Below are 72089 nucleotides of genomic sequence, written 5' to 3'. Positions count from 1 at the left end.
ATAGCTTTTAGAACTCGTTATGGGCATTACGAGTTCTTAGTTATGTCTTTTGGTCTTACCAACGCTCCAGCCGCATTTATGGATTTAATGAATAGGGTCTTCAAGGACTACTTGGATAAATTCGCTGTAGTGTTCATCGACGATATCTTGGTGTACTCAAAGGACGCAAACGAGCACGAGGAGCATTTAAGGTTGGTTTTGTTGCAACTAAAGGAGCATCAACTTTACGCCAAGTTCAAGAAATGAAAATTTTGGCTTACGCAAGTAGCATTTCTCGGGCACATTGTATCCAAGGACGGAGTTGCAGTAGACACATCTAAGGTAGAGGCTGTAAAGGATTGGCCAAGACCAAAGAATGCATCTGAAGTAAGGAGCTTTCTGGGATTAGCAGGTTATTATCGAAGGTTTTTATAGGGCTTTTCTAAGATAGCCACTCTGCACACCAACTTGACCCGGAAGCAGCAAAGGTTCAATTGGACTGATAAGTGTGAAGAGAGCTTCCAGCTGCTTAAAGATAAGTTATGCTCAGCACCAATACTCTATGTACCAACACCCAGCGATAAGTTTGTAGTCTACTGCGATGCGTCGAAGCAAGGGTTGGGTTGCGTGCAAATGCAGAATGATAAGGTGATAGCCTACGCCTCAAGGCAGCTGAAGGAGTACGAGCAACGCTATCCAACTCACGATATGGTTTTGGCAGCGGTGGTATATGCCTTGAAAATCTGGCACCATTATCTTTACGGAGAACGGTGTGAGATTTATATGGACCACAAAAGCTTAAATTATTTCTTCACTCATAAAGAGCTCACACATGAGGTAGCATAGGTGGTTAGAACTAGTGAAGGACTATAACTACGAAATCCTATACCACCCAAGAAAGGCAAACGTAGTTGCTGATGCATTAAGTAGGAAGAGTTATGGAAGTTTAGCAGCACTAGCCGGAATAGAGAAGCCGCTACAGCAGGAGCTGGTCAGTACCGGAATAGAATTAGTCATCGGTAAGTTGGCTATCTTGTCAATCCAATCAAGTTTGTTAGAAGATATATGGATTGGGCAAGGGCATGATGACACATTAGTAGCACATATGAATGCAGTTAGAGAAGGGAAGGCCGCAGATTTCTCAATATCAGGTAAAGGGTTTTTGAGATATAAGGATCGGGTATGCGTGCCAAATGATCAAAGGATTAAGATGACAATTTTAGAAGAAGCGCACAGTACCCCATACTCAGTTCACCCAGGGTCAACCAAGATGACTCACGACATCAAGGCAATATATTGGTGGCCAAGAATGAAGAAGGATATAGCAGATTTTGTGTCTAAGTGTTTAGTATGCCAGCAAGTTGAAGCAGAACATCAGCAGCCTGCAGGTTTATTCCAACCACTTAGCATACCAGAATGGAAATGGGACAATATAGCCATGGATTTCGTGAAGATTTTGCCACGAACAAGTAAGTAGCATGATTCGACTTAGGTAGTAATAGATAGACTAACCAAGTCAACTCTCTTCCTGCCTGTTAAGACTTCATACACAGCGGATCAATACGAAGACATCTATTTCCAAGAGATAGTACGGTTGCATGGAATCCCTAAGGCAATAGTATTCGATAGAGGATCGGTGTTTACATTGAGATTTTGGGGAAGTTTACAGCAAGCCATGGGTACTAAGTTAAGTCTTAGTACAGCTTTTCATCCTCAAACAGACAGTCAGTCTAGGCGTACCCTACAGATTTTAGAAGATATGTTGTGCGCTTGTGTACTTGATTTTGGAGGATCATGGAATAAGTTCTTACCGGTGATAGAATTCTCCTACAACATTAGCTACCAGTCAACGATCGGGATGGCGCCTTATGAGTTACTTTATGGAAGAAGGTGCTGATCACCACTACATTTGGACGAGGTAGGAGAAAGGCAGCTTCTTGGTCCCGAAGCTGTTAGAAAAGCTCAGGAAGCAGTAGCGCTAATTAGAAAGCATATGCTCGCTGCTCAAAGCCGTCAGAAAAGCTATGTGGATTCTAAGCGGCAGGATGTGGAATTGAAACTCAAAGATCAAGTCTTCCTAAAGATATCTCCTATGAAAGGTGTGAAGCAGTTTGGAAAGAAAGGCAAGCTTAGTCCCAGTTTTCTAGGTCCTTTTGAGATATTGGACAAAGTGGGAGCAGTTGCATATAGATTAGCCCTATCGCTAGCTCTAACAGATAGCCACAATATGTTCCACAGCTCGATGCTGCGTAGAAATGTGGCACACCCATCTCACGTCCTCAAGTACGATACAATAGCACTCCAGAAAGACTTGAGTTATGAGGAACGACCGGTTAGCATCCTAGATAGAGGGATGAAGCAGTTACGGTCCAAAAGTATTCCGATAGTCAAAGTCCTATGGAGTAATAGTTCTGAATGAGAGGCGACGTGGGAGTTGATGAGGACATGCAAGATCGGTATCCGGATTTTTTTGGTAAGTAAATTTCGGGGACGAAATTCATTTTATTAGGGGAGAATTGTAGAGTCCTAGAACTTTACTTAGCTAGTTAGATATAGTAATAGCTAGTAGTAGTTATAGTATGTTTATTACTGTGGATTTTGGTTCAAGCCGGGACTTAGTTGAACACTCATAGCAACGCTTATAGATTTTATAAGTTTAACCTATAGTTTAAGAATATTAATTATAACATAAGGTTTGATTAATATAGTTGATTATAAAGATGTTATTTATTATACTATAAGGTTTAGATAGAACCAATAAGATCATGACACTTGTTGGGTGCATATTTATTGAGAAATTAACCATTTTTTTATGAATAGTTTTATAAGAGTGATATTTGAAAACCTAGAACCTGCCAGCAGCTTTGAAATCGTTATATGACTCAGTTAAAGTTGTTTACCCAATTCAAATTAAGCTGAAAAAGTGAAATTGCGTGTATAATATTTCAGCGTATGCCGATATATCGCAGCTATAGGGGCGACATATCGCCACACGGGGAATACGAAAACACATGAACTTCGCACAAACGCATCGATGAACACTTGGGGCATAAGCCCAGGCGATATATCGCCTACAATGGATGATATATCGGCCCTATGGGAATTTTTTCAAACGTTTTTGAAACTGAGCTCTTTTTATTCCTTAACCTCTTGATAAGCCTCTGAATATTTCGACCAAGTCTTAAACCTTTGCTGAAAGAATATTCAAAAAAATTTCAAGTAATATTCATTATTTTTATTCAAGCTAAAAGAAGTTCTTTACACTCCTTGAAACTCCTTAAATAAGACCTAGTACCCAGCCATTTCTCTCAATCTTCAAGCTGTGTTCAGAGCCTTCAAGTTACTAGGTTTGCTATAGAGTGATCAACACTTGGGTTGGGGTATAAGCTTTATCATCTTAAACTTATTAAACACTTGGGAATTAAGATAAATAGTGTGTTTTTCTATATCGAGGTGTAGTTCGGTTCTAATACATTCGAAGGTATTCATATTCTTAAGTTCATTTTAGTTTAATTCTTTAGTTTCTTTAGTTTTCATTTAGAGCCTAACTCATTATTTCTCCACTCTTGGTTAGGTATTTAAGTTCTTTGAACTTAAGGTAGTGACATGTCAAATTTCTAGTGCTGGCACTCCTTTTACTGTATTGATTGACTCAGGTGCTACACACTCGTTTGTTTCTAGTAAGGTGATTGATAGACTGTGTAGACCTAGTGAGAATTGTGTTTCAGGGTTTGGGACTATTTTGCCTACAGGGGAACTGGTAGTATCTAGGAGGTGGATTAGAGCACTGCCAGTGATAGTCGATGGTAGGGAGTTATCAGTAGACTTGATTGAATTGAGTATGGAGGATTTTGATATGATTCTAGGTATGGACTGGTTGGTTAGATATGGAGCTACCATTGACTGGAGGAAGAATATGGTGACTTTTGAGCCAGAGGGCAAGGAGCCCTTTGTTTTTGTGGGAGCGGTGCATGGACCTCGTGTGCCCAGGATATCGGCGTTGAGAGCCAAAGACTTGTTACAGGGGGGGTGTATAGGTTTCCTGGCTAGTGTGGTGGATACCACCAGAGTTTCACCAGTAGGACCGGAGGAGACCAAACTGGTTTGTGAGTTCTTGGATGTGTTTCCTGAGGATTTTCCTAGGTTTCCGCCGCGTAGAGAGATTTAGTTTGTTATTGAATTGGCATCAGGGACAGAGCCAGTGTCGAGGGCACCATATAGGATGGCACCAGCGGAACTGAAAGAATTGAAGACACAGTTGCAGGAGCTTTTGGATTTGGGGTTTATTAGGCCTAGTTATTCGCCATGGGGTGCTCCAGTTCTATTTGTGAAGAAGAAGGACAGGACTTTAAGAATGTGCATCGACTATAGGGAATTGAATAAGTTGACTATCAAGAATAAGTATCCCTTACCAAGGATTGATGACTTGTTCGACCAGCTACAGGGTAAGACGGTGTTCTCAAAGATTGATCTTCGATCTGGTTATCACCAGCTGAGGATCAAGGATGAGGACATACCTAAGACGGCCTTCCGAATGCGGTATGGGCACTATGAGTTTCTGGTCATGTCATTTAGTTTGACCAATGCCCCAGCAGCCTTTATAGATCTAATGAATAGGGTGTTCAAGGTTTTCCAAGATTAGTTTGTTATTGTCTTCATCGATTACATCTTGGTGTCTTCCAGTTCAGAGGCAGAGCACGAGTTTCGTCTTCGACAGGTTCTTCAGAGATTGAGGGAGCATCAGTTGTACGCCAAGTTTAAGAAATGTGACTTTTGGCTACCAGAAGTGACGTTCCTTGGACATATAGTGGGTGAAAATGGAATTAAGGTGGATCCATCTAAGGTAGAAGCAGTTAGGGATTGGCCGAGGCCAAGGAACGCCGCGGAGGTGCGGAGTTTTCTGGGTTTGGCGGGTTACTACAGACGGTTTGTAGAAGGCTTCTCGAAAATAGCAGCATCGATGACAGAATTGACACGGAAGAATCTGAAGTTTATCTGGTTAGAAAAGTGCGAAGAAAGTTTTGAAGAATTGAAGCGACGACTTATTACAACACCTGTATTGAGTCTTCCTTCGGGGGAAGGGAAGTTCGTTGTTTACTGCGATGCATCAAGGTTGGGTTTAGGCTGTGTGTTGATGCAGAAGGAGAAGGTTATAGCTTATGCATCACAACAGCTGAAGGAGTATGAGCAGCAGTATCTTACACATGATTTAGAGCTAGCAGCAGTGGTATTCGCACTGAAGATTTGGCGACATTACTTGTATGGGGAGAAGTGCGAGGTATACACTGATCATAAGAGTCTGAAGTATTTCTTTACACGAAAGGACTTGAACATGAGGCAGAGGCATTGGCTTGAGTTGGTAAAGGACTATGATTGTGACATTCTTTACCATCCAGGGAAAGGCAATGTGGTGGCAGATGCATTGAGCCGGAGAGGCCCAGGTCAGTTGTACAGTTCCACCCAAATCTCAAGGGAGTTAGCTAATGACATAGTCAGAGCAAGGATAGAGTTGGTGGTAGGCTGGTTGGCCAGTATTACTCTACAGTCGACCCTACTAGAGCGGATCAAAGAAGGACAGTTGGCAGATATTCAGTTACAAGGGATTAGAGAGAATGTCTTAGCGGGAGTAGCTAAGGACTATTCTATATCTGTGGTTGGTTTGCTTCAGTATCAGGGACGAATATGTGTTCCAGCTGATGAGGGGACCAGACGAGAGATACTAGATGAGTCTCATACGATGCCGTACTCGCTTCATCCGGGTACCACGAAGATGTACCAGGATCTACAAAAGTTATATTGGTGGCCCGGGATGAAGAAGGATGTGGTGGAGTACGTAGCTAGATGTTTAACTTGTCAGCAGGTGAAAGTTATGCATCAGCGACCAGCAGGGTTGCTTCAGCCTTTGGGTATTCCTAAGTGAAAATGGGAGGATATTACTATGGATTTTGTGGGAGGTTTACCCAGGACAGTGGGGCTTCATTACTCGGTGTGGGTGATAGTAGACAGGTACACCAAGTCAGCCCATTTCCTTCCGGTGAGATCAATGTATACTGTGGATCAGTATGCTGAATTGTACGTGAGGGAGATCGTACGTCTCCATGGGGTTCCTAAGTCTATAGGGTCAGACCAGGATCCCATCTTCACTTCCAAGTTTTGGGGTGGTCTGCAGAAGGCTTTGGGGACTCAATTGAAGTTTAGTACAGCCTTTCATCCTCATACTGACGGACAGTCTGAGAGGACGATTCAGGTGTTGGAGGATATGCTCAGAGCATGTGTGATTGATTTTGAGGGTTCATGGAGTAAATATCTTCCGTTGATTGAATTTTCATATAACAATAGTTATCAGTCAACGATTGGAGTGGCTCCCTATGAGATGTTGTACGGGAGGAAGTGTAGATCACCCATCCATTGGGACAAGATGGGTGAGAGGAGATATTTGGGGCCAGTTATGGTTCAGAGGACAAATGAAGCTATAGAGAAGATGCGAGCTAGGATGCTCACCTCTCAGAGCAGACAGAAAAGCTACGCTGATCCTAAGCGTAGGGACGTGGAGTTCCAGGTTGGGGACCACGTGTTCCTTCAAGTTTCACCTTTGCGAGGGATGAGGAGGTTTGGAAAGAAGGGCAAGCTAAGCCCTAGATTTATTGGACCTTTTGAGATCTTGGAAAGGATTGGTCAGGTGGTTTACAGATTAGCTTTGTCGCCATCGTTGTCTGGAGTTCATGACGTATTCCTTGTTTCTATGCTCCGGAAGTACATCTCGGGTGTAACTCATGTGTTAAGGTATCAAGATTTGGAGTTACAAACAGATTTGTCTTATGAAGAACAACCAGTTTAGATCTTGGATCGGAAAGATAAAGTATTGCGGAATAAGACGATTCCTCTTGTTAAAGTGTTGTGGAGGAATAGTAAGGTCGAGGAGGTGACCTGGGAGCTTGAGACAGCGATGCTGGATCAGTATCCTGAGTTATTCAGGTAAATTTCGAGGACGAAATTCTCATTGTTGTAACGACCCAAATTTACTAATAAGGCTTAAGGGCCTTGATTAGTGTGCCGAGAGGGCATAACTGGAATATATGTGATTTAATGATTTAAAGCATGTTATATGGCCATTTGAATATTTGAGATGCATGACTATGTGTATTAGTATGCATGTAGGCCCTGAATAGGTTAGAAGGGCATAATCGTAATTTTGGCCCGTTGTGGGGCATAACTGTATATATATGCGATAATTGTTGAGACCACATTATTATGTGGATATATCTATGATCTGTGATTCGAGACGATCCTAGTGAGAAGATTAGCGAAAAAGTCACGGTGGGGATTTATACCTGGCTCGGGGCGAGCCAGGGGGTATTTCTAGGAATGTAGGTAATATATTGGCAATTAGTTGGTATTGAGAAATATAATTGGAGATTATTTAGGTGTCGGGAAGTAAGCGGAAAATATTAGAGACACTCGAGGAATTAGCGAGAATTAGGGTGAAATGACCAAAATGCCCCTAGATGCACTTAAAGGTTTAAAATTAAAAGGGAGGGCATTATGGTCATTTGGCTTACAAGAGATAAGTATGCTGAGGCTTTATACTTAGTGGAAATGGTATAATAATATAGAAGTCTGAGGAAAGAAAGAAAAGAAGGAAAAGAAAGTAAAAAAGAAAGGGAAGAAAGCAGGGCAGTTTTCTTAGGGTCGGTTGGTGATTCTCTCACCATTTTCCTTCAATTTTCTTGGAGCAAAACTTAGAGGGGAGCTAGGTTAGGCTGAGCAACAAGAATTCTGAGCTAGGCTTGAAGGGTTGGCAAAGGCTTAGCAAGAACACACCAATACTTAAGGTAAGATTTTGAAGTTTTCAGTTTCAGGTTTGGCCAGTTTAAGCAAAGGTATCTAAGTTGAGCTGATGGGAACTTTAGGGGAATTCAAGCCAAGGAATTGAGGAAGAACAAGCTAAGGAGTTCAAGAAGTTAACTTGAAATCGCATTTCCATCAAAGGTCTAAATTCTGAGATTTAAACTTTGATGTTTTGACTGTGGTTTGCAGAATTCTGAAGTCTAGGAGTGACTATGGTGAATTTTGGGATTAGAGGTGCATGCGGTTAGATTTTATGTGGTTATGGTGCTTGGGATGAGTTAGACATGTTAGTGAGCTTGATTTTGAGTTTGGTGAAGGTTTGGAGAAGTTTTGGTTAAGTTTGGCTCAGGGAAATCGCAGGAAGGGAAAATGTGGTGTTGGCAGTCTGTGACTAGCACTACAGCGCTAGCCTTTGGGCGTTGTAGCGCTAGGCCAAGCTTGCTGAGGGCATTTTGGTTCTACTTGTAGTGTTGTAGCACCCTCCAATGAGCACTGTAGCGCTACCCTGTCTTCATAAAGGGATTTTAGGGTTATTTTCAAGGGTTTTTGACCAAGGGTTTGGGATTCGATTCCACCACCCCGTTTGGTGGAATTAGGACTTCCCGAGGGCTCGGGATTGGTCCTGAGGCTAGGTTATGGACTTGAGGGTTGGTGACGACTTTGGTCTATGATTGTGACTAGGTACGCATTAGGGCTCAGGAAGGATCGTGCTCAAGGATCACACTGAACAAGGCTAGCAAACCCAAAGGTAAGGAAACTGCACCCGATTATATGTTTGTGATGGGACTAAGAGCTCCCGATATCTGTGTAATGTCAATGATGGTATTATGCCATGGGACATGTAATAGCGGCCTAAGGGTGCCGTACACAATATTTGTGCACAGGGCGCGGCTAATAAGCACGCCTCAATAACATCATGCAATAGTCAAGGGCCAGGCCCTATCAGTACCTCATGCTCCCTATTCATCAGACAGATATCAGCAATCATTTCCCACTCAAATCATTTAAGCACATAATCATGTTTACACAATTACCAAACCCTGAGTTGAGCTTGTCTCTCGCGGCGAATGTACATATCCATCCAGTCTTCAGGACCCATAAACCTAGGACGCTCTGATACCAAGTTGTAACGCCCTGGATAACCAAGACCGTTACACTGTGTGTTTATAAAGTGCCAGACTTGCTAATCAAGTCATTTAATTAAAATCGTGTTGCAGAAGCTATAAAGGTACTAGGGTTAAAAGCATTTTGGTCTCAAAAGCCACACTTTTCATTAAGAAACATTATCTGGTTACACGGGATCCCAAAAGTACAAGTTTAAAGATGGTTTACAAAAGTTGTGAGACTCAGATACAATAACCAGCCATACTAAGGTAAAACAAGCAGTTAGGTAATCCCTGTCCTGGTCCACTCCTCGATCGTGGTGATCGAACAGCTGGCTATGTACATTTCACCTCGGAGCTCTCCACCTCAGGCTTGGTCCAGCTTTCCCTTGCCTTTACCTGCACCACGTAGCACCCGTGAGCCAAGGCCCAGCAAGAAAACACAACAACAATAGAGCATAAGCATTTAGCTGTCAAGTCAATATCTCACATACTAGGCATATCAATTCATAACATGCACAGTTTATAAACGATAACCAGGGCTAGCGCTCACAGGCTGCTCCCTCTGTTATCCCAGTGTTCATGGCTCCCAGTGGCCAAATCGCGCTCTGTGCGCTAATAGTATGTAGGACACTCTTAGGCCACTTTTACATGTCCCATGGCGTGATACCAACATTGACATGATACAATTCTCGAGAGCACTTAGTCCCATCACAATCATATAATCGGGTGTAGTTTTCTTACCTTTCAATTCAATAGCTTTGATCCCTCGACACCTTGAGCACGATCTCCCTCGAGCCCTAGCGCTCACCTAAACACAATCATGGCCAAAGTCATCATAACCCCTCAAGTTCAAAACCTAGTCCCGGGGCCAATCCCGAGCCCCCGGGAAGTCCTAGTTCCACCAAACAAGGTGGTGGAACAAAACCTCAAACATTAGGTCAAAAACCCTAGCAAATAACCCTAAAATCCCCTTCAGAAGGCTGGGTAGCACTACAACGCTCTTGGGAGGGCGCTACAGCGCTATAGACAGAAGCCAAATTCCCCTCAGCATTATGGCCTAGCGCTACAACGCCCAAAGGCTAGCGCTGTAGCTCTAGTCACAGACAGCCCAGCACCAAAATTTCACTTCTGCGATTTTCTCGAACCAACCTCAACCAAACCTCTTCCAACTCTTACCCAAACTTAGAAACAACCTCATGAACACACTCCACTCATCCCAAGCACCCCAAACACCTAAAACCCAAACACATGCATCCACAAACTCAGATTTCACCATAATCACTTCCAAGCTTTAAAACCCAGTAAAAACCAGCTGAACATCAAAGTTTAGAGTTTAGACCTTATACCTTTGATAGAATTTCGACCACAAGCTGCTTCTAGACTCCTTTGGCTTGCTCCTCCTCAGCCTCAAGTCTGAATTCCCTAAGGTTCCACCCAATTTCAACTTAAGCACCACAACTCAAAAACCAGAAACTGAAACTGAAGAATTCTAAGTCTTACCTCAAGTGTTGCTGAGCCCTTGCGAAACCTCTGTCAATTCCTCAATCTTAGGTCAGGATCCTTGATGTTTAGTTACCCCAGCTCTCCTTTGAGCTTTACTCCAAAAAGTCCTCAAGAAACAAATGAAGAAAGCCTGAACTGACTCAGAGAAACTCTCTCTGTTTTTCCCTCTTTCTTTTCCCTTCCTTTTCCTTCTTTTTCAGACTTCTTTGATATTCTAAAAATTCCACTAACATAAAGCCTTAGTATAATTTAACTTCTATAAAGCAAATGACCATTATACCCTCCCTATTAATTCTAACCCCCTTTAGCCCACTTAAGGGTATCTTAGCCATTTTACCCACTTCCCGCTAATTCCTCGAGTGTCTCTAATATTTCCCGCTTAATTCCCGATACCTAATTAATCACCAATAGCATTCCTCAATGTCATAATGGACTCCAGTCTATCTACTAAATTCCCATTTATACCCCTAAGCTCACCCCGAGCCGGGTATAAATCCCAGCCATGACTTTCTCGCTACCTTGCTCACCAGGATCACATATATATCCACATAATAATGTGGTCTCGACAATTATCACATATATCAAAGCAATTATGCCCATAATGGCCAGAATTACGATTATGCCCTTCTAACCTAATCAGGGCCTATATGCATACTAACACACATAGTCATGTGTTATGAAAATTAATATACGCAAGTATACACAATCGTCAAACAAGTAATAAAGTGATAAGTAATATCGTCTCCACAGGGATTGCAAGTCAAATTTAATGTAAAACCAATTATTTAATAATTTGGAATTTTAAGAAAATAAATAGATTGGATGTTGTAAACTAAATTAAAATTATTAAACTGGAATCAAGATTAAAATATTGCTACAAACGCTGGAAAATTAACTGCAAGAAAAAGTATCTATGGAATGATAGACTTGAATAGCTAAATCCCCCCTATGTTTTATCTGCCCAGTTGTTACAGCATTACTTCAGCAAAACACACAGAGTTAACTAGAATTCCTTACAAGCCCATGAGATTTTTCCAAAACTCATGAAATAAGTTCTATCATCTAACCCAATATATTCCTATATTAAATCAGATTCAAGAACATAATTTAAGCATCAATTCTCAAAGTTATGCAAGGTAGTAAAATATTCCTATTCTACTTACTAAGAACAACCTAGAAAATGGGTGTTCTCTTGCATCATTCAAGTACCAACTACTAGATTTAACCTTTCCAGTATTAAATCCAGCTTAATAACCTGCCATTAATTTCCAAACAACAACATTAAATAAACATGAAGCTCACTTGAATGAACAATGACAATTTAGCTTAAGTAATGCATTCAAATTTAAAATACATGACAAAAGGGGTTTTTAACCATTCAAGTCTCAAAATTTTAGCTCATAAGTAAAGTAGCAAACATAAACCAAAATAGAAAATTAATATCCATGAGTGCTAGAATAGCTATGCAAAATAAGAAAATACAAAATAGAGAAGAAAGGAAGAAATGAGAACAAAGCCTAGATTGATGGTGTGGTAGGTTGGATCTTCTTGTCCTTATCTTCCTCATTCAATTCCTTGTGTTTCCTTCTTTTTCTTCTTCTTCTTCATGCTCTTTTTTTCTGCAACTTTTCTCCCACAATCACAGCCCCCTTTGTGTGTATTGATATATATGTGGTGGCTAGTACTTCTTTTTTCTATTCCCTTAGGGTACACCTCATTTACCCTAATTAGAAAGCCCAACAACTTCCCTTTTGGCCCACGGTTCTGTTGTCCCCCATTCTCACATCAGCCAGCTGTCATAAAGTTAAATGACAGCCACCTCTATGTTGACTCAGCTGAAAAAACCTCTTTCTGCACTTTGTCCACGTCACTGCCCAGAATGCTGAATTTTTATAGCAATTTGTTCAGCAATTTATCCCAGTTTTCAGCTTCAATGTCCATTTTGGCCTCGCCTCATTTCCTTTCCCTTGGCATTTTAACTTTTCTTTCCTAGCAACAAACAAACATGATTTAATTAAATAAACACGGCTAAAAATAACAATTTTACAAGACTCAAAAGCTAGCATACTAAATAGAAAATTAAGACAAAAACTAATCAAACTTAACAAACAACACACTTTCATTACTCTTTTCGTGATAAATCAAGTTTAAAGCCAATAAAAATAACTCTATACCATAGAGTTATCATCATGCATCTCAAATATTCAAGTAATCATATAACATACTTTAAATCATAATCATGCATCTTAATCATTAAATTCACACATAATTCCCATTATACCCTCCAGGCACACTAATCAAGACCCTTAAGCCTTATTAGCGAATTTGGGTCGTTACAATAAGTTACCAAAAGAAGGAGGGAATGGAACCATGAAATCAATCCCCCAAACATCAAACAACTCCACTTCAAGGATGACATTCAAAGGCATCTCATTCCATGTTGAAATATTTCCCACATGTTGGCATCTATCACATCTCTTAGAAAATTCATGAGCATCCTTGAAAATAGAAGGCCAAAAATACCCCAATTGAAATACTTTAGCCGCTGTCCTTTGACCCCAAAAATGCCCTCCATATGGAGTTGAATGACAATGCTCTAGAATGCTTTGAACCTCTTCTTCTGGTACACAATGTGTCAACACCTGATCCGATCATTGTTTATGAAGAAATGGGTCATCCCAATAGTAAAATTTCACATCATGAAAGAATTTCTTGAGGTTTTGTCCCTTCAAATGAGGTGGAGTCATACCACTCACCAAGTAATTCAAAAAATTAGCATACCATGACAATGATACTTGACTTACCACCAAGAGTTGCTCATTGGGAAATGTCCCTCAGATAGGCTACTCAAAGTACTCTCCATTACCATCCTTGAGTCTAGATAGATGGTCAGCCACTTGATTCTCAGTCCCTTTTTTATCTCAGATTTTCAAGTTAAATTCTTGAAGAAGAACCACCCAACGAAGAAGTCTTGGTTTGGTATCCTTCTTCAAAATATGATACTTGATGGATGAATGATCCGTGTGTATTCCACAACTTTAGTCCCCACAAGGTAAGCTCTAAATTTATCAAAAGCAAATGCCACAACCAAAAGTTCTTTCTCTGTGGTGGTGTAGTTAAATTGAGAATTATCTAGTGTCTTGCTTGCATATTAGATGTGTTGTCCGTGTTTTCAATTAGAATAATTAAGCTCTGCGGAAGGTAAGGAATCCCTAGTGAGCTCGCTCAGAGCTCCTTGGGGGGTAAGCCATTTCCCATAATTGTGCAGTGCCCCCAGAGAAGGTTGTCCTCACATGAGCTATATCCCAAGGACCATAGCTATGATGCTCTCATTCTCCATCAAATTCCTCTAGGTCTACGAGAAGCACTCTCCAAATTTGGAGCATAGTGTCAGGTGTCAAGCACAACGACCCTGGACCAAAAGCAGCCGTCTGACACATCACTGTTGCCCAAGTCGTGGTGTCGAGGTCGTACTGGCAACAAATAATATGTCCTAATGCGTCGTGTGACATGGGAAATCGATCACAGTTAGGGACGTGTTCCCAAAAAAAGTTGTGGGCTATAACTTTGTATATGGGCCCCATGCGATACACATGGACCCACCACCTCATTAATTACGAGAACAAGTATTAATTAGCATGTATACCCCAATTAATTGGGAATGTTTGTAATAACTCCCCATTAAGGGATTATTTTTCCTCAACCTCTATAAATAGGGCTAAGGCATCCATTGTGAGGGGATCCAAACTTTTGTATTTGAGAGCATTGCCAAGAGCTGCCTTAACTCCACAGAAGGCTGAAACATTCAAACTTCCTCACATCCTAATACAATAGACTCGTGGACTAGGGTTAATTGATAACCTGAACCATGTAAAATTTGTGTCTTCTTATTGCATTTTCTTGAAGTACTACTATTTAGTTGATAACGAAAAAGAGAGTCAATAAGATGGAATGAAACACCTTATCTTTTCTTTGGCCTAGTACAACACCTACAGAAAATTCACTAGCATCACACATTAGTTCAAAAGGTAAGGAACAATTGGAAGCAATAATGATGTGGGAGGACACAAGAGCTTTCTTTAAAGTCGCAAATGCTTCTTGATACTCCTTAGTGAACTCAAATGCTCGATTTTGCTCAAGCAAGGAACAAAGAGGCTCATATAATTTTGAGAAGTCTTTAATAAATCTCCTATATAAACCCACATGACCCAAGAAATTTTGAATTCCCTTGACTACGGTAGGTAGTGGCAACTTCTCAATGACTTCAATCTTTACTCTATCTACCTCAGTGCTTTTGTTAGAAATTTGATGGCCCAACACAATGCCCTCTTGTACCATAAAATGACATTTCTCCCAATTAGGCACCAAGTTTGTTTCTTCACACCTCTCCAACACCTTCTCAAAATTAGCCAAGCAAGTGTCATAACACTCACCAAACACTAAAAAGTCATCCATAAACACCTCAAGGGATTGCTCCACCGTATCTGAAAAAATAGCCATCATACAACGTTGAAAAGTAACAAAGGCATTTCATAACCCAAATGGCATTCTCCGAAAATTATATGTACCTTATGGGAAACTAAAAGTGGTATTTTCTTGATCTTCAGTAGCAATAGAAATCTGGTTATATCCAAAGTACCCAAAATTAAAGTAATAATATTCCTTCCTCGCTACTCTATCAAGCATTTGATCAATAGAAGGCAACGAGAAGTGATCCTTCCTTTCTTTGTGTTGTGAGAATTTTGAACTACGTATACACAATCGTAACAAGTAATAAAACAAGTATTGTTCCCATGAAGACTGTTATTAACTACCAAAAATTAATATTCTTCATTCTAATTGTTTGACAAATAATGAATTCCAAATTTATAAAACTAAAGGAATAAAACAATAAAATATAACAGTAGCGAACTCAAGACTAAATATTAATTCAATGGAATAAGAATTAGGGTTATTAACTTCATCAACCTATGCCTCTCTAATGTGAATTTAAGAATTCATATCTCTATTGTGATAGCGGATTACAATTGTAAATTATATTCTTACTAGGACTTATAATTCTCTACAATAAGCAATCTCCTACATGTCTGTGGTAAACTAACATATTGCAGACATTAAATACGTAATCCCTAAGCTACACAATTCATACAGATACTCTCGCCCATTATAAATCTATGATTATTTCCCTATAGCATATTTATCCCTCACATCTCAGATCTCAGGTTAAAATCATATGAATCATGTAAATGGAGACTAATCATTCACAAGCATTAAACACAAGTCAAACAATTCATAATATTGATAAGGAATTCATAAAAACTTCATTAAACCATCACAAGGTTTCAAGAGAATCCATTAACACCATAAATAAGTAAATTAGTTCGTGCTAAACATAATCAAATCCATCAAACTAAATATAAACATCACTAAAAGAGAAAGTAAAAGAAGAAGAAGAAAAAGAACGATAGAACTAGTTGGTCTCCAAGCTTTTGCCTCACCAGAGTGTTTACTTCAGTCTCTTGTTAGGGTTCCCCTTTAAAAATCGTCATCATATTACTTATATAGTTTTTTGTGTTTCTAATGTGAAATTCCATTTTTCCCTGCGTAAAATGCCCTGATTCTCACTTTGACCGCCTCAAGTGTCTTGGCCCAATAGTGAAGCTCTGCACTCCACGTCCAAGAATAGAAATTCGTATTGTTTATGCCTTGTCCAGCGCCACGGCTCCAAAAGGTTACGTCGTAGCCCTCGACTTATCAAGATTTGGCGTCTCTGTCTAATCACAATGCCGTGACTCTAATGATAAGCATTGCTACTTAAATGCCTTTTTTCACCAAATCACTTCTTTCCAAGGCCAAACACAGTCATTTATCACTTTTCCACAAATCGTGAAATATCATCAAACATAGGCAACAAAAGCGTCGTACTGCACAAACACAACTAAATAAGCTCAAACATTCCCTAAAACAACTCTCTAAAACACCCGCCAACATGTCACTGTTGTAGGAATCAACTCATTATTGTCATTAGCCACGATTGTAACACCTCATTTCTTGGGAACACATTGAACCGAACTGACCCAAGAACTATATGAGAATGGGTAAATAATGTCAGGATCTGTTCATTTGATGACCTCCTTTTTAACCACTTCTTTCATGATGGGATTGAGTCTTCATTACTGCTCTACAGAATTGCTAAAATAGTTTTCTAGCAAAATCTTATGCATACAAAGATAGGGGCTTATACCTTTGATATCAGCCACGGTCCAACCAATGACCTTCTTGCATTTCTTCAACACATCAAGCAACATACTCTCCTATCCTAAGCCCAAAATTGCATAAACAATCACGGTAAAGGTATCTTCATCTCCCAAGTAAACATACTGAAAATGACTAGGCAATGGTTTCAATTCTAACTTCGGTGGCTCTTGAATAGATGGCTTGGAAGGCTTGAAATTTCTCTCCATAAGGTCCAAAGACTAATGGTGCCTTCCAAAATTAGTGAATGGAAGTTGAGATTCCACCCATGTGACTTAGGTTTCTTCCTCTTCACTCATTTCTTCAAGTTCTTCAAGTGAAATCCCCCCATTCCTTCTCTACAAGTTTCTTGTTGCATTTCTGAGCCACAATAGCATCAATCACACTCAAAGAGGAACACTCTTCAATCTCATCTGGGAACTTCATAGCATTGAACACATTGAAAGTCACTTGTTGGTCATTCACTTTCATTGTAAGCTCTCCTTTATGAAAACCTATCAAACTCCTCCCAATAGCAAGAAATGGCCTCCCTAAGATCATTGGAACATCTATATCTCCCTCATAGTCAAGAATAAGAAAATCCACCAAAAAAATGAACTTGTCAACTTGCACTAGAAGATCTTCAATCTTTTCCTGTGGATATGCCATAGAACGGTCAGCTAATTGCAAAGTGACGGTAGTTGGCCATGCTTCTCCAATTCCCAACTTCTTCAAAATAGATAGGCATCAAGTTAATACTAGCCCCCAAATCACAAAGAGTTCTACCAACATCTCTACCACCAATAGAACAAGGGATTGTGAAGCTGCCCAGATCCTTCAACTTAGGTAATATTTTATTCTTCAATATATCACTACAACAACTGTTTCAAATTCGCCAAGCCTCCTCTTCTTTGTCAAAATGTCTTTCGAGAACTTCACATAATTGGGCATTTGTTCCAAAGCTTCCACCAATGGTATGTTGATGTGGAGTTGCTTCAAATCATATAAGAATCTTCAGAATTGACTATCTTTGGAAGCATTGCGGAAATGGTGGCAGTGGCTTGATATTTAGTTTCTTTGTTGCCTTTTGCTAAGAAAATTCTGCAGCATTAGTGTGAGGATCATCATTTGAGACATTAGAAGTTCCAGTTGTCTCCCATTTTTCCACACTAGTTTGGCTTAAAGTGGGCTCAATTTTGTCCTTGAATTTTTCCTCATTCAACTCTAGATCTTTACCACTCCTCAAAGTGACCGCCTTGCAATTCTCTTTACCATGCGTTCATGGATTTTTGGTATCACCATGCAAGGCACCTTTTGGTCTATTTCTCAACTCACTAGCTAGCTGCCCCATTTGAATCTCAAGATTTCTCAAAGATGTTGCTTGGCTTTAAATCACCACATCATTTTTAGCCATATACTCTTTCATCAAATTCTCCAAAGAGCTTGATTGAGAAGCTTGTGGAGGAGGAGCTCTTTGATTTTGATGAGAGAACCCTAGTGGATAAGTGGGCTTGTTCGGCATAGGTGCACTACTTGAACTAGTTCCTTGACCTCCCCAAGAAAATTTTGGGGGTTGCCTCCAACCCAGGTTGTTGTGCTTGGCATTTTGGTTCCCCAAGTAACATACTGAAGTGGGATTAGAAGGAAGACTATCAAATGTGCGACCATCTCGACAAAAGACATAAGAAACATTTATTAAAGCATCTACCTCATGAATATCCACTACCTTTCTTCCCATTGAAGCTCTTGCATTAGACCATTGATAATTATTATTGGCAATCTTTTCCAAAATCTCATATGCTATATTGTAGGACTTAGAGAGAATGAACTCATTTTTTGAAGCATCCAAAACCATCTGATGAGTGGAAGCATTGAGACCATTATAAAAAGTCTCCATTTTAATACAATGTAGAATACCATGGTGTGGGCACTTTGTCATTAACTACTTGAATCTCTCCCAATCACTACACACCGATTCATCCTCCAACTTCTTAAAAGAAATAATCTCATTCTGAAACTTTCCATTTTTCATTGGAGGAAAATACTTCATAAAGAATTTGTCAGCTAGCTCATTCCATGTAGAAACAAAGTCTGAAGGAAGTGTATTTAGCCAAGCTCTAGCTTTATCCCTCAAAGAACAAGGGAACAATTTCAACCTCTAGACCACCTCTGTAACACCTTGTAACTTGAAGATCCACCCACCTCAAAAAATGAGCGAAGATGGAGATGAGGATCCTTTGTAGGGAACCAACTAAATTGACCCATTGTCTGCAACATTTGGAACATCACAGGCTTCAACTCAAATTGAGCTACTTGAATTTCGAGCCTAACAATGCCATAATTCATCTCATTAAATATAGGGGCAGCATACTCTCTTATGGCCCTCTCTCTATCATCAGCCATCACAATAGCATTTGCGACATTATTAACACCTTCTACAACTGCATTAAGAATGTGTTGAGCTCGTATCTCCTCAGCCCCTTCATCCTCTTCAGCCATATTAGGATGAAGTTAAGCATGATGTTCCCTTATTCTTCTTCTTCTTCTAAATGTGAGTTCAATCGCTTGATCAGGAGGGGCTAGCTCAAAGTCTTGTTGCACGTTCATGCAACGAGATCAATCTAGCAAAGCACAAGGTTAAGCACACAAGATTAGTACAAAATAAGAAAAATTAATGGGAAATTCATTAATAATACACAAAGTTCTAATTTCAATCACTGGCAACAGTGCCAGAACTTGTTGTTATAAAAATTGATGAGTAATGTGCAGGTGTACATATTCACAAAACAAATAATAAAGTGATAGGTATTCGAGTTCGTCTCCACAAGAATTGCAAATTAAAACTAACTGCAAAAATCAATTACTAAACAATTTAATACTGGTGAAATATAAAGTGGGTTGATTTTTAAACAAAAACTAATTATAGAAGATTTAAAATGCTTAAAGTAACTAAGATTTCAAATATTCCTTAAAATAGGTAATATAAAAATAACAAATGAACAAATAAGGATAAAGAGAAAAAAAATTACAAAACTAAACCTCCTAATTTTAAAAAACCTAATTCAAAACAAAAATATGGCATAAACACAAATTTATACAAAAACATGGGAAAACAAAACCCATAAACATAAGATTTTAGTAAGAAAAAAAAAACCATAAAATAAGAATTTTTAAAAACTCCCATATTTTTTTATAAACGTTTTAAAAGAGTCATATTTGTAATTTCTTCTTTATTCAATTTGTTTAACAAAATAATGTAAAATATCCTCTTAAGTAGATTTTTCGTCATATTCATTTTAAGAAGACAGTAAACCCTCTATTCATTTACTTGATTTTCTTATACTTTCTACCATTTCATAAAAATCTTAGAAAATATTATTCAACTCAAATATAAATTTATTTTTAAAAAAAACAATGTTTTACTTTTTAAAATAATTTTATTTTTAAGTTGATTAAACTTTAAATTATTTATTTTGAAAAAATAAAATGGATTTTTAAATATTTTAACAAAAAAAATAATTTATTCAAAACTCTTTAATAATAAATTTTATTTTAAAGAGTAAAATATTATATTTTTACAATTTTATTTTATTCTAATAAACTCCTCCTAATATTTTTATAAAATATATAAGATATTTCAAAAATATAAAAATAAAATTATATATTGATTATAAAATTATTATTATGGGAGAATTAGTTATGCTTTAATGTTATTTACATATTTTTTAATTAATATTTTAAATTGAACATAAAAGTCAAAATTTGCTAAAAAAATAAGTCATTAAAAAGAATGAAAAAGAAGTTGCAATGTGGAAAGTTGTAAAGAATCGCAAATTTCAAAAGGACAATTTTTTATTTTTTTTTATATTTTGAAATAATAGGCAGATAGTAGGATAATGACAAATAGAACATAATAACAAAAATTAGAAAACTACTAAATAAATCCTACTTAATTAAAAAATTATAAGATTATATTAACTTGTTAAAGGAGAAACATAAAAAAGAAGAATATCAAAAATGGTATGCAAGGTGTAGTCGGTCTATAATTATATATATATATGGGAATTCTCCTATAGGGGTTTCACTTTAAGCCCTACCGGTAGGGCTCTCAGTGTTTACAACCCGTGAACATTATTTAGCGCGATTTTTTTTTATGACCATGTATATTGTAGCTATTTAGGGCATCCTGCAAGTTTTCAGAAAATTCTGAATAGTTTACAATATCGAAAACTAGGTTCAAACATGTTGTTGCACGCTTGAATGGAACGATTTGGGACAACCAATAGGTGATGTGTATACAAACATGATATCATATCTTGGATCTAGAGTACGAGCCACAATTTCTATCAACTCAGGTAATTGGTGAAAGGTCCCACAAGATTTGAAAGACGGTCTATGGGAGGATATCATTGTAAGAAACTATCATTATGATATTTATTTATTTCTGTGTGATATCCAAATTTAATACTTACTTTTCTTAATTATATTCTCAGGGTGGTCACAACATTCCTCAAACCTTCAAACATGAGATTTTGAAAAAAGCTGGTCAAATAATGAGAGATTTTAAAAGTGAACTCACTACCGAGTACATCAACCCTTTGGCTAAAATGGGTATGATGGAAGAACTCAAATTTACCCCGAAGAAGTATAGCGATATACTTGACGAGAGAGAATGGTTAAATTTTGTATCTAGTCGTCTAAGTCCAGAGTTTCAAAAAGTGCATCAAGAACAAAAAGCACGTGCATTACTAATGAAGTCAAGGCATCGAACCTCTCGTAGCGGAATGGCTAATATAAGAGAAGATTTGGTAAGTATAACTAATATTAAAGTTTAAATAATGGTTGATATTATCGCAACATATAACAATAATTATCTTGTACATTGCAGAAAAAAGAACAAAATATTCAAAATCCAAAGAGGTATCAAGTTTGTCTTAGATCGCGTGAAAAAAAATAAAGTTCTCGTGACAAAGCTGGACCGACAGATTGCCAAAAAGATAATAAGTTTTCTACGGTTTTATAATTAATATATTGATTTTATTTATATAAACTAATTTAACCAAAAAATATCTTGAGTAGGAGGACGTCAAAGAAAAATTGAGTCGTGGCGAAATTAAAGCTTAAGGTCGAGATGACATCTTGACTCAAGCATTAGGGACACTAGAACACCCACGTCGTGTTCGAGCTGGTGGGTATGATACTTTATAATAGTTGTTTTCTTTAATGAATTATTTAGATTGGTTTATTGATTATTTTGTAGGTTCACTGCGACCATTTCCAAAATGTTTGGAAAAAAACATAAAACAATGACTACAAAAGAGGAGATTGCTCGGCTAAAACCTGAGATTGAAGAGCTAAAAAGACATAAATTTAGGACAGAAGAGGAATTAGCTCAAAATGAAGAATGTAATGAGGAAAATAATGAGTGTGGATACTATGATGAATGACAATTTGATGAGGGACAATATTATGAGAATACAAATGATGAGGGACAATATTATGATAATACAAGTGATGACGTCTATCAACTTGCCCCCAACGCAGATGATCATTTTCATCAAACCAAAGACTATCCTTTTGATGAAGATGATGGATCATCAATTTATGAGTCTCTGCCACCGCCGAGCTATGAAGTTCATTTGTGTTCTGATAATATTGACAATGTAGTGGCTAAGGGTGTAATCATTATCCCAAACATGGGTAGCCAAATTACTGTAATGCCCCGGAATTCCTATTTTGGTTTAATGGCTGGATTAGTAGGCCGGGAGGACCATAACAATTTAATTATGTCTTTAAATGAATTTATGCATGTTTATGAGAATTATATTATAATATGATGTTAAATGCATGCATGTAGGTCCACATTTGTTTACAGGGGTGTTTTGGTAATTTGGCCCGTTGAGGGCATAATTGTATATTTTTTTGCATGCAATGATATATTGTGAGGCCACATTATAATGTGGATTGGTTCAAGTTAATCGGCATGAGATGATCTTCAAATATAATTTATCGGTTTGGTCATAACAGGCTTAAGCTCGGGGCTCGGGGTGAGTCTCGAGGTGTTTTTAATGATTAGAGCGTTACCGGGAATTATAGGGTAACAGGATATGAATTATTGGTATTTGACATTATCGAGATTAGCGGGAATTGGAGAGCGTTAATTATGATTAACGAGATAGGTGGAAAGTACCAATTTTACCCTTGGAATGACTTTAGAAACCTTAAGTGACCTAGGGGCATTTAGGTCATTTGGTTTGGATGTATATGAAACTTTAGATGGCTGTAGGAAAATAGAACAAAACAGAGCTTTACTTCTCCTTCCTGTACATCATTCCCTCTCACTCTACCTTTGGAGTTTTTGAGCTCAAATTGAGGAATCAAGCTAGGAAATCAAGGGGTTGAGTTCTTAGAGTTGGTTCAGCAATTGAAGGGGATTTAATCTCAAGTTTGAGGTGAGTTTCAGCCATAAGTTTCTGGTTTTACTTTGTCTTGGTTTAAGATTTCAGCCTATGATTTTGTTGAGGATAACTTGGATTAATGGAAGTTTTGATTGATGTTTAACTTGGGTTTTGATGAGGGTTTGATATAGGTGATGTTTAGGGGTTGGATTGAGTGTTTGGAAGTTGTTTGGAACTAGTTTGAAGGTTTGGTTGCGAGGGAAAACGCAGGGGAAAGCAAGCTGGTGCTTGCTGGTTTGGGTAAAGGGTCGCGGCATGGCTATGGTGAGCAGCAGCCTACGTTGCTTCCTCGGGTAGAAATGGCTCTGTCAGAGGGGTGAGCCACGGAATGGCTCTGGTGAGACGCGGCCCATAAGGGCATTTTTGGCCAGAAATGTGTTTCTAGCTTGGGGATTCAAGCCTTAGGCCTCGAGATTGATCCTACTACCCGGTTTAGTAGGATTCGATGTCTCGGAGGCTAGGTTTTGGTTTGGGAACCTTTGCTTATCATTTTCATTGATGAATCCTATATTTGGGTTATGACCAGGTAACCGCCAGAGGAATTAAAAGATTGATCGTTCTCAAGGGTCGTTCTTATATTAATTTTCACTCGAACCAGAGGTAAGAAAACAGTGTATGGATGCAGTTGCACCCTGTATATGTATATGACATGCTTGTTTTGTTATTGAGGCACGTTGGTTGGTAAATGTGGACATGGATTGCATATTAAATGCTAGTGAATGTTGATTACTTGTATATGGCACTGACTAGTCAGGGACACTGACCTAAAGGTCAGAAACGGCATAAGCATTCTAAACGCAGGGCCGAATAAAGATTAGATCTAATCGATATCAGCATAGAATGGCTCTATGGCATTAATGCTGGACCAACCCTAAAGTCAATGAACTTATAAGCAGTTGGCTAGTCTAAGACTAGTACTCAGAGCCAGGGCATAAGGCCCCGGTGACTGTTGTCACATGGCTAGGGAACAATGTTACAGGGTTATGACTCTATGGTCACGACGAAGGTTATGTTGGTGACTATTCACCATACACCTATCCTGATCAAACTTATGAAAGGATAACCTATCAGTTAAGCCCTGGTGACCCTATCGTCACATGGCTAGAGGGAGCTGTACCCACTTTTGTGACTTTTACTACTGTCACCTATCTGTTTTGGACTGATAGTCCTGAATGATTGTTATGATCGTTGTTGATATTATATCATGCGTTATTGTGTTTTCTTGCTGAGCCTTGGCTCATGGGTGCTATGTGGTGCAGGTAAAGGGAAAGAGAAGCTCACCCAACCTTGAGTGGAGAGCTTAGGTGGTGTTGTGTACATATGCGACCGCTTGACCACCACGGCCAAGGAGTTCTCAGAGGGACTAGGGGGTTTACCCAATTTTTGCCGCTTAGGTTGGCGGGGATTGTAAATTTGAAACAGTAGCGACCATTTTGTTCTATAAACAACTTGTAAACGTTTTGAATGGCTCATGAGCAGTTTATATACTTAATGAAATACATCCTTCCCTTTTTACTGGTTTTTCACCTTAACCTGATAATAATATATAGATCACGTTTTTAACCAAAGGACTCGGGTAGCAGGTCAAATTTTCGGTTCACTGTTCACCGTAACTGTTCTGGGGTAACCAGGGCATTACAATTACCATCCATGGAAATGTACTTGATGATTCAGTTGTGAGGATTTATCTTATAGATGTCTTACAAGAATAACTTGAGATCCCTATTCCCTTTGGTAACATACGACATGTTGGGGACGCACAAGACACATTCTTGCCTTGGCCAAAAAATTTAATTGTGACTTGTCAGGTTTAAAATTATTTGCTTAGATATTTAAATTTTATTTTTAAAGGGGTACACTATATTGATATGTTAAATGATATTATGTAGGGTCCATAGTCATCTAAACACAAATCCCTATCACCAAGCCCATATTTATCATCAGTTAGATCTCACGTAGTCATCCCCGCTGAAATTACTCAACCAGAACCTTCAAATTGGTTAATAGATAACCAATGGGACAAAAATTGATTTGAGTCTAAAATTTATGTGAAGGAGTATTATTCCATTAAAGGAATAGATGGGGTTGTACAAGTTCCCGTTGACCCGGAGTTTATAGGAGAACGCGAGGCTATCTTCATCACTTCGGAAGACGTTTATCAAGCAGCCTCCACGAATAATATTGGATCCTCAGCTATGCTGTTTGGTATGAGGTATGTATCAATTCAAATTGAACTCAATTCGTTATGTCATTACAAACTATTAGAGGAGTTTGAATATATTAGATATTCATCCGTAGTGAAGTAAATTCTGAGATGAAATTATGTGCTGCGGAGATAACAGAAGGTTGAGAACATGTGTGCCTTAGTGAAGTAGGTTCTGCGAATTTTGTGTGCTGCGGTGGCTTATGGTTGAGAACATGCATGTTGTTTGTTGTATGTTTTGTTTAAATTGAATTTATAGGTACTAATAATTTTGGATATGCTATAGTTTTAGAGGAAACTCTGCCCAATTTTTTTTACGATCTTAATTTATTAATTGAAAATGTAATATGAATGATTGATTCTACAGATGCATTTGGGAAAGCATGCACCCAAATTCACGACAATTATACAAATTTTTTGACATCGAACATCTTTCTATAGGCAATGATGAAAGTAAAAATTATACGGTGGATCTTATAGCCAAATGGATGATGACTATGGATAGACGAGGCCAAATATATTTCATTCCTTGGATTGTTGAGTAAGAACGAACTACTTAAATATTATCACTACTATGGTTGAATTTTAATTTTATATTAATCATAGTTTATTATTGTTTTAGTCGACATTGGATGTTGGTGCTCGTGATGATGCGGGGGATGACCATAATTTTGGACCATTTAAAAAATCATAAATCTCTACTAATAATTAAGGAGGTTATGGAAAAGTAAGTTCTTCAATTGTAATGTATGCATTGTTAATTTTTAAAAGTTGAGAGTATAATATGTATTTAATTAATTTTAATTTTTGTAGAGCATCCGCACAATGTTTAGAAAATGAATACATCGACACATTTACAAAATTGCTGAAAGGTTCTTGTCCAAAACAACCTGAAAGTCATGAATGTAGTTATTATGTACTAAGATACATTTATGATCTTGTAAATGCACCGAATCTGGCAGAAGTTATCAAGAAGAAAGTGTGTTATATTTTAAACTCTTTTTTTGCTTAAGAAAAACTAGATATAGTATTTAATTATCCAATCTACATTAACTTTTCAATTTTGCTATGGTTTGACAAAAAGGAATACAATGTCAAAGAGGATCTACTACCACTACAAAGTGATTGGTTAGCAAGATTAATGCCATTTATTTATGAAATCTAAGTTTTCATATGTATGTAAGATTAAAGTGCTAACTTATATTGGTTAGAAAGATTAAAGTCATTGATTCATTATTAGCCAGTTATTTTGTATTAGTTATGAAATGTATATATAACAATTTAACAAATTACGTTATACTATTGAAAATAATTATATATAATTAAAATTGAAAATTAATTTTTTTTATTAAAAATGCTAGGTTATAATTTTGAAAATATATATAATCAGACTCCAAAATAATTATATGATCGAAATTGATTTTTTTTTTTATTACAAGGCTTTCTCTGCGGTTGTGATAAGCCAACCGCAGAGAAAAGCCACCTTTTCTCCACGGTTGGCTTATCACAACTGCAGAGAAAGGTGGCTCTTCTCTGTGGTTGGCTTATCACAATCGCAGAGAAAGATATGGTTTTTCTCCACGGTTGGCGTACCACTTTTCTCTGTGGTCGAGTACACTACGCTTTTTAATACTCTCGAAAACCACAGTGTATTAAGTAAAAAAAAAACGCAGAGAAAAGTCTTTTTTGTAGTAGTGAGAGAAAAAAAACACAAAAAGGCTGAAGGAAAAAAAGAAAAAAGAAAAAAGTAGAAGATAAATATTCCTAAAAAAAAGTAACATAAAAAATCAAATGAATAAATAAGGATAAAAAGAAAATTACAAAACTAACCTCTTAATTTTAAAAAACTTAATTGAGAACAAAAATATGGCCTAAACGCAAATTTATACAAAAACATGGGAAAATAAAATCCATAAACATACGATTTAAAAAGAAAGCCATAAAATAAGAATTTTTGAAAACTCCCATATTTTTTATAAACATTTTAAAAAATCAATATTTTATGTAATTTCCTCTTTATTCAAATTACTCAACCAAATAATATAAAGTATTATCTTAAGTAGATTTTTCCTCAAAATTCATTTTAATAAGACAATAAACCTATATTCATTTACTTGATTTTCTTATTCTTTCTAGCATTTCATAAAAATCTTAGAAAATATTATTTAACTGAAACATAAATTTATTTTTTAAAAAAATGTTTCACTTTTTAAAACAATTTTATTTTTAAGTTGATTAAAATTTTAAATTATTTAATTTGAAAAAATAAAATAGATTTTAAATATTTTAAAAAAAATTTAAATAATTTATTCAAAACACTTTAATAATAAATTATATTTTAAAGAGCAAAATATTATATTTTAAATATTTTATTTTATTTTAATAAACTCCTCCCAATATTTTTATAAAATATTTCAAAATATAAAAACAAAATTATATTTTGATTATAAAATTATTATTATTATGTTAGAATTAGTTATGTTTTAATGTTATTTACAAATTGTTTAATTAATTTTAAACAGAACATAAAAGTCAAAATTTACTAAAAAAAATAAATCATTAAAAAGAATGAAAAAGAATTTGTAATGTGAAAAGTTGTAAAGAATCACAAACTTCAAAAGGGCAAAAAACATATAGATTTTTATTTTTTGAAACAATAGGCACATAGTATGATAATGACAAATAAAACAAAATAACAAATTAAATGTAGAAAACTACTAAATATATCTTACATAATTTAAAAATTATAATATTATATTAACTTGTTAAAGGAGAAACATAAAAAAGAAGAATATCAAAAATGGTATGTGAGTTAAATATTAAATTTAGTAATTTTAACAATTATTTAGATTAGAATAAAAATTATTTTATTAGTTTAGGCTTACTTTTTTTCTTCTAAATTAAACTATTTTATTATTTTAAATTAATTATATAATAAAATTTTATTCGTTTTATATTTAATTTTTAACATAAAAATGTTCACTAATATTTATAAATTTCATTTTCATCATAATAAACAAAATTATTAAATTTACTTGTTAACTCACTAATGAATTCAATAAAATATTTGTTTTATTGAAAATTTATTTTATTGAACATTTTAGTAGATATCCTGAATGAATAAAAATAAATCGACAGCAAAATGGATAAATTTTCATCTATCCCAAAAATAAAAAACCTGCAAACAACATGCAAAAAATACCCAGAACGAACAACATAGTATTGCAAACACATTTTTATAACTAAAAGTCAAATTAGATACTAAAAATATACTATTAAAGCATATTAAATCTAATAGCAAAAATATACTATTAAAGTATAAAACTAACTAAAAATAATTAACTTAAAGGTAATCTAAAATACAATTTATAGGTTCTATAATCTACTAAATTTAATTTTATACATAATTTCTACCAAAATAACAAAGAATCCATTTTAGTACAAAAAAAAATACTAATTAACCATCTAATTTAGTAACCATCTAACAATTTTCAAATTTTCTAATCCATGATCCCATTTTCACTATTAAAATATTTTAAAAAACTAATTATAAATACATTCATTTCCTAATATTTATTTTATATTTAAAAACTAAAATAATAACACTCTAATGTAATAACTGATTTTATTAAAACTAACATTTATTTATATATATATATAATAAAAATATATAAACAAAATCGTAATCTCTATACATACAGAAAACAAAGTTTACAAATCTGAAAAATTAGAAAAAACTTACCCTTGAACCTTGAAATAGCCTATAAACTTGAAATCGTCCACTGAAAAGGAGAAAATCGCACCTAAAAATCCTTCAAACAAAAATCTCATAGACAAAAAAAATGGGTTAGAAAGTTATACATAATATATATATATATATATGTATGTATAGCTTAGAGAAATAGATATTACCTTCAGAAATAGAGAAGAAAATTGAGTTTGGTGAGAGATTTAGCACTTGGAAGTGGGATTTTAGTGAGAGAGAGAGCTGGAGTTTAGTGAGAGAGAGGATGCAGAGGAGAGAGAGTCTCGCGAGAATGAGAGAGGGGAAAAAGACTGGGTCTGTTTGTTGGGTACATATATATTAAGTTCCTATACCGAGAACATGTTCTGGGTATAGGACCTTAATATTTTCCCAACCCTCGAACTTCTCCTGCATATGTGAAAATATATGTACTGAGGACATGTTCTTGGGATTGTATCCTCGGTACTTTCTGCTTTTTTATTTTTGTAGTGAATGCAGTTGGTTCATTATATATCTACTACAAAAAACTTGACTTTTAGTCACAACAATAGTTATCACTAAAAGTCTGAAATTTTGTGACTTGGTTATCACTAAAAATTCCATGGCTAAAAACTTTGGCCACTATAAAATTATTATTGTCACTAAAAGTCACCTTTAGTAACAACTATTATTTATAACTAGAAGTTATTACAAAGTTATCACAATTAGTCACAAATACCCTTTAGTCACAATTCATTTATCTGTAATAACAATTGTTATTGTCATTAATATTTCTTTAGTGACAACAAAAAATTGTCATTAATACTTTCTTAGTCACAACTCATCAATCTTAGTGACATTTTTATTGTCACTATTGACAACAAAATGTTCCCACTAACACATTTTTAGTTACAACTCATTTATCTTTAGTAATTTAATTGTCACTAATACTTCTTTAGTACAATATTTTATTTTATTTAATTAATATTTTAAACTTCAGATGTGTAGATTAAATTATATTTTATTTAATTATCAAAGTTGTACAATAAATGTTTATTTTTTAAGAAAATTTCCGATAATACAATAACAACGAATTAAATTCCCAAAACAGATTTCAGAATTGAAGAGTGTTGTAGCTTCGAAGGACCGTGGGCCCAGTCTTGAAGAACAAAATCAATCTGAGACTCAACTTATATTAGTATTCTAAACATATGACCCACATTAAATACAAGTATCAGTATTTACTTCCTTATAAGCCTTTATCACGGAAGTCTTTAGCTTCATCCCCACCCTTCTCAAAATCTGCTAGATTTGCTACAACATGTTCTCTTACCTAAAAGAGAACTAAACATTTAGTTTAAGAACATTTTATGAACTACTTTCAAAATAGACAATACATGCTTGTAGATTTTCAAAGTCATACGAAACCAAAATTTACTGTAAAAGAACAAAAAGTAACACCTACAGCTTAACATTTGCGCACATACTGAAAGACTTATTTTAAGGACTACTAGCCACTTCGTTTTACTATGTCCTACAACTTCCACCCGCCAAGTCCTGAGAAAGCAAAATAATGAATTAGTTGAGAACAACAAGATTCAAAACAATTGAACTTTAGTGTCTTGATTCAAAACAATTGAACTTAAATGTCCCAATTCAATAAATATGGAGTGTCTGTCAAAATCTAATTACCATACCGAGATCAATAACTTAAATGATCTCTGCAAAGGCTGCAAATATTACAATACCGAGATCAATAACTTAAATGAACTCTGCAAGGCTGCAAATATTAAAAGGGCGTTTACAGACAACAAACCTCATAATATCATAGTGTAAAACCATATGTTAGGCATCTGATGTATAAAGCTTATTATTTGAGCACAATACTGCAAGAGTAACACCTATAGCTTCCATTGCCTGCCTCACATGAAACATATATAAGATAATGACAAAAATTACAACTTAACATATATCACATGAATTATATATCCTAATCCATATTTTTTTCATTAAAACAATTGAATTTGTTAGACAATATTTACAGTAAGAATATCTTCCAAGTAAAAAAAAAAAAAAAGTCAAACTAGAGGTGTCTTGCCTTACTTTTAATATAACAGAGAACTGGTAATTTTTATCTGTTGTTCAAACCTTCCTTTCCACCCCATATGAAAATGATCAAATCTTCAATTACAAGGCAAAAAGACTTTCACTAGGGTAATTAAAAGCAACCCATGCACGTGCACTTAACAACACATAAATAGAAAGAAAATATCAAAAACAAAATAGAGTATTCAACCACTACATCAAGAAGCAGCTTAGATTATATGTTATATGTTTCGGGAAAAAAAAACGAGCAAGACAAAATCAAAATGCTATATGTTGAATTATTATAATAATTATTCTTATAAATAATATACTAGATGAAAACATAAAAGAAAGCCCACTAAGAATGCTTTATGATACACAATCTTGAAGAAACAGGACAATGTTTATACGATACATGACATTTTTAAATAGCATTAAAAACATTATTTAAAATTCATGAACTTGGCAAAAATGAAAGCCTATCTAAAGAAACTGAGACAGAAATGGAATGATGGCATGGTCTTCTGAATCATAAAACTACTGCATACAAATAAACTATCTCAATTTAGAACAAGTGCAATTATTAGAGAAATAATCACATACCAATCGAGTTGCAAATTGTTGTGGATTCTTACAACACAGACTCAGTTTTGCTACAGCAATATCACAGCAATTCAAACAATCAATATGATTAAACGAGAAATGAAATCAATTATAAAACAGAGAAAAAATTAAAGAGACAAGACAAAGAAATTTATCCTGGTTCGGATCTCAATGTGAGTCCTAATCCAGCTCTCCCTCAAGGAGTTTCTCCACTATCAAAAGATTGATTACAAACACCATTTCAAGCTATGCAATGTTACAACTGAACACCACTAATCTGACTTTCTTCTTGCTTGTCAATCCACCATGAATGCCATGGTTAAGTAGCACCTTTCTTCTTGAATCTTGGTCAGCTTTTCTCTCTATCTTTCTATCAATCTCTAGTCTCAGATATTTCTCTATCTCACATACATTTGTAATGACTTAATAGCACAGCTTATATAGCTTTACAAAACTTAGCCAACCGACTTATGACTTCAACTAACAACTAACATATAACAACCTTTTTAACTAACTATTAAAACATAGTAACAGTAGTTCTATTTTAGATTTTCATATGGATTACACTTCACAAATTCCACCTTAATCCATGAAAATTAGAAGTATCTTCGACCTTGAGGGAGTGAACCTGATTGCTCAAACAGGTCCAAGGTTGAGCAAGTCCAAACAGTGATTGAACTTGCTCACAGGCAGCACTTTGGTTCCTGCATCAGCAGGGTTCTCTTCAGTAGGCACCTTTTCCAAATTGATTTCACCAGCTTCTATCTTGTCTCTAATCCAAAACATCCTTATGTCAATGTGTTTGGATCTTTCATGGTAGACAGGATTTTTACTCAAATGAATTGCTGACTGACTATCTGAGAAAACACAAACACTTCCTTTCAGCATGCATATTTCTTGTAAGATTCCCTTGATCCATGTTGCTTCTTTGAAAGCTTCAGTAATAGCCATGAATTCTGCTTCAGTAGTGGATAAAGCAACAACATGTTGCTGCTGGGATTTCCAGTTTATGCAACATGAATTTAACATAAAACAGTAACTGGTCATTGACTTTCTGGTGTCTCTGTTGGAGGCATAGTCAGCATCTACATATCCTTCTAAGTTTAGATCATATCCTCCCTTTTCGAATTTCAAACCATAATCTGAAGTTGTCTTCAGATATCTCAATAGCCATTTTAAACCTGTCCAGTGGTCTTCACCAGGGTTTGACATAAACCTGCTCAGAATGCTTACTGAATATGCAATGTCTGGCCTGGTGCTTATCATAGCATACATAACACTGCCAATTGCTTTGGCATAAGGGATTTCTTCCATTTTCTTCTTTGACTGATCATCCTTTGGTGATTGTTCTGTAGACAGAATAAAATGGCCAGCTAAGGGAATCTGAGTTTCCTTTCCACCTTGCATGTTGAATTTCTTTATTACCTTTTCAATGTATGATCTCTGAGTTAGCATCAGGCTTCTTTCTTTTCTGTTTCTTAAAATTTCGATGCCAAGTATTTTCCTTGCTGCCCCCATGTCTTTCATTTCAAATTCACTGTTCAGAACATGCTTGAGCTTGTTTATCTGATTTTGATCCTTTCCCATGATTAACAAATCATCGACATAGATTAGTAAGAAAGTAGCAGCTTGTGACTTCAAATTTGTGAAGTATAGACAAGTGTCAAAGTTGGATCTGACATAACCAAACTTAGTGATTACTGAATCGATTTTCTTATACCATTGCCTTGGGGAATGTTTAAGTCCATATAGAGATCTCTTCAATAGGCATACCAGCTCTCCTTCCTTTGATTTCACCTTGAATCCATCAGGCTGATCCATGTAGACTGTTTCTTCAAGTTTACCATTCAAAAATGCTGTTTTCACATCCATTTGCTGTATGTCCCAATCCAATTGAACAGCTATTGCAATCATCATTCTGATGGTCTTCATTTTAACAACTGGTGAGAATATTTCTTGGTAGTCCACCCCTTCAACTTGGTTGAATCCCTTTGCAACTAGTCTGGCCTTGTAAATTTTTGGTTCAGCTTCTGTTATACCATCTTTAACTCTGAAAAGCCATCTGCATCCAATAATCTTTTGCCTTTCTGGTTTCAAGACTAATGACCATGTTTCATTCTTCTTTAATGAGGCAATTTCTTCATTCATAGCTGATTTCCACTTCACTGAGTGCCTGCATTTTAAAGCTTCCTGATAGTTGTTTGGCACAGCTTCTTTTGATTCCTTTGCTATAGCAAAAGCATAAGCAATAATGTCAGCTTCACCATATCTGGCAGGAGGTCTTATTTCCCTTCTTGTTCTGTCTCTTGCTAACTGGTAGCCTTCTAAGTCCTCAGATTGACCTTCTTCTTCAATTTCTTGATCTACATCAGTGTGATCATTTGAATCTAAATTTGCATGCTGCAGTGGTTCCACCTCAATCTGAACTCCACTTTGAGAATTTGTACCTGAAACATCAGACAAGATACCTTTCTCATTTCTTTTAAAAGGGAAATCATTTTCATTAAACACAACATCTCTACTGACTATTACTTTGTAATTTTCAGTTGATAACAGTCTATATCCCTTGACACCAATTTGGTATCCTAGTAAGACACACTTAACAGATCTTTTGTCTAATTTATCTCCTACAACATGAGCATATGCAGCACAACCAAATGTCCTTAGATGCATTAATGAAGGAGGTTTATTATTCCATAATTCTTCTGGTGTTTTAAGATCAATTACTCTACTTGGGCTTCTGTTTATTAGATAACAGGAAGTATACAAAGCTTCACCCCAATATCTTTTTGGCAAACCAGAATTTAGTAAAATGCATCTAACCTTGTTAAGCAGTGTTCGATTCATTCTTTCTGCAACTCCATTCTGTTGTGGATTCTTTGCAACAGTTCTATGTCTCCTGATACCTGTTTCTATACACAGCTTATCGAATTCTTCATTAACAAACTCAAGCCCATTATCAGTTCTTAAAGTTTTAACTTTTCTGTCAGTTTGGTTTTCAACAAATATTTTCCAGTTTCTAAACTTTTCAAGGCATTCATTTTTGTGTCTCAATAAGAAAACCCATACCTTTCTGCTATAGTCATCTATAACAGATAAAAAATATTGATTTCCACCTGGAGTTTTGACCCTGCTAGCTCCCCAAAGGTCAGCATGTAGGTATTCCAGAATTTGCTTAGCTCTATAGTTGCTCCTGGAAAATTTAATCTTGTGTTGCTTGCCCTGCACACAGATCTCACAGAAAGGTAAGTTAGCATGTGTATAGTTTAGAAGCAAACCTTGTTTTGATAGCTCTACCAGTCCTTGCTCACTTATGTGGCCTAATCTTGCATGCCACATTTTCGAGTCTGTTTTGCATTTAGTAACAGCTGCAGCTTGTGCTGGAGTTATGGTTTTTCCATCTAGAAAATATAACCCATTTCTTTTGATGCCCCTCATTACCAGTAGTGATCCCTTAGTGATTCTCATTGTGCCTTTTCCTGTTCTGTATTCTAAGCCTTCATCATCTAATGTACCAAGTGATATTAAGTTTCTTTTCAACTCTGGAATGTGTCTAACATTGCTAAGAGTTTTAATGGTGCCATCATAGCTTCTGATGGATATCGAACCAATACCAATGACCTGACATTTATGGTCATTTCCCATCATGACCTTTCCACCATTAATCTTGGTATAATCACTAAACCAGTCTTTGTTTGGACTCATGTGGTAAGTACAACCACTATCCAGAATCCATTCCTCATTGTCTTTGTAATCTGAACTGGTACAAGCCTCTCCAAGATCTGAAGATTCTTTCTGATCTTTTATGGCTACAAAGACATCACCATCTGAGCTGTAGTTGTCATCAACTGCAGCATTAGAATCACTTCCTTTTTCTTCCTCATCTTTATTCTGCTTTCTTTTGTCTCTAAGTTCCCAGCAGTATCGAATTAGGTGACCTGTTTTGCCACAGTGATGGCATTTTCGAGTTTCTCTTGGTCTAGACTTTGATCTGCTATTCCCTCTTGTTCTTGAATTGTATCTTGGTTTAGAGTTGTCTCTGAATCTTGAATTTCCTCTTCTTGGTTGTCTTCCTCGAATTGTTAGTGCCTCCTCAGTTCTGGCTTCTTGTCTTGCTGCCTTTTGCCAATTCAATTCTGCATCCCTTGATCTCAGTGTGCTCATGATATCTTCGAGGGTGAGGGTGTCTCTGCTGTACATTATCACAGTTCTCATTTCTTTGAACTGATCTGGTAGAGCATTCAGTATGATCACAGCTTGGTCTTCTTCTTTGATTGTTTCTCCCATGTTGGTTAGAGATAAAACAATCTTGTTGAGGTCATCCAAATTCTGCTCTAATGAGATGGTGGCGTTCATCTTGAAGCCATAGAATTTTCCTTTTAAGAATATTTTGGTGGCTGTCGACTTAGCCATGTACAATTGCTGCAACTTGTTCCATATCCCCAAAGCTGTTTTCTCTCCAATGACTTGCCTCAATACATTATCTGCAAGATTCATTATTATGGCTGATCTTGCTTGCTTCATGATTGTTTCTGTTTCACTTTTCTTTGTTGCATCAAGTTCCTTTTCTGTCTTTTCAATCTTTTCCTCTAATGCACAATCTAACTTTTGGTAGATTAGGATTGCCATCATCTTTTCTCTCCAAAGACTGAAATCCCCCGATCCATCAAACCTCTCTAAATCGAATCTGGTTGATGATGAGGCCATTGATCAACTCTTTCTTGATTCTTGGTTGTGTTGCAACTTGAGTCTCGGATTCTTCAAACCTGGCTCTGGTACCACTGTTGTGGATTCTTACAACACAGACTCAGTTTTGCTACAGCAATATCACAGCAATTCAAACAATCAATATGATTAAACGAGAAATGAAATCAATTATAAAACAGAGAAAAAATTAAAGAGACAAGACAAAGAAATTTATCCTGGTTCGGATCTCAATGTGAGTCCTAATCCAGCTCTCCCTCAAGGAGTTTCTCCACTATCAAAAGATTGATTACAAACACCATTTCAAGCTATGCAATGTTACAACTGAACACCACTAATCTGACTTTCTTCTTGCTTGTCAATCCACCATGAATGCCATGGTTAAGTAGCACCTTTCTTCTTGAATCTTGGTCAGCTTTTCTCTCTATCTTTCTATCAATCTCTAGTCTCAGATATTTCTCTATCTCACATACATTTGTAATGACTTAATAGCACAGCTTATATAGCTTTACAAAACTTAGCCAACCGACTTATGACTTCAACTAACAACTAACATATAACAACCTTTTTAACTAACTATTAAAACATAGTAACAGTAGTTCTATTTTAGATTTTCATATGGATTACACTTCACACAAATAAATAATACTACTTTGGATAATCCCCTCAACTTTGGATAGTAAATACAGGGCAAAAAGACCTCTTATAGTCATTAGAGCTAATGTACCCTTTTTCACTCAATGTCTATAACTTTGTCTTGAAGCAAAGTGATGGATTTTTTCCTTTGTATTTTGCTCCTGATTTGAAGGACCTGCATTAACTCATTTCTAATAATATTCTGCACATGATACACATTCTTATGCTCAATATTTTCTGCACAACAGTTACCGTTATAAATCATGTGAGAATAAATAGGATTATAAAATCAAGAACAAATCATGGTCAGAATAACAAATATATATTCCAACAAAGATAGAATGTACATACTTCGACATGCTTATAAAGCTCAGAAGGAGGCTTTTTGATTGCGTCAAACATTTTTGGCTTCTCACACTACTTAACCAAAGACTCCACCGCATTGCAAATTGCTCAAGCAACATCCTGGAATCAAAACATGAAGAAGAAATGAAGAAAATCCTTTTGATCATCACAAAAACTTCTAATAACTAACTACATGAATCAAAATGAATTGACTCAAAATGAATAAATTTTGAGACATGATAGTAGTTATCACTAAAATATGTTTCATACGGAAAGTAATATGGTAGTCAATTTGGCAACCATAGGGTCTGATTGGTTCGCGATTAGAAAATTGTATTTTTGAAAAGTGGGATTCTGAAATGAAAATCTGAATTTAGTGACTGAAAACATGTTTCTGAAAATGTGATTGGTTTAATGTCAGTAAACTGTTTTTGAGTTTTGAAAAACTGAATCTGTGATTGAGATTAAATTTGAAAATATAACAGAAACTGAATATGTGATTGGTTTAGCTGAAAGTAAAATTTAATTATATTGATAAATTAAAATTTAATAATATTGCATTAATTAAATTCATAACAATATTGCATTGTCATTAACTTTGATTTTTTTTATATTAAAGTTATATTTTTTTAGGACACGATTGATTAGTGATTTAAAAATTGTATTTTGAAAAAGTATGATTCTGAAAAAAGAATCTAGATTTAGTGTCTGAAAATATGTTTATGAAAATGTGATTGAATGTATTGTCCGTTAACTATTTTTTAGTTTTATAAAATTGAATAATTTTTTGGTAGAAAATCTAAAAATTGAATATGTAATATATATATATTTTTTATTTTTTGTATAATAATAATTGAAGTGAAAATATTTTTTTATTTATTTGTTGTAATTTTTATTTGATCAATGATTTTTTTTAGCAAATATATTGTAAATTAGAATTAAATTATATTCTGTTATATAATTTTATAATTAATTATTTTACTAAATTTATATAGATAAAAATTTTAAAAAGTAGATTGACTTGTAAAAATGACAAAAGAAAAAAAAATCAAGACTATAAGAAAAATAGCAAGAATTTTTTTTTTTTTTAAATAGTAAGATTATACTGAAAACATTAAGGGACTAATTGGTAGTTAATTCAAAAATATAATTTTAGAAAATTATTTTCAAATCAAATGATTTGAAAATAAAGAAAACAACAATTTGTTGTTTTCTCTTTTGCTGAAGGATTTTAACTTAATTTTCAAAAATGATTTTTTTTATTTTCTAAAACAAATGTGCCAATCAAGTTTTCATTGCTGTTTTCATTTTTTAAAATCTGAAAATAATAAAACTGTTTTGAAATCCCCTACCAATCACACCCATAGGTTCTGTGGAATGATCTATAAGACTTGACAAACACTTTCTTACTTATTTTTAACAACTTACGTGATTACATCGGGAGAGAAAAATATTGGTATAAGTTGATTGGATTCTACTAGAACAAATAGGAGACAGACATACTCACTCAATCAGACATACACATTCTACTTTCAATATAGTGTTTTACGCATTTATAAACTATCATACTCTGTTCATAATAAGTATCAATCAAATTTAGGCGCACACACATACACACCAAATTCCATATCTACGACCATCACATGTCTTAAGTGACCAATGTGTCTACAAATCATGGTGTTGCATGGTTCAAAGTAAAATAGTATGTAAAAGTCAAAAATTCTAAAACCAAATCCTAATCAAGCTGCTACTTTGTACGGAGAAAAAAATCCTACCACTAGATGATAATCTAGATTCTATACCACTACACACCCAAAAATTAAGAGAAAAAATATGTGATAATCAATTTCAAATCCTTCTTTATCTTTTTTCTTCCTTTTCTAGCTATTTTCTTTCTCGTAATATACACTACAAGAATAACTAATATCACTAACGGCACTATCACTGACGGCAAAATGTTGTTAGTAAAAGTCATAGTATCACCAACGACATTTCACTGTCGTCAGTAATACTTTTTTCTTTTGGTTAAATAAAACATCACCAACGAAAATTACAACAATAAGGACAATGTCGTCATTGATAAATTTATCAATGACGACATTGTCCTCATTGATGTTTTCTACTGTTTTTGAAAATGAACCGTTAAAGAGGCAGGCTTTTTCCCTCTAAAAAGTATTGCCAACGACTTTGTCGTTAATAATACTCTGCCACGTCGTCAGTGATGTCGAATCACCAACGATTTTGTCCTCATTGATAGTCGTTGGTGAAAATCATTAAAAAACATCTTCTTCAACCCCAAGCCCCCATTTCCCCTTAACCCATTTTATCAGTTTTTTCAGATCTCTCCTCTCCTCCCCTCCCGTCAAACGCCGTCCCCTCCCTCTTTGCCTCACTCTCGCCTCTCTCCTCAACGAAACAGTAGCCGCTCCTCTCCATCGCTCCATCGGACCCTCGCCGCTCCTCTCCAACCACTGTGAACCCCCCACAGTCGCTCCTCCACTCGGCGCTCATCTCCGACCACCGCGAAACCCCCACAGTTGCTCCTCCACTAGCCGCTCGTCTCCGACCACCGCGAACCCCCCACAGTCGCTCCTCCAAAGAGAGCTCCGGTATATATTTTTGCCTCTGATTTTTCGTGGTTCTCAGCATATATAATATATAATATATAAATGTGTAGACCCAGATGCCTCATGCTTATATATATAACCCAGATGCCTACTGCTGTGTATTGTAGTTTACTAGTTTGGTAATCAAATTTCCAATTTGGACCTTAAACTTCTTCTTTCTCCCTTAATAAAGGAAATGCTGCTAGTTTTTACTCTATTGGTGACTCGTAATTCTGGCTTATATTCGATCATTGTTACAGGAGTTGGCTCATTAACAGCAGAGGAGTTGCAAAAAAAGTAAAGAAGGCTTCTGCTTGTCAAATAAGAGACTGCTGGTAATTATTTCACAATCAAAACCACAACTGTAATTAGACCCTCTTATATATATTTTTAGTCCAGTTATATACTATTCCAGTGTGATTGTCCATAATATTAATGGGATATGATTTTTTTTTCTTTGAAAGGGAATGGGATAAAATTGTGAAAAGTAATTTTTTTTCGAGTCCTCTATAATTGAATTTCCATCTTTTTATTGAAAAGTTTAATTTTAAAAAGGATTATTATTTAAATAATTAACAATTTAAAATTTTTGATAAAATTAATTTCAGAATTAGTAATTTAAGTAAGAAAATATTATTGCATATTTTCTATAAAAAATAATATTTAATAAAAATAAATAATTAGACAATTAGTTTAATAAATCATAAATAATAATTTAAATGATTTAATATTTAATTTTAACATAATAAAATTTTGTGCTCAAAAAAAGATTAATATTATTTTTTAAAATCAATAAATATATTATAAGTTTAATTATTTGAATGTTTCTTTTAGAATTATCTTAATAATATTTAAAATAAAAGTTAAAAAAAAATCATAAAATAACATAAAACACATTTTGTTCAACTTGTACATTAATCATAAAATTTGTACCTCACAAACCAATTTGATTAAAATTAATTTATTTTAAATTTTTGGAAGATGACAATCGATAAGACTTGGGTGACCATGAGAAATCGTAAGGATCCTGCTTACTGGGAAGGTCTCCAAGTCTTTATGGCACTCGCGTCTAAACACAAAGATTGTGACGGAAGAATTTTCTGTCCTTGTGTTAGATGCAAGAATACCAGACTGCATCCTTTAGATACTGTGGAGGCACATATTTTTACCAAGGGTTTTGAAAGCAGTTATGAGAGGTGGACTTACCATGGGGAGCCAGATGAACCAATCGAGGCTAACAATGCCGATGCCGATGAGATGGTTGATGTCATTGAAGATTTCTTTCCTCCTATAAATGACGATGGAAGAGCAACCGACGATGGAATTCAGAGGGGTCAATATTATGATGAGATGTTTGAGGAGATCGAGGCAGAGTTGTACCCCGGTTGCGATTGGATATCCTCCCTCAACTTTGTAGCAAAGTTGATGCACTTAAAAAATTTGGGAAAAATACCAAATTATATCTTTGATGAATTGTTGAAATTGTTGAAGTTTGCATTTCCGAAGGAAAACAAAATCCCTCCAACATTCTATGAGGCGAAGAAGAAACTAAGTAAATTAGGCCTAGGGTATGAATCAATTCATGTGTGCAAGAACAATTGTTGTTTATTTTACAATGACCATGCATCAAAAGATTTTTGCCCGGTATGTGGGACCAGTAGATGGATTAATGAGAACACAAGTGGAAAAAAGATAGCGCATAAGGTGATGCGTTACTTTCCATTAACTCCAAGATTGAAAAGATTATACAGTTCAAGAATTACAGCCAAAGAGATGGTATGGCATCGTACTGGGCGTGTGAAAGAAAATGGTGTTATGCGTCATCCTGTTGATTCCGCCGCGTGGAAAAACTTTGATAGCAGACATCCGGACTTTGCAAGAGATCCACGGAATGTGCGCTTAGGCTTGGCTGCCGATGGATTTAATCCTTTTGGCAACATGAGCTTATCGTATAGTATGTGGCCTGTAGTTTTGGCGAATTATAATTTGCCACCATGGATGTGTATGAAGGATAACAATTTCTTGTTGACTCTCCTTATTCCCGGACCTAAATTACCTGGTAAAAACATGGACGTATTCTTGAGGCCTTTGGTGGACGAGCTGAAGGAATTGTGGACTAACGGGATTGAGACAAGAGATGCAACAAGCAATTCAATGTTCAAGATGCGTGCAGCTCTTCTTTGGACAATTAATGATTTTCCCGCTCGCAGTAGCTTGTCTGGATGGAGTGGCCAAGGATATAAAGCTTGTCCTACATGCAATGAGGATACTAGTTCTATTCGAGTGATTGGTAAGACCTCTTACGTTGGCCATAGACGTTTCTTGCCATCCAATCATCGTATGAGAAAGGACCGTGAATTTGATGGAAAAGTTGAAAAGAGGCTTCCTCCAAGACGATTTACTTGTTTAGAGATATTAGAACAAGTGAATGCTATATCAGAACGAGCTCCGGGGAAACGAAAAAGAGGTGAGACTGAAAGTAATTGGAGGAAAAAAAGCATCTTTTATGAACTAGAGTATTGGAGTACCAATGAGCTGAAACACAACATAGACGTTATGCATGTGGAGAAGAATGTTTGTGATAGTATCCTTGGCACCCTCTTGGATAATGACAAGTCTAAAGACACCACCAATGCAAGACAAGATTTGAAAAATATGGGAGTTCGTCAATCCTTATGGATTTACGAAGATGCTCACAAAAGGTTGCTAAAACCCCATGCCCCTTATGTGTTGACTGCTGAAGATAAGCAATTATTTTGTAGATTTTTGAAAGAAGTTAAATTGCCAGATGGGTTTTGTTTGAACTTGAAGAAGAAAGTAACTGACAACAATATTGTTGGATTGAAATCCCATGACTGTCATGTTATCATGCAACGGTTACTTCCTGTTTGTATTGGCAAGTTTTTATCGAAGGAAATATCAACCACCATAATAGAATTGTGTAATTTTTTCAGAATTTTATGTTCTAGGACATTGAATGTAAAAGACATGGAGAAGGCACACGGAGACCTCATTCAAATTTTATGCAAAATGGAGAGGATTTATCCTCCAGCATTTTTTGATATCATGATACATTTGGTACTACATTTGCCTGAGGAAGCCATATTGGGTGGGCCAGTTTTTATGAGATGGATGTACCCATTTGAAAGGTACATGAAAAAGTTGAAAAATTATGTTAGGAATAAAGCACGCCCAGAAGGATCTATTGCTGAAGGATATGTTATAGACGAGGCTTTGACATTTTGCTCCATGTACTTCAAAGGTGTGCATACAAAATTCAATTGTCCTGAGCGCAATGAAGATGCTCCTCTTCTATCTCGGTACCTAACAGTTTTCAAATCTCAATGTCGTCCACTCGGAAAACAAACAACAATACCTCTCGACGAGAAGACTCGCAAAAGAGCTGAGTGGTACATACTAGAGAATTGTACTGAGATCGATTTTTATATGAAGTAAGTTAATCAAATGATTACATGTTGCTTAATGAATAACATTGTATAATTCTTTTTAATTAAAATTATAATAATTTTTTATTTAATAGAGAGCATCTCGAAGGAATTAGACGGAGGGACCCGAACGCTAACCATAACCTTTTACATAAAAAAGAATTTCAGTCGTGGTTTCATGAGAAGGTATACAAGTGTTCCTTATCCTAATATATACTTATTCCTGATCTTCAAATCTCTCAAATCCTGATTGTTTTTTTTTTCTTCAGATTTTCAATTTGTATAAGCTCGGGTCATTAGAACATAGTGATGAATTGCTAGCTTTAGCATCTGGGTCTGATTTCGTTGTGTATTCATATCCGGCATGTATAGTTAATGGGGTACGATTTGTTGTAAACAGTCGAGACAAAGATCGCAATACTCAAAACAGTGGGGTGTCTTCTGTAGGGATAGAAGGTTTTGACTATTATGGGGAGCTTGAAGAAATATTGCATTTGACTTTTAGTGGTGCCTATTCGGTAGTATTATTTCGGTGTAAATGGTTCAATGCAGATCCGAGAAAGAAGAAATTAATTACTGAAAATAATATCACTAGCATAAATGTTAGTGGTATATGGTACAAAGATGACCCGTACATTCTTGCTAATCAAGCTAAGCAAGTTTTTTTTGTGGATGATCTTGTTAGAGGTCGAAACTGGAGAGTTGTTCATAATGTGCATCATCGCCAAATTTGGGAAAATATTGATGCTTCTGATGAGACTAATGATGTTGATGTTGTACATGACACAAACTCATCTAATTTTACATTGTTTGTGGATTTGGGGGAATTGATTGTGCAACGAACTAATCAACCACCAAGGATTTTAGATGTCTCTCAAAGTTCTGAGATGGTGCTAGATGTTGATAATATTAGAGACGACGAAGATGAAGACATTGTAAAAGATGTGGATGATGACTTGCTAGTTGATCATCTTGAAGATGAAATTCAAGATTCGTCCCCAACAAATTTACTTTTGATTAGTGATGATGATTGTGATTAATGTATTTAGTACTATTTGTATTTAGTACATTTAATACTAATTGTTCTTATTTTATTTTGATTCGATGAACGAATATTGTATTATTACTATTATGTAATCTAAGTTGACTAAATTAAGGGTAGATATTGCTAGGATAAGGAATTGTTGTTATTTTTTTAAAATAAGGGCTCATGTGATTTTATTATTCTTTTTTAGTATAAAATGTCTGTAGATGTTGCTAGTTATCATGGTGGAGATGGTGGTGGTGATGACCCACTAGATCCTACTAGGGTACCTGCTTCGTGCGAGTCTTCTGGTATTTTTTTTTATTTTTTTTTTTAAGTAAAGTGTTTCATTTATTAACTTAAATACACTTATTTATATATTTTCGATGACAATATAGGTGATGACTCGAAGAAAGGTCACGGGAGGAATGTTTTAGCAAATTTGGAAGATAGAAGAAAAAAAGCTGGGGCCCCGTTGCCATTATTAGTGGATAACACCTCCAACAGAATAGTAGGGTTGGAGAGTAAAGCTTTCCCTCGTTTGGTAGGGAGGGAGATTACATTGCATGTTCCTGGACATTTTGAGAGTTGGGCAAATGTTCCGGAGCAATACGAACACCTTATCTTAACCAAACTTCGAGTAAATTTTTAAAAATTTATATCTAAATTAATAAATGTTATTTTTAGAATGTTATTAACATATTTTTTTTTGTCAAATGCAGTATTATTATCAGATTGACGACAATGCAACATTAATAGCATTAGCTGAGATGGCCGAAAAATACAAGACGAGAAAGAATATTAGGCTGGCACATTTCAAGGAATATTACACAAAACCAGAAGGCTTCGAAAACGCTGTCAAAAGCCCCCCCAATGAACTCAATGAAGAACAATGGCGACTAATATGTCAGTTGTTCACATCTCCTCAGTTTATTGCTCGTTCTAAGCAAAATTCTCTCAATCAGCAGAAGATGAAATACTCTTCAACACAAGGGTCGATAACAATGGCCGAAACCCTTCATGAAAATGTAAGTTAATGTATATATAATATATATTTAATGAAGTTTAATTTAATTATAATTTTCTTACAATTTATATTTATCAGCAAATCAAGGGTTACATTGAGAATTGGAAGGATTGTCATACAAAGAAATGCACAAACACCTTTGTCAACGACTATGCCAAAAATGAATGGGTAAGATTATATAAATTAATTACTTTTAAATATATTCAAATAATTATAATTTGATTTTACTTTCTGACTTATTCTTAAAATAGGAACGGATGAAGAATACTTATGACAGCCGATCTAGTACTTCTGACTCTACAGAAGTTTCTGAGATTGAGATACTCCATAAGACTCTTGGAGAGAGGCGTGGCCATAACCGAGGAGTGGGTCGCAAATTGAAAGGACAATCATCAAAACGGCGTACACAACCAACAACTACTAACCAGCCCGACTTACAGCAGACAGTAGCTCAATTGCAAAGACAAGTTCAGATATTGTCTCAAAAACTGTCTCCTGAGGAACGTGCTGAAATGGATCTTGAGATGAATAATGCAGCTCCAACGCAACCAACGCATCCACGACCATCTCATTCTCATATGCCTAGAGATGGATCTGGTCCATCTTTTCAGCCAATGGGTTTTCAGCATCAGCAATCGCAACAGACTCCTCTTTCCTTTCAGCAACTACTACAACAACCTCCTATTCATTCGTCTGCATCTTTAACCCCTGAACACATGATTCAATTTCAACAATATCAGATGTTCCAGTCATTCTTCCAGATGATGTCACAGTCGCCAAACAGTTCACAAGTAATGATGCAGATGATGACACAATCGCCTCAGACGTCTCAAGTTTCTCAGTCACGGACGCCACAAATGATGCCGACACAACAAATGTCTCAGATGCCGCATACTTTTCAGATGATGCCGATACCACAAGGGCAGCAATATGGGCAGCAAACATCATCGATGATGCCTACATCACATGGCCAGCAAACATCGCCAATGATGCCTACACCACATGGGCAGCAAACATCGCCGATGATGCCAAGTTCGCAGGTGCTGCCCTACTACCCACAGATGCCAAATGTTCCTCAACAACAAATTCCGAGAAATGCTAGTGATGATGACGATGACGATGACGATGCTACTACAAATTTCTTTTAGTATTTTTATATACGTTTTATGGACTATTGATCATGTATTTATTTATGTTTTATGAACACTTTAGTATTTTATATTTCCATGTATGACTTTTTAAAATTTAATATGAACATTTTTAGTTTGTTATATGTTTTATTTTTAATTAAATTATTTTTTTATATTAATTAGTTATAAAAAAATGAAATAATTAATTATTTTTATATTAATTAATAATTTAAAAATAAATAAATAAATAACACTAACGACATAGTCGTCATTGATAATATTATCAATGACGACTAAGTCGTCATTAATAGTTAAAAGCATTAAAAAAAAATAAAAAAGGTTAAATTATCACCAACGATATTGTCGTCAGTGATACTTTTTTTTACCAACGACTTGTAAAGTCGTCATTGATATTGACTTTCACCGACGAGGTATCACCAACGACTGATCACTAACGACATGTCGCCATTGATAGCCACTACTGACGAAAGAAGTACCCTTCACTGACGAAATTTGTCCTCGTTGAAGCCTATTTTTCTTGTAGTGATACACATAGTAGAAATGAGCAAAAATAAACCCACAACCAGATCAATAAATCATCAATATGCAAAAAAAAAAAAGCAACAATAACAAACTATAATAAATTAGAAAATCAATTCGGAACCCTAATATGAACACCAAAGCAAAAATCAATGATACTGAGGCTACACATTAGATTAAAGAGAAAGCAAATCTACTGAAATAGGCAAAATGATAATGGATTAAGAAGCAGCTTTGGATCCTTCGAAATCTCAGTGAAAGCTTCAAACCGACACTCAATACATCTGATTGGCGACGAGGCTAGTCGACAACGATGTCAACTGGAGACGTTGTGAGCCAGTGACCAAAAAAAAAAAAGAAATTGAATTTGAGAGAGAGAGAGAGAGAGGGGCAAAAGGGGGAGAAGAGAGAGAGATCAGACTGAAGAATTTTCATTTTTATTTTTTTTCAATGAAAATGTGAATAGAGCTGGTTTTTAAAAACAATAAATTAGTAGTTTAAAAAAAACAATAAATTAGTCACAAAGCACCCATAGTTGTGACTAAAAAGATGTTATTAGTCACAACAAAATACTCTGGTAACTAAAAGTGAATTAGTCAGAGTTTTAGTGACAACTATTTATAATAGAAGCTGAAAATACTTTTAGCCACAACAAAATGTTGTGACCCTTTAAAAATTTTAATTAATGCTGCAACTAATTTTTTGTGACTAAAGTATAATTATAACTATAAGTTAGAAGTACTTTTTAGATGTCACTAAATATCAAGTTTTTTGTAATATGAATATCAAGAGGGTGTTTGGCACCTTAACTAAAAAACTGTTTTTTGTTTTTAAAAGCTAAAAACTGTTTTTTGAAAATAAGTGGGGGTGTTTGGCATTATTTTCCGAAAACAATTTTTAAAAACAAAGTTACAAAAAACAAAAAATTTTGAGAACAAGAAAAAGTTGTTTTTTGTTGTTCTCAAATTTTCTCACTTTTTATTTTTCATCATTTTTTCTTTTAAATTATTTTATCTCATTATTTATTACAAACTTTTAAAATATTTTTCTCTTTGTAAATGTATTTGTTAATTTTTTATTTAAGATTTAAAAAAAATAAAACTAAAAAATTATTTTTAGAAAATATTAACCAAACACTTTTTATATTTTGAAAACTACAAAAACAGTTTTCTGTTCTCATTTCTGAGTACACAATTTTGAAAACAAAAAACACAAAATAATACCAAACATGCTGCAAGTTTTTTGTAATCTGAAAAAGTTATATATAATTATATATATAAGATTTTTTTTGTAGGAGCGTAAAAAGAGGCGCGTCGCTGCATTTTTTTGTGTTCTCAGTCTTTGAATAACTATGGACACTATTATTTTTATGATATTTTTTAAAAATTTGTAAAGTAATCTAAATAAATACAATATATAATTATAAAAGAAATTGCGACGAAAAATGCTCTGGGAATAAAAAAAATGCATCGGTAAACCTCTTTTCATGCTCCTCTCCCATCGAAATACCCTTTATTATATATATATATATTCATTTATTTATATGTGATACCTATTTTGTAATATTGTAGTAGCATATTCAAAAGATCTATAAGATGGAAGAAACGACAGTGGCTCATTTATTCAAAACTAAGAAGGTCAACCTAGTAAGTTGAGCCTTCTTTATTACATTTCCATACGTGGACAAATATACACATAGATAATATAGGAAGTCGATCATCCGAAAACACACTCATATAAATACCGCTTCCTATTTGTCCATAGAAAGAGCCAACATTTTTTGTCTTCTTATCATTATTACGCTTTAGTAGATGATCTATGCATTTGGATGTGAGCATCAACCGATTGGTCGTACCAATTTTTCAAGTTATCTCCATAGCTCACTCCTAGCATGTCACAGTACCTCTTGTAGTAGCCGATACTATTAGTATCGGTTACCAGATTATTATTTTGTCTTTGTCCATTGATAATGTTTCCAATCACACCATAGCTGGGGATCACTTGGGGACAATTAGCGTTGATAACAATATCATGGCAAGAAGGCTTGTTGTCATGCTGAGTCATCCAGAACCATATGGCTGTCTTGAACGATAAAATTGGGTCTGTCGCTACCAAATCAGGATTGTTGATCAAATCTATGCCAAGACTTTCTCCAGCCTGTCCGTAATTGTAGTTGCTGAGAGATCAAGTATCATATATATCAAGATGTCAAAAATAATAAATCCACATCCCAAATAATTACTATATACTAATTTTACACACTCAAAATGTATACTATGATGTAGCACATTATACATACATACTGTGACTATCTATTAGAAAGATATCGATATACTTACTCAGTGAGTTGTACTGGTCCTCGACTATTGTATTTTTTGCCAGAAGCGCAAGGCCAATGAGAAGACGTGCAATAATCATTCTCAGAATCCATAGTAGTCCCGTTAATATGACAATATCCCCATGCATGCGAATCTATTGAATCAGACCATTGGCCTACGTACACGTACAAGAAAATTAAATATGCATTATGTTAGTGACGATTATATAATTATCATTAATTAATAATTATTTTAAGAACAATGAAATTTAGTAGTGATCGATCAACCTGTTGTCGCTTGAGATGTTTGACCGAAGAAAGCGGCGAGCTCTCTTTTACGAGTGGCGACATCACCAGTCGTAGCAAAACCAGGGAAAGACGCCGCAGCAGCGAGGAAGGCGTCGTAGTTGTAGAAGCCTTGGCTAGGACAATCCTTCATGTGCTTAAACATTTCATTATAAACTGATTCACTGAGAATCTCGCTTATACCATCATTGTTTCTGAGTAAAGCACGGGGGAGGTCATGGCTCGAACCATGTGCGACGGACCAACACTGGTATCGGCAGTTTCCTCCTTGGCAGTAGGCAGATCCACCACCACAAAAGTTATGGACGCTGCAGCATCTGGTGTTTCCACATGGAGGGTTGCCGTTAGGTGGTCCGCATTTATGGTCACCTCTTTCTGCAAGGACTATCAGTAACAAGGAAAGAGTTAAAGATAAGAGAAGAAGACTACTTCCAAGGTATTTCATGATTATTTTTTCTTTCTTACTACTATTGCTTGCATGAAAGGTTGTTTGAGATACCTATATGAAGAGAATTAAGAGTATTTATATAGCGCAGCTAGCAAAGCCCGGTACGTAGTAGTGCTGATATTTTACCATTTGATAGGGACACATATTTTTACACATAAATAATAATACACACCAAACATCAAAATACCATTGATAAGTAATAACTATACGCAGCAATAAGATATTTTTATCATTGTTTTATTACAATTGATAAAGTTTTAATCGTTTTATTTTTTTGAACTAAAACTAAATTTATTTGTTTAATTATTATTTTTATTTTACTTTAGGTTTCAAAAAGTAATAACTATATATATACTGATTTAAATTGTATTAATTATAATGAAATAAGGGCATGAAAGGGTTTTATTAATTAAAAAGTGTGACCAAAATATATCTGGTAGAAGATATTAATTTTGGTATGCTTTGTCAAACAAAGGAATATTAATAATAGATCATTTATAAGTCTACAGAGCAATAGTAAGTTTGTCTCTTGACATGTTACCACCACCGCCCGTAATTTTTTAATAATAAATAATAATAATATATATATATGGCACGTATTAATCAAGTTGATTCCTTTCTTTTCATGGACTCTTGTCATGAATTGATTGTCGTTTTACTTTGGTTCTTTAAATTATTTACCCCGTGAGATCTGAGGCTGCTCAAGTAGATCATTTAATTAAATGATTTTTGACAAAAATATCATTTGCCAAAAAATTATATGACTGATTAATTGTAACTATATTATTTTAATAAATTATATATTCAGTTGTATAATGTTGATTGAGAAAAAAGATTTTGATCGAGTCACGTGTAAAACAGTCTTATATATCTATAATATTATTTAATAAGTCTCCCCAAAAAATTGAAGATAGTTCAGACTTTATAACACAGACACATCATTGACATCATTTTCATTAGATTAATACCTAAAAATTGAATAAAGTTGAACAAGATACATCATTAATCAGTTACATCGTAATTAAAAAGTCTTATTTATTATTATCTATATGTATATATTAATAAGTTTAAGAAAATTCAAATTGACGATATGATAAATCTATACAGTCTTATTTATTATAATTCATAATTTCTTTTTCCACACTGTTGGCTGTTTTGGCTGATGCGCCGACATATATATTGTCTTTCCTTTTTCCAGATAAATACAACATATTGTTTGGGTTGACACCGACATATTTGTCAATATATCACTAATTGAAACCTTCTAGCATTCAGTAGAATATATCATAAAGAATATCCTCTCTTTTCTTCTTATAATTCTTAATAGGAACTACATGGGGTTTCTTTTGCCATATATATGCAAACACATTGTTTTGGTTGATACCTGTTGGGCCCAAAATATTCATTCAACCCGAGAAACTTTCTGAAAATATGATAAATGAAACACATCATTTTATTGATAAAAGAACAGAGGTGGGTTTAGAAGATGAAAATCAGAACGTGGTCTTCTGAATGGCTTCTGTCGAGAGGTATTGTAAGAAGACAAATGAGCGGGAAATTCAGTTGGGTTCATAACCAATCACAGGGAGGATTTTTTTATCATTCTTCACTCTATGATTTTGTCTATAAATATCTTTTCATGATTCATTATAGATACATTGAATTGACTTACGCATCGAAGTGTTCTTCTTTCAGCAAGCCCCAAGCGTCTTAACAGTAATCGGAGTTAAACTCGATCGAAGAAGAATGTTAATTAAGTGGTGAACTTGAGAAAAATCACTTCAAGAAATAAAAAGACAATTTTTGATATCAACAATTGGTGCCATCTGTGGGAAAGGCTTGGGAATAGAATCGATTCCTGATCTAAATCTTCTAGTTTGGTGAGAACGATCTCTACGACGAATTGAATTTGTCTAGTCACAAATCGATAGAACAAAAAGCCATGCCACCGAAAACCAACGGAGCATCACTCTCGGCCACAGTCGACATCAACGACCAAATTGACAAAATGTGTCAACTGATGGAAGAAGGTTAGCAGCGTTCTAACGACGCTATCAATGCTTTGAAAGAAACTCAGACAAAAATGGAAGTGGAGATCGCCGAATTAAGGAAGGAAAGTGTTGGGCTTCAAAAAATTTAAGATAATGAAGCATTAAGAAACCACAAAGATGCAGGCACGAAAAATCGGCCTCCCAGCTCTTGCTCACCCACAACCCAGAGCTTCAAAGTGCGATCCAGGATCACAAAGAACCCACCAAGATCCTCTCTTGGGAGAATACAGACAAAACATCTCTATCACAAAGGCGTGTCGACCTGATAATAATAGAAGAAGTGGGCCATATGACCACCCATACATGACCTCAAGCACTCATGGAGTACAAAAATCAAATTCATCTCAAACTGGCCACCTGTCCGAAAAGTGGAAAAATTAAATGATGCATGAAGTAATAATGCAAAAATTCTCAGAATTAAGGCCACAACACGACCTTGATTTGACAGAATTGGCTACAAGAGAAACCGATAAATCACCATTTATAGAATAGATCCAAAATGAACCAAGACAATGAGATTTCGTAATCCCATCCTTACTCGCTTTCAATGGAAAAGGCGATCCTCTCATAAGAACGAATCAGATTCACTCGATTGAATAGATGGAATGGGTAGCTTGTTATCTTCCAGTTTCAACAGAAGATGGCTTTAGAAGTCAATAGCGAGGCCATTCATTGCAAAGTATTTTCCACAACATTTTCTGGCCCCGCATTTCTCTAGTTTGTCCAATTGAAACTATACCATAATTAGTGTTGACGTCGTTTTTCGTCAACTTAAAAAGGAGAGTAATTAAACAAGGATATGTTAGAGGAAATAAAAGAAGATGAAAACACAATGTTTTTACGTGGTTCAGCAGTTAAATCTGCCTACTCCACGAGTCTATATTATTAGTATGGGAGTTTTCTGGAAACTTTTTAGAGAATAGTTGCCCAGAGTTTTCTCTCCAGATCTCAGAATTTCGGTCCCCTCCAAATGGAGTTTCCTCCTCTATTTATAGAGAAGTTTTCAGAATTTATTCCCACATATTTCGGGAAGATATTTTGTGAATCAAATAATATAATGTCATTTAATGCATTATTTCCTACGTACATGGAAACATCCCATAAAATGTGGGATTGGATAACAAATTATATAATATCCTTTAAACATTGGGATTTTACAACAATAAATACATTCATATTAACTGGTTATCTCAGATACAGAGTCAACTTCATCTCCGAGACTACTTATTAATCGCGAGCTCGTCATCTTACTTCGCCTATGCTCGGAGCAAGTTACCATTGACGAAGTCATTACATTCGAGCTTACACTTCTCGAGCTCGAACAATCTCGTCCAAAGGCAAGAGATGTATCAGGGAAATGCATATATGTGTCAAACCATGGCTATTGTGAGCTCGGAGCATAATCGAGGCTACACACCCTTGAGCTTTCGAGGTCGTTATTTACAACAAAGCAGTCTGACTGAAGGATCATATGACGTCTGTGCATATTTCGAGCTTACACCTAACGAGCCTTTTTTTCGGGATCATAACTTATCATGTTCGAAATCAGGATGTAGCAATTAGTTTATACCTTCTATGATTTTCTTAAGGTCTTCTTGTGGCAATGTAGTGCAAACTTTGAAGCCTCATGAACTATGGCAGATCGTTACTGTATCGAATAAGGAGAAAATGAACACCCGAGGCCATATCTATAGAGATTCATAGATTTGGTCCACCAAATTCATGATGTAGGCCCAATTATCGCAGCCAACCTGTTCATTAAAAGCTTGCAAGTGGGCACCCTCTTGCACGAGAATCTCACATTAACTCCCTTGTATGACATGGCTGAAATATAGATCCGCTCATAAGGGTCTTCTAAGTTCTAGAAGCACGAAAATGTGCACAAAAAAGAAGCTAGCATTCATCTCCAAGCATCTAGCAGACAATCCACCCCTACCAGCCAAAAAAGATAAATGGAAAAACAACGACGACATTTCACAAAAAGGGAACAAAAGAAGAAAACAAGACGACACACCAAGATTCACTGCATATGAATTCACTGTACCACAAGAAACTATATACGAAGAAAACAAAGATCAACCCATTTGGAGAGATCCATACAAGATCACTACACCACCAGAGCGTCAAGATAAGAATCAGTTCTTCACTTTCCATAATGATCAAGGGCACACCATCTTTGAATGTCGAAATCTCTATAATCTGATCTAAACCCTGATGAGAAATGGGAACCTCACACATTACATCAAAGGGGCCACATAATCAATTCCAACGCAACAAGAAAATGTCGTCATGACTCCTCGAGCACCTACAACAATAACGATTGCTATCGCTTCTTTTAGTACCCAGGAACAATTAAAGTAGGTGTCAATGATACACGGTACTGTAGAGCCATCTTCTGAAAAATGATAGAAAAATAAAATGCTAGAAGTGTGTGGAAGAGAGAATCAAGAGGTACCAGGCTTTAAGGAACACAATGAACTTTCATCACTCCAGAATAGCGTTGCTACCAAGCAGAACATGTAACATTGAAAAAGTCTGACTTGCGAGGCATCCATTTATTCCACGACGATCCTCTAGTCATCAAAGTACAAGTAGATTGCTGCCATTTGGGCAAAGTACTAGTGGATGGAGGTAGCGAAGTTGACATTCTTTTCTGGGAAGCTTTCCAGAAGAACGTTAGATGAGGCCTTCAACAACACCTATTTTGGGATTGAGTAATGATATGGCACCCAAACATTACACACAGTGACGTGTCACTGCTATTTAAAATAGTGGGTCCTAGTTTTAATAAATGTGATTGGCTAGGCTAAACTGGCACATCACTGTGTGTAATGGTTGAGAGTATATTTTGGTTTCACATATCATTACTCTTTGGGATTTAACTGCGTCAGGGTCTATCCAAAATGGGTGATCAAATTAAACGTATTCGCAGCAGAACGCACATTGGAAGTTGACTTCTTCACCGTATGGGTAGGAATTGGATCCACCATATGCAGGGTATTGTATCCACTCATCATCAAGTCATGATATGCCAATTAATCGATGAGAGTTACACGATAGATATTAAAACTTGTCAGAAGCAGGCTCGAAAATGTTACTTGACGTTAAAAGAAGTTAATCACGTGGATGCCTCTGAAGAAACAGACCCCAAATAGCAATCAAAGGACAGATTACCAGCTTATCTTAAGCAAATAGAAGAAGAAGACAATTATGAAAAGTTAGAAGAAATATGCGTTGATTCAAGCGACCCCACTAAAGAATTGGTGGCATAATAGCATAAACTCATGAAATTCTTCAAAATTCATCTGAAGACTTTTGCATGGACCCTACATGATATATACCTGGTATCGATCCTAATCTCATAACTCACAGCCTCAACATTGCAAAAGACTTTCCCGCCATCAAACAAAAACAATACTGATTCACACCAGAAATTATCCAAGCGACCTAAGATGAAGTTGAACGGTCATTAAGCATTGGACCCATAGAAGAATGCTTATACCTAAGTTGGATTTCCAATCTAGTAGTAGTACCTAAGAAGAACGATAAGAAGCGGGTTTGTATTGACTACACCAACCTCAACAAGGCATGCCCAAAAGATAGCTACCCTATTCTCAAAATAGACCATATGATCAACATGACAACAAGATACAACCGGATCCCAATGAAAAAAGAAGCCAGGATTTCTACGATGTTCACAACAGAAAGAGGCTTATATTGTTACAATGTTATGCCTTTCGGTCTCAGAATTGCTAAGGCTACTTATCAATGGCTAACGAACAAAATATTCTTTGAGCAATTGAGCAACATCATGGAAGTTCATATAGAGGACATGGTAATTAAATCCATATTAAGCACTAATCACACTTCGGATCTAAATGAATGTTTTAAAGTCCTTGATAAATATCAAATGAAGCTAAACCCTGCCAAATGCGCCTTTGGGGTAGCTTTGGGGAAATTCCTAGGATACGTAGTTAATAAAAGAGGAATAGAAGCAAACCTCACTCAAAATCACTTCGCTGTCCAAAATGCAAGAACCAAAGACTGTTCATGATCTTCAAAAGGACGATAAGATCACAACATTGAGTAGAGTCATATCATGCATGTCTGACAGATGCCAATCCTTCTTCCAATACATGAAGAAGTCTGTAAATGTCATATGGAGAGAGGAACTAAAGAAAGCTTTCCCGAATCTTAAAATCTACCTTAGCAAACAACCCATGCTAAGTTCCCCAATCACGGGTAAGAACTTTTTATGTGCCTTGTTGTTTCTCCAGTCGATGTAAGCTTAGTCCTATTTAGAGAAGAAGTGTGGAAGCAAAAGTCAGTATTCTAGTCTAGCAAGATGCTACATGACGCGGAGACTCAATATAATATGTTAGAAAAACTTGTCCTAGCACTAGTCACTACTAAAAAGAGATTGAAACAATACTTCGAGTGGCACCCTGTCACAATGTATACAAATTACCCTCACAAAAAAGTTCTTAGTATGTCCAAATGGTCCATTTAATTGGGGGCATGCGACATTCAATTTTAACAACAAAAAGCAAAGAAGGGATAGGTCCTAGCCGATTTCTTATTCGAAATACAATCATTTCAGCCTGACATGTTACCTCAATTACACAACATGGAAGAAGAGTGGATCTGGAACATGAGTACCAATGGAGCCTCTAATTCGCATGGCGCAGGAATTGGTATAGTACTGGAGGCCCCTTCTGGATTGATAATAGAGGAGGCTCTCTGTCTTTATCACCATGCTACAAATAACGAAGCTGAGTATGAGGCTCTAATATACGGATTAGAACTGGCTTAAAGATAGGCATAAAATATAAGGATACAAGGTGATTCACTACTCATGCCCGAACAAGTAGTTGGCAACTTTGACACAAAAACACCTTGTTCACTACATATGCATCCTTAGCATCTATGTTCACCCATCCACGTGTCGGATGATTGTGCATGTCATGGAACTTATAAATAATTTTGGGCAATTCCTTAGTTTGAGGATTCATCTTTAGAAAACAAAATGTAACAAAATATCAGTTAAATACTGAAATTATTATTAAGATAACTGAAAATACATCAAACTATCTACATATTTTTCTCTACCTACTTAAATCAAGCATAAGCATAAGAGGTCGATCCTTGGAGACTTGGATATTTCTTGTAACGTCCCAAATTACCTAATAAGGCTTAGGGCCTTGATTAGGGGCCAGGATGGTAAATTATGGAAATTATGTGATTTTGTGATATATATATGTGTGTGTATATTTTATGATTATGTGAGTTATATTATAATATAACTTGAAATGCATGTTTAGGGGCATTACATATGCATGTGGGCCCATTTTTGATTAAAAGGGCAATTTTCATAATATGACCTATTATTGGTATATTTGGCATATATGTGAAATATGTGGGGAACCACATTATTATGTGCATGTATTTGGATTACTCAGCACGAGACGATCCTAGGGAGCAAGCTAGTGGGAAAGTCACAACGTGACCCATACTTGACTCGGTGTGAGTGAAGAGGTATAATGGGTATTTAATACATTACTGAGTTATTGGGTAATGGGAATAAATATTTGATGATATATTGGGAGTTAGTGAGATCAGGAGGGAATTCTTGGAATTTTGACTATTTTGCCCCCAAGGACGTTTTTGGGACCCCGAGCATTGGGGTTTGCTTGAGGTTACTTAAGCTCGAAGTAACCAATCATAAACATAAAAAAGAACGTTCAGTACGTTCTCTCTCCCGTTATCCCTTTTTCCCGTATGTCTCATTTTCGAAGGAAACTCGAGTTTTAGGACTCAAATTCAAGCAAGGATCAAGTCATAACGATTCTAGAAAGATTAGAAGCTTAATAGCAAGAAGATTTAGCAAGAAACGACATAATCAGAGGTAATTTAAGCTTTGAATTTTTGAGTTTCGGTTTCCTATAATTTCTTATGTTTTGAATTTGGAGTATATTTTTTGATGAGTTTTTGAGTTGTTTATAGCTTGGGTTTTGAGGATTTTGTGCCATTGACATGATTGGGAACTTTGTTTTTGAGATTTGGGTATGTTTGGATAGGTTTTTGGAAGGATTTAAAGTGGAAAAATCAGAGTTTTTAGGCTGTGTTTGTGGTTGGGCCGCGGCCCTTTTATTGTGTGCTACGACCCAGGCTTGAAAAAAGGTGGTTTTTGGCTATTGGGGCACCTTGGGAGGCCACGACCCATGGCACAGACAGAGAAGGGGCTAGTCCTTGTTCTTGAGCAGGTCGCAACTCAGGTTCTTGGGGCCGTGGGCCAAAAGGGCAGAAATGGCCAAAATGAGTTTTTAGTCATGGGAACTTAAACCAAAACACTCGGGATCGATCCTACTATGGAGTTTGGTAGGATTTGACATCCCGGAGGCTAGGACTCGGTCTAGATGCATGTGTTTACTCATTTTTTATGGGATTCTATATTATGGTTGTGACTAGGTTATCGTTAGGCGTTCAGAATCAGGATCGTGCTTGAGGGTCGTTTATTGGTAACCTGTACTTGGACTAAAGGTAAGAAAACTGCACCCAGTATGTGATACATGTGAATATGGCATGGCCTAAATGTTTAATATAGAATTGATCAAAGCTTGAGTCTCTGTAAATGTGCATGATTATTATTATGCTTGTGATTCCAAATTGTTGAACAGGAACATGAATAAGGCATGAACGCCTGAGTATGTGCATGATTATGATTATGATTATGCTTATGATTATTGATTAAGAATGTGTAATGCTTTGTATCTGGATATTTTACATATGATATGTGCCTATTTGCATTATCTTATTGGGAAAGGCTTGACTTATTAGTCAAGAACGACAATAGTGCACTGAGCGCTGGTCGTTATGGTTATGCTTAACAAGGACCACATCATACCCTTCACGGACCTATTGGTCAGGGAAAACTCAGCACCAAGTACGCTGGATTAGCTCCAAAGCTGGTTATACAGAGGATAGGGCAATGGACCCCGGGGTGACTTATTAGTCCCAAATCCTGGCATTGACTTATTGGTCAAGGACGGTATTAGCACAGTGAGTGCTGGTTTGTATAGCATTGACTTATCAGTCAAGGATGGCATTTTCACACTGAGTGTTGGTCGTAAGGCAATGACTTATTCGTCAAGCATGGAAATAGCGCGGAGCGCTGGTCCATATGGTTTAACCTAACCAGGAGCGCATCATACACTTGACCGATCTATTGGTCAGAGAAAACTTAGCGTCGAGTATGCTAGATCAGCTCCAAAGTGGGTCATACAGTGGACAGGGAAAATGACCCCAAGTTGACTCTATGGTCATCTATATAGGGCAGAGTACCCCAGGTTGACTCTATGGTCATCTGATTAGGGCTGCAAGCCCCAGAATGCTTCCATAATCAAACTTTTGTACTTGTATGCATGCATGAGTAGGGTTATTACTGCTAGGCATGCTTATTATGATTTGGTAACATGTTATTAACTGCTTATGAGCATGTTAAGTGTTCTTGCTAAGCCTCGACTCACGAGTGCTATGTGGTGCAGGTAAAGGGAAAAGAAAGCTAAACCATCCTTGAGTTGGAGAGCTTAGGTGATGATGTGTGCATATGCGGCTGCTCGACCACCACGGTGGAGGGTTTCAAAGAGGAACTAGGGTCAAACCCTATTTTGCCGCTTAAGTCAGCAGGTTGTAACTGCTTTATTGTAATTAACCTTTTAAATGGATCCCATGTATACAAGAACATTTTAGTGAAACGTTTGTATCTTTGATCAAAAAATTTAACCCTACATCGTTAATCACATTTAGTTACACGATTATGACCAAATGACTCGTTTAGCGGGTTTAGCACTATTTAAAATACATAGTGTAACGGTCCCTGGGTAGTAGGGCGTTACAACTTGGTATGAGAGTGTAATGACCCAAATTTACTAATAAGGCTTAAGGGCCTTGATTAGTGTGCCGAGAGGGCATAATTGTAATATATGTGATTTAACGATTAAAAGTATGCTATATGACTATTTGAATATATGAGATGCATGACTATGTGTAATAGTATGCATGTAGGCCCTCATTAGGTTAGAAAGGGCATAATTGTAATTTTGGCCCGTTGAGGGCATAACTGTATATATATGTGATAATTTTTTAGACCACATTATTATGTGGATATATTTGTGATCTGTGATTCGAGATGATCCTAGTGCGCAGGTTAGCGGAAAAGTTACGACGGGGATTTATACCCGGCTCGGGGCGAGCCTTGGGGTATAAATGGGAATTTAGAGAATATATTGGGGTCTATCTTGATATTGAGGAATATAATTGGTGATTAATTAGGTATCGGGAAGTAAGCAGAAAATATTAGAGACACTTGAGGATTTAGCGGGAATTGGGTAAAATGACCAAAATGCCCCTAGGTGGATTAAAGGATTTAGAATTAAAGGGTAGGGTATTGTGGTCATTTGGCATATAAAGATAGGCATAACTGAGGCTTTATGCTTAGTGGAGTTTGTAGAATGAAGTAGAAGTCTGAAGAAAGGAAAGGAAAGGAAAGAGAGAAAAGAAGGGAAAGAAGAGCAGGCCATTTTGTCAAGGTCGGTTTAGGTTTTTCTTCATCAGTTCTTGCTGTATTTTGAAGCAGAAACTCAGGGGAAGCCAGAGTAAAGCTTGAGGCTAGAGTCCTTGGTCTGACTTGAAGAATTGGCAAGGGTTTAGCAAGAACAAACCATTCAGTTAAGGTAAGACTTTGAAGTTTCTTCAGTTTCTAGTTTTGGTATTGAACTAAGGTGTCTAAGCTGAATTTGATGAGAAATCTAGGGAATTCAAACCAAGGATTGAGGAGGAGTAAGCCAAGGAGGTGTAGAGGCTGACTTAAGGTCGAATCCCCATTGAAGGTATGAAATTCTAAGCTCTAAATTCTGAAGTTTTGATTGTTGTGCTGAAGTTTCTGAGTTTGAGGTTCAACCATGGTGAATTTTGAGATTAGGGATGCATGTGATTGGGTTTTGGGTATTTGGGATTCTTGGGATGAGTGGAGCATGTTGGTAAGCTTAGTTTTAGGTTTGGTTGAAAATTGGAAAAGTTTTGGTAAGGCTTGGCTCAGGGAAATCGCAGGAAGGAAAAAGCAGTGTTGTTGGTTTTGTGACTAGCGCTACAACGCTAGCCTTTGGGCACTGTAGCGCTAGGCTAGGTTGTCTGAGGGTTTTTGGGTTCTGCTTGTAGCGCTGTAGCGCCCTCCAAAAAGCGTTGTAGCGCTACCCTGCTTCCTGAAGAGGGTTTTTGAGTTATTTTCAAGGGTTTTTGCCCGGGGGTTCGGGGTTCGATTCCACCACCCCATTTGGTGGAATTAGAGCTTCCCGAGGGCTCGGGATTGGTCCCGAGGTTAGGTTTTGGACATGAGGGTAGGTGATGACTCTGATCTATGGTTTTGAATAGGTGTGCGCTAGGCCTCAAGAGGGATCGTGCTCGAGGATCAAGTGAACGAAGCTAGCGAATTGAAAGGTAAGAAAATTGCACCCGGTTATTTGTTTATGATGGGACTAAGTGCTCCCGATATCTGTATAATTTCAATGATGGTATTATGTCATGGGACATGTGATAAACAACCTAAGGGTGTTGTATACAATATTTGCGCACAGGGCGCGGCTTGGCCACTGGTAGTCGAGGACAGCTTAATATTTACTGGGCTCGGTTTAAGCGAACCAGAGTCAGTGGGATAAACAGAGGGTGTGGCCTAAGGGCGCTAACCCTAGTTATCATTTGTGATTAATTATTGATGTGAAATGACATGTTTGGTATACTTGATTATCATGGATGTTTGGTCTAATGAGAATATGTTTGTGTGATATGAGATATTGAATTGTCTGATGATTGTTTATGCTCTGTTATTGTCTTTTCTTGCTGGGCCTTGGCTCACGGGTGCTGTGTGGTGTAGGTAAAGGCAAAGGCAAGTTGGACCAATCCTGAGATGGAGAGCTGCGGGGTTGAGTATACATAGTCAGCTGTTTGGCCGCGGAGTGGATCGGGACAAGGAATGCCTATCAGTCTGTTTTGCCTTAGAGTGGCTAATTACTCTATTTAAATCTTGGATCTTTGTAAATGGTTTTAATCTTATTATTTTTGGGATCCCGTGTAAATATAAAATGTTTATTTATAAGAAATGCAGCTTTTGAGACCAAAATATTTTAACTCTAGTTCCATTATAGTTTCGGTAACACGTTTTTAATTAAATGACTTGATTAGAAAGTCTGGCACTTTTATAAACACACAGTGTAACGGTCTTGGCTATCCAGGGCGTTACACAGAGCGTACCAAGGTTAAGGGTTCCTGGAGAAGAGCTAGGCATGTACACTCGTTACTAAAGACAAGCCCCAGTTAGGGTATGGTGACTATTTATGTGGTTATATGTTTAAGTGCTTAAATAGGATATAAATGGTTTACATGCATGCCTTATTAGGAAGCATGAGATTCTGATAAGGCATGGCCCTTGACTATTGATATGATTATGTGATTACCTACTCAGTTGATATATGAATGTGTTATATGCATGCTAGAGTTTTGAGCAAGAGATTTTGATGGCAAGAGGAGGGGTTATTAATTGATGCATGAATGTTGTGGGCATGTATTTTGGTAACGTAGGGGTATGTGAATATGGTGTTGTGTGATTGTTCACGTGGGGGAAGGCTTTTGAATGTGCTCATCATGCTTAATGGGTCATGTTATTGACTATAGACTAAATCAGAGGTGATGTACCCAAGGCAGTTAATGGGACCCGGTGGTGGTTATATCGAGGATGGGAATTACAGCCAGGGCCTAAACCCTCTGCCTGCCCCTCAGAATTGGCAGCAGGTATTTACATATATGCAATTAATATTGTAGAGGCAAGAGGAAGAGATAAGGTGTTTGAAATAGCAGGTTCTGTCAGAGAACAAATCTTCCTTTGTTATGCCATGAATGGAACTAGTATTGGCTCAATCTAGGGTTGAGAATAGATGGGAATTTCTGTATGGGAGATTTCAAGAATATTACCCTCTAGTTTTTTAGGGAGGCCTAGATCCAATCAGAGCAGAGCAATGGATGGGCATGATTAGTTCCATCCTCGAGAGTATGGGGGTGGTAGGTCACAATAGGGTGATCTGTGCTACATATGTGTTGCGGGAAAATGCCCAGACGTGGTAGGAAGTGGTATCCCGAAAAAGAGACACAATTGCGATGAATTGGAAAGAATTTAGTCAGTTGTTTAATGAGAGATATTACTATGATGCAGTTAAGACTGCAAAGACAAATGATTTTGTGAACCTGGTTCAGGGAATGCAACAGTGACAGAGTATGTTAAAAGATTTGATGGTTTGGCCAAGTTTACTTTTTATATGTTACCCACGGATATAGCTAGGAAGGAGCAATTTATCTAGGGATTGAATTCTAGAATAGCTCAGGGCGTTAGAATCACCCCAGTACATGAGATCTCTACCTACGCTCAGGTGGTAGGGAGGACCCTTGTTGTTGAGGGCACAGGAAACAAGAATTGGAGGGAGTGTGTCAGAGAGCACGAAGCTTAGGCAGTGCTACCTCTGTTTATTGGATCTGGTAGGGGCAGATGTCCCAATGATCACAAAATAAAAGTTATCAATGTATTTGGTACCTCTTGTATAGAAAAAGGGTTTTGAAGTGCTCAGATAGGCCATCAGGGCGAGGATGAGGATTGGAAAGTCTGCCCAGAATGCACTTGGTGTAAGAGACGTCATTTGGGAGAATGCCAAGAAAAGGCATGTTTCTTATGTAGGATGATTGGGCACCTCAAGAGAGATTGCCCAAAGGTAAGGAAGGATGAACCAAAGGGGGTGGATAGCCCGACTCCAGCTCGAGTGTTTGCTCTGACACAGTCAGAGTCAGAGATTGAGACTGAGGATGTTCCTCAGTAGTGGTAGGTCAACTTCCTAGTTTTGATTCTTGTATTACGATGACTAGTTTTGGTGCCATGTTGTTCCTTGTATTGTTGCATCTAGAGAGGCACAGATTAGATATGCAGATTACATGGTTATGTTGTGATGAGAATTGGGTACTCTATTGGTAATTTTAAGAGATGAGTTAGATTATTGTGGGAAGAGACTCATCAGTTGATTTGATAGAGTTGGTTATGACCGACTTTGATATGATCCTGGATATGGATTGGTTAGCCAAGTATGGGGTAATGATAGATTGTAAGGAAAATATAGTAACCATTGGGCTTGAGGGTGAGAAACCCTTGTATTTGTAGGTACTCTGCATGGACCCCATATACTTATGGCATTTGTACTTAGAGCTAGAGACCTATTGCAGGAGGATGCATAGGACTCTTTGCTAGTGTGGTGGATACCACTCAGGTCATGCTAGTGGGGCCAGGATAGACTGAATTAGTCTGTGAGTTTCTGGATATGTTTCAGGGGATCTGCTAGGGTTACCTCTACACCAAGAGATAGAATAGTGATTATGTTGATTCCAAGGACGGAACTAGGTCTAGGGCACTATATTGAACGGCTTTATCAGAGTTGTAGGAATTAAAGGTTCAGTTATTGAGTAAGACGGTATTCTCCAAGGTGGATCTTAGATCTGGTTATTACCTGCTGAAGATTAGGGAGAAGGATAAGCAGAAGACTGCCTTTTATATCAGATATGGGCACTAGGAGTGTTGAGTCATGTCTCTTGAGTTTGACTAATGCTCTAGTAGTTTTGATGGATCAGATGAACAGGTTGTTCAAGGATTATTTGAATTGGTTTGTGATCATCTTTATCGACAATATTGGGGTATACTTTCAATTAGAGATTGGCCAAGGCCAAGGAACGTCTCAAAGATTATCTTGGACTAGCAGGGTATTACATGTGTTTTGCAGAAGAATTCTCAAGTTTTGTTACCTCATTGTCAGAAAAGGTGATTGCCTATGCAACACATCAGATGAATGATATGAACAGAGCTGGAATATGGTTAGTGGTGGGCCAGTTGGCCAACATAATGCTTGAGTTTACTTTTTTAGAAATGATCAAAATAAAAATAGTTGAGTGATCCATAAATGGGAAGGATTGAGGGGAATATCTTAGCTAGATTAGCTATGGATTATGCAGTGTCAAGCATGTGTTTATTGAGGTATAAGGATCAGACTTGGGATCCGATGGACACTGGGATTTGATGGAAGATTTGGGATGAATCTCATACTACCCATTATTCTCTTCATCCAGGCACCATGAAGATGTATCAGGATCTGAAAGATTTATAGTGGTGGCTTGGGATGGAGAGGGACGTAACTAAGTTGTGGCAAGGAGCTTGACTTTTTAGTAGGTCAAGTTATGGTATCTGAAACCAGTAAGTCCATTACAGCCTTTGTGTATCCCAAAGTAGAAGTAGGAGGACATCACGATGGATTTTGTGGTTGGGTTGCCCATGATAGTGGGCCAGTGTGATTCAATTCGAGGTCATTATGGACCGGTATTTTAAGTCAGCTCACTTTTGTTAGTGACGACGAGAAATACAGTTGACCAGTATGCAGATCTCTATGTGAGAGAGATAGTATGCTTTTATGGAATTTGAGTTCTATCCTGATGGATAGGGACCCTGTATTTACTTCCAAGTTTATGAAAAGGTTACAGAAGGTGATGAGCATACATCTGAAGTTCAGTACAGCTTATTATCCTTAGACTGATGGTAAATCAGAGAGAGTTATCTGGTTATTGGAGTGGCACCTTATGAGATGTTGTATGGTAGGAAATGTATATCGCCCATTCACTGGGATGAGATGGGTGAGACGTTATATTTGGATACTGAGGTAATTAAAAGGACCATTGAGGTTATTAAAAAGATTAAAGTTGTGATGCTTGCTTCTCAAAATAGACATAAAAGTTATGTTAATTTGAAATACAGGAACGTGGAGTCTCACCATGGTAAGGGGTGAGGAGATTTGGGAAAAGGGTAGGTTGAGCCCTAGATTAGTAGGACCGTTTGAAATCCTGGAGAGGATCAGCCAGGTGACCTATGGATTGGCCTTATCTTTGGCACTGTCGGCTGTATATAGTGTATTTCATATTTCGATGTTGAGGAAGCACATGTTAAATGGGACTCATGTGTTGAGTTATGAGGATTTGGAATTGGAGGCTGAATTAGCTTATGCGAAATAGCCAGTCCAGATATGAGACAGAAATGACAAGATTCTTAGGAACAAAGCTATACCTTTGGTTAAGGTATTATACAAAAAAAGTAAGGTCGAGGGAGTGACCTAGGAACTGGAATTAGATATGCTGGATCTATATCCTGGGCTATTAAGGTAAAATTTTGAGGACGGAATTTCTGAAAGGAGGGGATAGTTGTAATGTCCCAAATTACCCAATAAGGCTTAGGGCCTTGATTAGGGGGCCAGGATGGAAAATTATGGAAATTATGTGATTATATGATATATATATGTGTATCATTTTATGATTATTTGAGTTATATTATAATATAACTTGATATACATGTGGGCCCATTTCTGATTAAAAGGGAAATTTTTGTAATTTGGCCTGTTAAGGGTATATTTGGCATATATGTGATATATGTGTGGGACTAAATTATTATGTGGATATATATGGGGTACTCGGCACGAGACGATCCTAGGGAGCAAGCTAGTGGGAAAATCACAACGGGACCCATACTTGACTCGATGTGAGTGAAGGGATATAATGGGTATTTAATACATTACCGAGTTATTGGGTAATGGGAATAAATATTTGATGATATATTAGGAGTTAGTGAGATTAGGAGGGAATTCTAGGAATTTTGACTATTTTGCCCCCGGGGACGTTTTTGGGACGCCGAGCATTGGGATTTTATTGAGGTTACTTAAGCTCGAAGTAACCTATTAGAAACATAAAAAGAATGTTCAGTGCGTTCTCTCTCTCCTGTTATCCCTTTTTACCATACATCACATTTTCAAAGGAAACTCGAGTTTTAGGACTCAGATTCAAGCAAGGATAAAGTCATAAGTATTCTAGGAAAGATTAAAAGCTTAATAACCGGAGGATTTAGCGAGAAACAACATAATCAGAGGTAATTTAAGCTTTGAATTTCCGAGTTTCTGTATCCTAGAATTTCTTAAGTTTTGAATTTGGAGTTTATGTTTTGATTAGTTTTTGAGTTGTTTGAAGCTCGGGTTTTGAGGATTTTGTGCCATTGAGATGATTGGGAACTTTGTTTTTGAGATTTGGGTATGTTTGGATGGGTTTTCGAAAGGATTTAAAGTGGGAGAATCAGAGTTTTTGGGTTGTGTTCATGGTTGGGTCGCGACCTTTTTATTGTGTGACACGGCCCATGCTGGAAAAGAAGGATGTTTTTGGCTGTTGGGGGCACCTTGGGCCATGGCCCATTTTTCGCAGGTCGTGGCCCACGACGCAAATAGAGAAGGAGTTAGTCCCTATTCTTGAGCAGGCCGCGACTCAAGTTTTTGGGGTCGCGGCCCAAAAGGGCAGAAATGGCCAAAATGAGTTTTTAGTCATGGGAACTTAAACCTAAGGGCTCGGGAACGATCCTACTACCTGACTTAGTAGGATTCGATGTCTTGGAGTCTAAGACTCGGTTCGGAAGCATGTGTTTAATCGTTTTGTTAGGATTCTATATTATGGTTGTGACTATGTTATCGCTAGGGATTCAGAATCAAGATCATGCTCGAGGGTCGTTTATTGGTAACCTGTGCTTTGACTAAAGGTAAGAAAATTGCACCCAGTATGTGATCAATGTGATTATGGCATGGCCTAAATGTTGAAAATAGAATTGATAAGAGCTTGAGTCTCTATAAATGTGCATGATTATTATTATGCTTGTGATTCTGAATCGTTAAACAAGGAGCATTAATAGGGCATGAACGGTTGAGTATGTGCATGATTATGATTATGCTTATGATAATTGATTAAACATGTTGAATGCTTATATCTAGACATTTGATATATGATATATGCCTGTTTGCATTATCTTATTGAGAAATGCTTGACTTATTACTCAAGAACGGCAATAGCCCGCCCAATGTTGGTCGTTATGGTTATGCTTAACCAAGAGCGCATCATAAGCTTGACTGACCTATTGGTCAGGGAAAAGTCAGCGCCAGGTACGCTGGATCACCTCCAAAGCTCATTATACAGAGGATAGGGTAAAGGGCATCGGGGTGACTCATTAGTCCCATATCTTAGGGCTGGGTCCCAGCATTAACTTATTAGTTAAGGATGACCTTAGCACATTGAGTGCTAGTCATATAGCATTGACTTATTAGTCAAGGACAACATTAGCACGTGGAGCGCCGGTCAGCGCCAGGTACGATTATACAGATGATAGGGCTAAGGGTCTCGAGGTGACTTATTAGTCCTATATCCTAGCATTGACTTATTGTCAAGGACGGCATTAGCATAGTAAGTGCTGGTCGTAAAGCGTTGACTTATTAGTCAAGGATGGCATTAGCACACTAAGTGCTGATCATAAGGCATTGACATATTAGTCAAGCATGGCAATAGTGCGGAGCACTGGTGCATATGGTTTAGCCTAACCAGGAGCGTATCATACGCTTGACAGATCTATTGGTCGAAGAAAACTTAGCCCCAAGTACGCTAGATCAGCTCCAAAGCTGGTTATACAGAGGATAAGGAAAAGTATCCCAAGTTGACTCTATGGTAATCTATTTAGGGCAAAGGACCCCAGGTTGACTCTATGGTCATCTGATTAAGGCTGCAAGCCCCAGAATGATTCTATAATCTTTTATTTTACCTGTATGCATGCATGAGTAGGGATATTACTGCTAGGCATGCTTATTATATTTGGTAACAAATTATTAACTACATCTGAGCATGCTTATGTTTTTTTTTTGCATAGCCTCGGCTCATGGGTGCTATGTGATGCAGGTAAAGGGAAAAGAAAGCTGGACCATCCTTGATTTGGAGAGCTTAGTTGACGATGTGTACATATGCGGCTGCTTGACCACCACTGTCGAGGGTTTTAAAGAGGAACTAGGGTCAAACACTATTTTTCCGCTTAATTCGGCATGTTGTAACTCTTTTATTGTAATAAACCTTTTAAATGTATTTTGGGATCTCATGTATACAGTAAACGTTTTAGTGAAACGTTTGTATCTGTGATAAAAAAAAATTACCCTAAACCATTAATCACGGTTAGTTACACGATTATGACCAAATGACTCATTTAGCAGGTTTATCAATATTTAAAATACACAGTGTAATGGCCCTTGGGTAGTAGGGCGTTACACTTTTGTCTTGCTCTATTGGCACCATTTTCCTTTGAGTGTTCCATGAACTGTGGAGAGGTGAAGAGGTCAACACACTTCTACCAACTTTCGTTGTCAATGTCCTTGGGTGGATTCTTTATGGCTGTCTCGATATTATCATACCCTCCATGTTCATCGAAATGTTTTTTCTTTCGACATTTTCTATCATTGTAGTGATCTTGAAACTCTCGCTCAAATCCAGTCTCTATCAGTCGCCACTCGGGGAGAGCTCTGGGAAGAATGAAAAATTCCTTCAAAAAAATTAAAAACTTGTTAGAATTTTGAAATTATAAAAAACATTACATTTGAATAATTTGATAAATTTAGCTAAACCTTTACCATTAATCCTATCTTGTGCTCCTCCGGAACACCCTGCCACGAGTCATAATATAACGACACATGATGACCAACAAGGTTACCAATAAGCCTTGTGAACAATGTCCCATGATCACCAACTGCTTTGTAGGTTTCCTCCTTCAGATCAAATTGTTGAGTCAACGAATCTTTATTTTCGTCGATGATCTGCTGCAAATTTTTGGATCAAGAACGACCTTTTCTTTTCCTGGTAGTCGCTGCATATTTTAATTAAATAGATTAAAAGAATAAAAAATTGTCATTTATTGATAAAACATTGACTAATTGTATTATATTACCTATCTCCCAGGAAGTAGGTACCCGCGAAGGATCTAGAGGAGGATCACCCCTCCATCACTGCCATGAGAATGAATAACAACAACAAACATATCTTTATAGTTTATAAAATAATATTAATAAAATGTAGGACATCCACATTAAAGTCAAATTTTGTTTGGAAACTATTGAAATGAAAAGATCCACATTAAACTGTCTATAATGCATTGGAAACTATTGAAAAAAAAAACTTGCGCTAATTAAATTCAAATATTTATTGTAAAGTCTTGAAATGAAAACATCCACATTATTTATACAATAAGAATATTCACAAGAAAATATTATTCCTCATCAATGTTGATTCCTACATCATCATCTGTACTTTCTACATCATCTTTACTTATTTTTTCCTCTTCATCGTCATTGATGAAATCATCATCCACATCCGGATTAGATCGAGACATTTCCCCAATTATGCTGGTGTGACCAGGTCGATCGAAAGTCATAACCTCCAACTCTCCTAATTCCATAATGTGTACAAAATTTGATAAAGTACTGTCATGCACCACATCAACCTCGTTATCATCATCGATATTTGGATGATCCCAGAACTTTCAATGGTTAACTTCTTCTACTACCCTCCATTTTTTTTTCTTGAAGGATCTTTCATGTAGAAAACTTGTTTTGCTTGAGTGACGAGAATAAACTGCTCATTCTTGTACCATTCAGAATTAGTCATGATACTACTTATGTTATTCTCAGTCACATTTTTACCCTTTCTTACATCAGTGTTGAATCATTTACATTGAAACATTACTACCAAGTAACCATCGGAATAGCATAACTCTACAATCTACTTAGGTTGGCCATAGAAAGTGAAACCATCTGTTGCTGGCACTGAAATTCTGCTATTTTGAGTGGTACGTCTTTCGTCACGACTATGTACCAAAAACTTCACACTGTAACAATACAAGCAGTGTAGGAGTATGCACTCTGATTGGACCCATTTGCTAAAGAAAATAATTCATCAAGCAGTGTAGAAAAAATGGGCTGGGCAGGCATCCTGCGGTGGCGTGCGATGATCTGAGCTGGAGCAACCATCTCTGAAAGTTCAGAGACTTTGAGAAAATGGAGAAGAAGGGTAGGGATATGGGATATATCGAAGGGTTCTACAGCGACGACATGTCGTCACTATAGGAGTAAAGAGTGTCGTCGCTAAAAGCAAGATACATCGTTTCAATAAAGGAAGTGGAACCTATAACGATGACATGTCGTCGCTGTAGTCAATGAAACAGTACACCCACCATTTCAGTTATCGAACATGTACCCTATAGCAACGACATATCGTCGCTATAGACAAAAAAATTTGACAACTGATTGTTGGCAGTCAACTTTCCCTCCATTTTTTTCGAGGGGTCTAGAGCAACGATAGTAAATGTCGTCACTATAGATGACGAAAACTGAAAAATATCCTTTGGCAGTCAATTTTCCCTCCATTTTTTCGAGGGGTCTATAGCGACGACAATTCATCGCTATAGACTAGACATTTTGGATGGCCAGTCCAGTTTTCCCTCCTTTTTTCCCCGACACCCTACAACGACGACATATTGTCGCTGTAGGGTGTTAGGAAATTGGAGAGAATGGACATTTTTTTGTTGATCACTACAGCGAAGACATGTCGTCGTTGTAGCTCAATATGTTCAATAATTTTTTTTAAAATTATTGTTTGGTGGAATTTGCCTACTTTTAGCGAAGACTTCTGTGTCGTCGATGTATGGTGTTTTTCTTGTAGTGAGAAGCCTCGCTCATAAATCCTTAACTACAAGATACTATTAGCCTTATATGATGACTGGGGCTCAAGATTACGCTAAGAAGTGT

The 72089-nt window shown here is 36.4% G+C and overlaps 1 protein-coding gene and 1 long non-coding RNA gene across 2 annotated transcripts; both read right to left on the bottom strand.

Annotated features, from left to right (window-relative positions):
- Positions 1-30058: 30058 nt before the first annotated feature.
- On the bottom strand, positions 30059-31753 carry LOC133822535 (uncharacterized). Its single transcript, XR_009887921.1, has 2 exons — positions 30872-31753; positions 30059-30612 (listed from the first exon to the last, which is right to left on the bottom strand). It is a non-coding gene; the product is annotated as an uncharacterized LOC133822535 (long non-coding RNA).
- A 17044-nt stretch (positions 31754-48797) lies between these two features.
- Positions 48798-50330, bottom strand: LOC133822534 (mulatexin-like). The gene is made up of 3 exons (XM_062254907.1): positions 49807-50330; positions 49541-49694; positions 48798-49377 (listed from the first exon to the last, which is right to left on the bottom strand). Exons 1-3 carry the CDS (start codon positions 50267-50269, stop codon positions 48999-49001), a joined length of 996 nt encoding a protein of 331 aa, XP_062110891.1. The 5' UTR covers positions 50270-50330; the 3' UTR covers positions 48798-48998.
- Between the last annotated feature and the right edge of the window lie 21759 nt (positions 50331-72089).

This window comes from Humulus lupulus, chromosome 3, assembly GCF_963169125.1.
Source record: "Humulus lupulus chromosome 3, drHumLupu1.1, whole genome shotgun sequence".
Lineage (NCBI taxonomy): Eukaryota > Viridiplantae > Streptophyta > Magnoliopsida > Rosales > Cannabaceae > Humulus > Humulus lupulus.
The sequence above is the reverse complement of the archived record's forward strand: the minus strand, read 5'-3'. Positions and strand labels throughout refer to the sequence as shown.

Excerpts from the sequence above, each read along its gene's own strand:
- LOC133822534 (XM_062254907.1), bottom strand. The coding sequence starts at position 50,269 with ATGAAATACCTTGGAAGTAGTCTTCTTCTCTTATCTTTAACTCTTTCC. Across the intron at positions 49,695-49,806 it reads AACATCTCAAGCGACAACAG|GCCAATGGTCTGATTCAATA; the intron begins GTTGATCGATCA and ends ACGTGTACGTAG. Across the intron at positions 49,378-49,540 it reads GGACCAGTACAACTCACTGA|CAACTACAATTACGGACAGG; the intron begins GTAAGTATATCG and ends TTGATCTCTCAG.